Here is a 69,585-nt window from a genome sequence, read left to right as displayed (position 1 = left end):
TCATTACAAATAGTTAGATTATTTTCCCCAAAGATTTTACTCTGTGTTTTTACTCTACACCGTTAGAAATAAAGGTTCTGTGCAGGTACATTTTTCTTTCATCAAGGTACAAAAAATGTAAATGTTCCCTCAAAGGTGCAACAGTGGCTTTGAAGTCCAACTTTAAATAAGTTTTCCCAGGTGAAAAGTTTGTATTTGTACATTTTCATAAGCGAATGTTTTAAAACAGAACAGTAAAACAAAAGCCTGGAGGCGAGACGGGGTGTGTGGAGTCAACACAACTTAGAAAATATGATTTCAATGGATTATGGTACAATTATGTTCCCTGACTAAAGGTTCTGAGATGTACCCTTGAAGGTCCCACCCCCAACCCTCTACGTCATAGAAGGCCATTGCAAAGTGAAGGATCCTTCGTATACAGCCTAGAAATGCAGAAAAATAAAAGACTCTCTTTTTTGCGTTTCTGATGTAGCAGTTTTTATACGTGAATCGTGTAAAGATGGACAGCAGCACCAAGAACTGCAAACCAAAAATTTGGCATCAAGAAGACAAGATCAAAAAAGTTACTTCAGATGAAGAGGACATATCCGAGCAGGGGGCAGTGAGAAATGCTGGCATTAGCTTAGCTCAGCCACCTTGAACATCTCAGTGCCATTCTGCATCATGTAGCTCTCAGTCTGAAAACAAGTCCCATTTTGTCCTGGGTGACTTCACATATGAAGTGTATTCAATGTATTATTTTTAAAAAAATGCATGCGTGTCATGACACCATGGATGCCCGACAATACTGGTAGCTTTGAAAGGTTTACGTGCTCTCAGTTTTCATTGGCTGTTGTAGGAATCTGTTCAAATTGAGTCGTTGATCAGTTTACACTAGATTACAATCAGAGTTGGGTCGAAAAAAATCAAACATGTTTGATAAACTCCGACTGGTCTGAAACGCAATCGGGAGGCCAAAAATCTGAGTCTGTGCCCCTCACAGACGACTCGACTCTCTCTCAACTGTCGACTCAGACTGACCCAAAAATCTGCAGAGTAGAGCCAGCTAGCACAGACTCAGCCAGACTGAGAATCAGGGCTAAAATTGGGGTGGAATCATGTAATGTAACCCCTGTGTGGGCGGAGCTCGAACAGGTAAACTGGTGGGAATGAAAAGTAAAGGATGAGAGACACTGAGAGGATGAAAGAAGAGGCAGCAGAGATAAAGGCACAGCCTGTGCAGATGATAGCACCCAAAGCTCCGGGCCACTCCGGCTAAAATTACTGCTCTACTGTCCAGCTGCTCTGGCGAGGCCAACAAGAACCACAGGAAAGAGGATTTGGCAGGAAAGACCTTTAAAGAGTGCAGAGTGTGTGTGTGTGTGTGTGTGTGTGTGAACGTGTGTGTGTGATCTGTATCTGTCTCCTTCTGGGTGTCGCTGGGCTTTCACAGGAAGTGACATGGAGTCAGCAGTGTAGTCGTTCCAGCTGAGGAACAACTGACACGTCATTAGATTCTTATCACACACACAGTGAAATAAAGACGCTGTCCATTTCAAACACACAGCACAATCACTGTGGAGTGTCAGAGACGTGAGTGTCAGTGCTGGTCATGCTGGATCTCTAAAGACTGTACAGTAGTCAGACTGGCTTTACATGCTGAAACTCTCATGCAGCTTTAGTAGCTTGAAACCCTGCGGGAAACTGTCTCACACTTGAGTCACATAACGTAAAGCTTCCTGCAACTGATTTGAAACCCGACCGCAGCAGTTGCAAGTGCCTCAACTTTGTGGAACGAATTTGATGAAACGGTCAGTCAAAACGGCAGAAGTGCATCTCTCTGTCTTGTTTCTCTTCTATCTCTCTTTCGTTCTTCATTCTCTATTTCACTTTCTCTTTACCACTTTTCTTTGTCTTTGTCTCACTTCTCTTTCTCTCTCCCTCTTTTCTCTCTCTCTGGAAATATGTCTTTGGTAGTGACAGTTCTTAATGTTCCACAATGATTTTCAGACTTTGGGACACATTTGCTTCAAAACAATGGGATCTAACTGCTCACCACGTGGCCATGAGGGACAGTCTCACTTTCTGCTATCGGTGATGATTTTGTATATATTTATCTTATAGCTAAACATAATCCTTGTAAATATCTATTTCTTAGTACCTGTATAACATCAAGAATGATGTTATGATGAAAGTAGCATCTAAAATGAGTTCTAGTAGAAATTAACATCCAGAATGAAGTTAGCATAAAATGTACTTCCAAAAGTGGTGATAAAACCTTGAGTTAGACAATGTGTCAAGACATTAAATAAAAAATAACCATGCAGTATTTTTGATTTATTACTTCTTGGAGTTCCCAAAAAACTTAAAATATTGAAAAAATTTACAATTGAATTAAAGTTATTTCTATGTAAAACATCAGCAGATATTAACCTCTTAAATCCCAGGTTCATTACACACTAAGGCTTATCATTCAGTATCTACAGGGACTTCAGTGCAGACTGGCTGAGCTATTCTTAGCTATGTAATAAGACTTTGGGACAGTCGGCAGGCCCTGACCATTTAAGGGTTAGTATGACAAGTGATTCTAAACAGTCGTGTATACAACAGGGCCAGCAAATGTCTTAAGCTGTGCTACTGTAGCTAGTTGTAAAGGCAACAATGTTAACTTAGGCAACATAAAATCAGTGAAGCTGGTGAACTTTGAGGTCGAATGTGATTTTTTCTGTAAAACTCGTCCAATCTATAAAAGAATGAACGTGAGGATGAAGTACAGAAAGGCCCTTTAGAACCCAAAACAGGGAAAGTTCCTCTCTTTATCTTCCTGCACTCAGACACAGATAGCCCTGAGCTGACCGTCGTGATTTAGACGTCAAACAGAGCACTCGAAGCCCCTCACATGAGGCCACGCAGAGTGTGTGCTGCTCACTGGTGCGCACAAGAGTGTACGGACGCCTGCAGCCAGCTACTACACACACACTCAGGAGAGAGGAGCTTAGAGAAAAAGTGGGAGAACATCAGAAAGACAAAAGGATTAGTTTAGAGTTTCTCCAACACCAACTCTTACCTGATGTCTTGTTTTCTTATTCCAGAAATCGTCTCACAAATCATCTCACAATAAATATTTTATACAGCAGACCGGTCCAACACTGCACACAAGTCATGGCCATAACCAGCTATGAGGACACCAAGATCCAGACCTTGTTTTTTTTTTTTTCCACTTATGATCATCATGAGATTTGGTGTGGAAACAGTGATGTTCTGATAATGCAGTAGCCCACTAGGCAGAAGAGCTTGCATCTCAGGACAACCCAATCAACAGTGACAGCAATGGTTCTCAACTGACCTCAAAATGTCAGTGTTTTGTCCATAAACTTAATTGTCCACTATGTCTCACTCTGCAAGAGATTGCGCGTGTGTTCTGTCTCACTTTATTTGGATAGTCCACTATAGTCCCCTATAGATTATCTACAGATGTTGAAATCGTTAATAAACTATCTGTTGAAACTCAGTTGATTATAAACAGTGGTGGGGAGGGTCAGGATTTGGACCAGGGTAGGTTTAGTTAGGATTAGGGTTTGGATTGAGGTTTAGGTTCTGGGCTGAGGTCAAGGTTGGGTTAGGATTAGAGCCAGTGTGAGGGTTGAGGTTTAGGTTTTGGGTTGAGGTTGAGGTTAGGGTTAGGGTTATAGCCAGGTTTTGACTTAAAGATCAGATATGGATATGGAACAGTGTATATTTAGTTGAATGTAGCTTGAAAGTAAATTATCTATAAAGTGGATTGTCCAAATAAAATGTTACTGAGAGTTTTTGAGAGAACGTATAACGTAAAGGTTCGTGTTTAAGAGAGCGATTAATGAGTCATGTTTGTAAAAATAAACCCTCTTTTCTTGTTTTTAATCTTTGCTACTGGCTAAATCTCATGCTACAGCCTAGTTGTGTCAGCTGCACCACTTCCACAGTTGGCTATGTTAGGGATCAGTCACTGTCAGGTGAAAATCTAATGCTTTTTTAATTGTCAGCGCATGTGTGAGAAACAGGTGAATGTTAAATTACATTTTTAAAAAAAGATGGTTCTCCAAGGGTTCTTTAGTAAAGAAAATGGTTTTATATAGAACCATCAACACTCACAGAACCCTCTGCATGATTAAAGGGTTCTTTCCAACATGAAAGTGTTCTTCAGATTGATAGAGAATGTGCTGTAGATGGTTTTATATAGAATCTTCTTGAAAATGATTCTATACAGCACCAAAAAGCTATAAGCTGGACATCGTAACAACAGAAGAACCCTTTTTTGGTCTTTAAATCATTGGGATAAAAATCTTTTTAATAAAAGAACAAAAATCTGAAAGTTGAAATTTAGGGGTTCAGAAATTAAGAAAAAAGGTGCCCTATAAATGATGATTTTGTATATCGCTGTTGTCGGAACAAAACCTCATATCTCCAAAATGGTAACTTTACAGGAGAAGGAAAAAACCTACTTTACTTTTAATGTAAGTCAATGGAACCAGAGTTTTTTCCAAGTCATTTTTAGTAATTTCTTATAGTTTATTCATCATGAAATTTACAAACAACGTAAAGGGTAATGGGTATTTTCAAATTATGTCAAAAACTGAAAAATGTCAAAAATGGAGATATGAGTTTTTTTTCAGACAACAGCGATATATTTAGATTCTTACTATCACAATGAGGTCTTATTTTTTAACTGACCGCAGTTTGAACTAATTCAGTAGAAATAAATCAAACACTAATCTAGCACTTCTTGAAATGTGTTGTATGCATAAGCACTTATGCTGTGTCTCAATTCTGTATTTTGTCTTCTTTCTGTCTAGGTCTCAGCACTGGCTCTTATTTGCAGCAGTGTCTTCGCCACAGAGTAGTTTGGACTAGTTATTTGTACTAGCTAGGATACTTTGAGTGGATAGCAAAGCACTTTTTAAGTCGTACTAGATAAGAGCGTCTGCTCAATGCTGTAAATGTGAATGTACAATTATCATGATTTTACACTATAACTTGCTATCCACACTGCCCCCTGTATGCACCTTCGTCCACATTTTTTGTAAGTCTATCAGGAAACAAGCTTTTGTTTATCAAGATAAATGCTAGCTAGTGACCAGTTGCAAGTAGTTGTCTGCTCTGCACACCATGGCAACAATAAATCTTTCAGAGCAAGATACAGTCACTGGATTGAAAGTAGTTGTAGATGTTCATGGAATCTCGTTGTTCAAATAACAGTTATTCAGTAAAATTTCCCTTTCCTGACAAAGTACTCAGTTTTTGGCCACATTGAGCAACAAAACAGCAAAAAAGTCTGATTCTCAACATCGGAGCTCTGCCTTTGTGAGACTTTGCTTTGTTTGCTCATTAGGGGTCTGCATTTCTGAAGAGCTGCTGTGGGACAGTGTCTGCTGTGGCTGAACTCAATTTACCTGAATCTTGTACAGTATTTTATAAAGCCAGATCTTAAACTAAGACAGTTAATGTAAAGAGGAAAACCACTGGTTTAGTGAATGAATGCTCATTCAGAGCTACGTACCAAACTGATCTGTATGCATGTTGTTATGGGTGGGGACATTAAGGTCAGTCCGGTGAGAAGGCTGCTGCTGGGTCGTCCAATCACTTGACGACAGGGGACATAACACCCGCCCTTTAACAGAATGCATGTCCCCCCATTGGCCGTGCGTATGTGCCAGGCTGTCACGCTGGCAGTGCGGGAATGGCTGCCCGCAGGGTGATGGACAGCTGCCTCAGAGAGCAGGTGCGGTCAGCGCAGAAGCAGGTGAGCAGGTCATACAAACATTGCTGTCTGTCTGTTCTCTCACGCACTGATGATACGAAGGCCTGCTGAGTCTGAGAGAAAAGAAAGATAGATAGATAGATACATTGTGTGAAAAATGCATGATGAATAGACCAAGAGAAATGCTCCAAAATTGCTTGGAATAACATTCCTTTACATTAACTTACATTGAAAGTAATGCATGTTTTTGCCTCCTCCTGTAAAGTTACCATTTTGGAGATACTCTGTGTTTTGCGATGATATGTACTATATAGCTGTACACAACCTACTTATAATGTTACAGCGTAACTGTGGTTATAGTAATTGTCGTCCTCCCCAACGTTTATGCATTTGCTTTGTTTGTGATCCATAAATAACTACACGAAGGATTTAACGGCCCACATAAATGACCACCTGACCCGCTGAGTTTCTGTTGCTAAAGGTGAGGAAAAAGAGAAGACTGACCAACGCTTGGCTTATGGAAACAGCTCAATTGTCCATCCTCCACCACCACAATGCTGCTTGATCAAGACCATGCTGTTAGTTGAGGTCACATGCTCAGGCAAATACCTCATTTTGGCTTTATCATGATCAAAAAGCACTTACGAAGCAATTTTATTTTTTGCATTAAACAGTTTTATGTTATTATATGTTCATTATTATACGACAAAAAGTTAAAAAGGTCATGAAATGACCACAATATACAGTGATTGGCGACGTTCTTCTCCTTGTTTAGCAGTCAATGGTTGCTTGACAACAATACCATACACTAAAAGATCTACATTTCTTGGCGGAATACTTTTCTTACCACGTTTATGTTGATTATAATTAATAATAACGTAAATAATTTACTAAAAAAATGCATCTTTTATCATATTTTATGTTGTCCGCCGTTTTATAAAAGCAACAAGCCACTCAAGGGCATGCATTACAGTGATTTTTCCAAGGGAAGGGGTTTTAAGAACACCTTTCCCTGTGGTAAAATCACAGTAACGGACGCCATCTTGTGGCTTATTGCTTAAATAATTCATTCAACATGCATTACACTATGGGTGTTATATTGGGTTTAAAGGGCCTAATTGAAAGTTATGTCTTGGACTTTTCTATGCAATTCTACTGTAGCAGCATTTCTCTGGCTTTGCACTGAGGATGAGGAGGCATTGCGCCCACAGCTTTGGTTTTAGAGAGGATTACTCCCCTTGCCGTGGGACTGGCACCTAAGCTTGAACCTAGTAGGACCATGAATCTATTGCATCTAATAAAAAAATCAATTTTAAAACATTAAGAATACCAAAAATAGGAAAACGTGTAAGGGACGAAGAGAGAGACACGGAGAAAGGGGATAAATATGTACACTGATGTGTGTGTGTAATGGAAGAGGATGGTCCAATCTGTCATACTAAAACTTCTTGGTGCATATGAGCCATTTTACACCCCTTCTCAACTCCAACACAGCACTATAAAAGCATCTGCTTGTAAAATGTCTGAGAGCTTATAAACCAATAATTGCTGCTCAAACATCAATTTGCTAACTTTCCTCTCAGCGTGAGTTCGGCTACAGCATATGGCACAAGGACGATCACCACTATAACGGGGCTGACACTGTCTGTCCTTCACATTTATTGTATAGCTGCATTATTTTTAAAAGGCATCTGAGTCTAACTTGATCCCAGTCCTGTTATGCACACAAAAAGCTCCTGGCTCCGAGGACTTGAACTTTCCTGGACGACATCAGACGTCAACACCTAATCACCTTTCATAGGCAGCCAAGCTCTAACATCCTATGGCTGTCGCGCTAATTAGCTCATTAGGCCCTGTGCTGCTTTCTGTCACATGTGGTATTTGCTCCTGTTCCTGCTGCTGCTTCCTCCTGATCCTGTGAGAAACATCGCTCTGAAAGCAGCGTGTAGGGTACAGAGTGTAAACATCAGTGAGGCTAAGTCTCTGAGAAGGAGATGCAGCACCCGTCAAAAGTTTGAGCACCCACGCGATTGAAACCAGCTGCTGCAATCTATATTTCTTGGAACTTGAGAAATATGACCTCTGATTGTGGGTTGTGTGGACTAGTCCTATCTCTAACCCTGGTGTGTATCCTTTTCCTTGTTCTGACACTTATAGAAATAAAGGTTCTGTGCAGGTACATTTTCCACATCAAGGTACAAATAATGTAAATGCTCCCTCAAAGGTACAACAGTGGTTTTAAGGTCCAATTGTGTACCTGAAATACATTTTTCCAGGTGAAAAGTTTGTATTTGTACCTTTTCATAACCTAAAGTTTTAAAACAGAACAATAAAATAGGAAGCCTGGAGACGAGACGGGGTGTGTGGAGTCAATACAACTTAAAAAATATCATTCAATGGATTATGGTACAATTATGTTCCCCGACTAAAGGCACTGAGATGAAACTTGAGGATACCACCACAGTGACAAAAGGGGAACTGCCCCAGTGACAGTTTCATACCTTTTTTCTGAGAATATACATCTGCCCTGTCTGCTGCCCCTGTGTCTGTCCTGTCTCTGAAGCCAGTCCAGATTCCCAGCCCTCTTGTGGCTCCAGTTCTGGCCCATCAGGCTGCTCCAGTTCCACCCTTTTGGGTTCTTACTGCTCTGGCTTCTCAGCGTGTTCCTGTGCTGGCCACTTGGGCTATTCCGGTGCTTGCCCATCAGTTTGTTTTTGTGCGGGACATCTCGGGGATATTACTGTCCTGGCCCCTTAGGCTGTTCCTGTGCTGGCTCTGTGGGTGGGTCTTGTGCTGGCTCCACATGATGTTCCTCTGCCAATTCTTTAAGACGTTCCTGTGAGCTCAATCCTAATGCCAGGCCAACTCCAGCTGATCCATTTCCCATTTCTGTGCCTATCACCATCCGTGTCCAGGTCCCTGTTATTGTCCCTGTCCTCATCCTGGTTATGATCTGTTTTTCTGTCTCACAGACCATGTCCCTGTCTCAGTCACCATCCCCTTGGAGATTCCTGTCCCTGGTCCCATCCCAGGCGCCTCTAGTTTCCTGACAACTACTACAAATTTGGTCCCCCCTCACTGGAGCATATTTTCGAGTTGTGAGGGAGTTCATCATGGTAGACAGACCATGTCCCTGATTCAGTCACCATCCCCCTGAAGATTCCTGTCCCTGGTTCCATCCCAGTCCCTGTCCCAGATTCCTCCAGTTTCCTGACATCTGCCACAAATTTGGTTCCCCCTCAATGGAGCCTGTTTTCGAGTGAGGGAGTTCATCATGGTAGACAGACTCTGCCTCTGGTTCCTGTAGGTCCTCCCCTGGTCATGCTCATCACCTGTGTCTTCTTACCTCTGTAGGTATTCGTAGTTCTTGTTCGCTTTCTTCCTTGTTCTGTGTTGTGTCATTGTCTTTTCCTTATACTTCCCAGTTTTCTTCTCTAGTTTTCTCCACCCTGTGTTGCTCTTTGTGGATAACCCTTGCTAAGGCCTGCTTGCTCAGAGACTCCCACTGTTGATCTGAACTTAAAAAAAATTCCCAAATGCATCCAGCCAAAATATAGATGTGGCTTCTGTAACATTGCTTTCAAATGCCTTATATTGTGTCTACAGAAATTTCTGACATAAAACATTGAGTACATTTATACAAGGGCCAAGTTGCTAGCAAACTTTTGTCCAGAACTGCAAGCATGATGTTCTCAGAGAGCGAGAGAGTTCAGAGCCGTGAGGACCTATTCAGCAGGAGACATAGAGAGAGGAAAGCGGATAGAATCGCTCTTACTGTTTACTTTAGCCTCGTCTCTGCCAACTCTTCCCTCCCCACTCCCCCCTCCCCACTTTGTCCCACCTTCCGTCATCAATCACTGTCACCCTTATGCCTCTCGTCTCTCCTTCCCTGCCTCCTTCACCCTCTACTCCATCCATCCATCCGTCCATTCGTCCATTGCCCAATACTGAGGCAGCCCTCCAATTTAATTCCCCCATCTGTGGGGCGCTTGAGATATTAGCCCAGAGATGAGATCCGTGACCCTGAATACGTGGGGAAGGGGACGCAGGGGTGCAGAGGTTTCAGTGCCAGGCCACAGTCACGCTTCTCTCTTTTTTTCTTTCTCTCTCTCCTTCTCTTGCTCTCTCTTTCTTTCTCTCTTTCTTTCTTGCTCTTTCTCTTCCTTTCTCTCTCTTCCCTTTTCTTTCTCTATGGCTATCATTCTCTCTTCTCTCTCTCTGGGTCCCAGAGTGGCAGGGCTAAATATTTGCCCTCCGCTTCTTGGCCGTCTGGACATTGGCCTCTTTTGCTAAGTGGCCGACATCACCATCGCCACCTCTTCTTCGCGCGCACACACATACACACACCTCACTCCATGGCAACCGCAGGAGTTGGCACAGAAACGGAGGCAGGCAGCCAGGGCCCAGACGAGGAAAAGTTTGAGAGCGGCGCTTGGAGGAGGTCGCTGAAGTTCAGCGACCTGGAAAGAGACAGATCACGCATTCTTAAATACCTCTGAGCAGTATGACTCAGAGTCACACGCTATCAATCCCTCTCACACACATGCATATGTAACGGTCTTAGCACATATACTTAATGTGCATCAAAAGTTTGGGGACTTTTTAAAATACAGATGACCATTTTTTTTCCTTCTCAGTTTGCACTAACCTAAAATACTGACCGCAGGTACACCTTGTCATTTCATGAGATTTAATCCATGTTTTCAGCTTTTCCTGTTCTGAAGATGGCAAAGATGGTTGGTCAAAAATCGCACACAGTTTAGCAGGCCAGTGTTTATTTCCTCAACTCCGGCACTTGATGTTTTGCAAGAAGACATCTTGTTTAGTCACAGACATTATGGACTTGTCCTTAACTGACTAAACTAGGATCGCCAACCTTAAAGCAGTAAATGAATGAAACGTATAGTTTCCAACTTTACGTGTGACTTTGCCTGTCAGTTTTGCTACAGTCTTTACTGCAATGACCTTCTCCCACAGTTTGCAGAGGCGTCTGTTTCAATATGGCTTTAAATAACGAGTTTTTTTTTATAGAAAATCATTCATTCTAATGGACAGAATGAAGCGGTATGAGCAGTAAAAGCTGTGTTTAAAGGAAAGAGGCAAAACAGCTGAAATGGCTGGCTAGCTTGCAGTATGGATAGCAAATCGCTGCTGTCGGAACAAAACCTCGTATCTCCAAAATGACAACTTTATAAGAGAAGGAAAAACATGCTGTACTTTTAATGTCAATGGAACCAGACTTCTTTCCAAGTAATTCTAAACTATTTCTTTTGGTCCATCCATCATGAAATTTACACACAATGTAAATACAGACAAACAACAGGCATTTTCAAGTTATGTCAAAAACTGAAAAACGACAGCAGCGAAATATTCTTTCTAGCACAACAGCTAATTTAGTTGAAGTTGTAGTAAATTGCAGATCATCTTTCTTTAAAACTTACCAAATTTCAGCTGAAATAGCTATAACTCTAGCTAGTTACCATAGTTATAAAACCACAGTCTAACCAACATTTTAACCTGTTTTGCCTCTTTTCTTTAAACATCACATTAACTCTGTGCAGAGCTTCAGTACTGTCCTTCAGACTCAATGTTTTTCTATAATGAAAGGCTTGTTATTTTAAGACATTTTAGAGCTGAAAAGTTTTTAGAAGTGACTGTATATTGCAGTGGCTGCGGCTAATAACCATAACTCAGACCCAGAGACTCGACTCACACTCGGACCCCAGAAAATCTAGACTTGACTGAAACTTGGACCCCAGAGACTCTAGACTAGAGACTCGGACCTCAGACATCTCGAGACTTGACTCCGTTTCTAACCCTGTAGATTCGAGACTCGACCCATAGATTCAAGACACAGAAACCTGAGACTCGACTTGACTCAGACTCACACCACGGAGACTTGAGACTCGACTTGACTCAGACTCACACCACAGAGACTTGAGACTTGACTTGACTCGAACTTACACCACAGAGACATGAGATTTGACTTGACTCTGGCTTACAACAGAGATTTCAGAATCAACTTGACTCAGATTTACAGCACAAAGACTTGAGATTTGACTTGACTCGGACGCACACCACAAAGACTTCAGCTACAACTTGACTCTGACTCACATCACAGAGACTTGAGACTTAACTCAGACTCACACCATGAGACTTAAGACTCAACTTGACTCGGACTCACACCACAGAAACCTGAGACTCAACTTGACTTGGATTCACACCACAGAGATTTATAACTCAACTTGACTCGGGCTCACACCACAGAGACTTGAGACTCGACTTGACTCGGACTTACCCCACAGAGACACTGGACATGGCTCAGACTCAACTCTGAAAGACATATGAACTGATCGAAGTTATGAAGTAATAACCAGAACATTTAGAGGAAAACACTGTTTGTCACAGTGCTGCCTTGGGAGTGATGCCAGAGCTCACACTCTTTGGCAATAGTTTGGAAAAGAAAACTGCTAATTTAGGCACAGCCTGCTCTTTAAACCATGGAAGACACTTTGATGAACAGGACTCAGATTACTGAAGTGAAATATTTCTTACTTATCTCAAATAGTAATAGTGAAAATGAAACATTATTATAAAGAAGGCAAAGTGTCCTCAACTTTTGATGGCCAGTGTACACAGACATGGAAATTACTAAACTAAGTCAAGCAATAATGGAGTTTTTCAGGCACTGTGGATAAAAAAGGAAGCAAAGTCCCAACAAGAGCGAAGAAGGTAGAGCGAGAGAGAGACAGTGAGGCTTTCCCCTTGGATCTTAACACCAGTGCTGCCATCTGAATATTCATCACTCCATCGTTACCCTCTTTTCTCCATCCCTCCTTCACACAGCTCCCTTTTAATTGTCATAATTCCATTTAAAACCTCTCACTGGTGGGAGTGGAGGAGACACATCTCTGGACGATTGCGTGTTTGTTCCACAGTCAGAAGATGGCTTGTGTTAGAAGCTCAGCGCAGTGTAGTCACTCATACTGAACTTTGCGCGGCCTCTTAGAGCCAGCTGAGACGACTCTGTCACACTCGCTCTCACAGGAGCTTCTACACACTCGACCCCGGCCCGTCCTCACATACAGAATGTGTGTGTGTGGGCCTGCTCCAATGTTTCCATCTCTCTCGGGCTCCTCCATCACCGCACTTCTCCTCATCTCCACTAATTAGCTCCTTATCGCGTTCTCTTCTCTGTCACTTCTCTCTTCTGGCTTCTTCTGCCCAACTTTGCTTACTCCCAATACGCCTTTCAGAAATGCTAAACTCCTCTTCGGAGGCTGGTATGTGTGCGTGCCCTCTGTCCCCATGCGATCAGCTCCCATTAGCTCTGCCTCTGTCTGCTGTCAATATGCAGCCTCTCCTACCAAAGCTAATAAAAGAAAAAAGCACAAACACTTCAAGCGATGGTTAGGCTAAAAATCAGATTTACCCAATTTGCCCCCTTGTAAGAAGTTTGCTTCTATAGTTTTTTACTGGAGCAGCTAATAAATGTAAGCTGTAAACTGCAACAGCTTACAAACAACAAATACATGTCTTAGTTCACCTTTACTTAACAAAATCACCTTGATTGCTGTATTTAAACTCTGCATGGACAGTAGTTCTACTTTTTGTTAGGTTTTGGCTGGAAATGAAAGTGTTACATTTTTTAAAATTGTCCAAACAGGATTTTTTCCTCTGTGGTATCTAGTTAGATACAGCTAACTGAGCTCATTGGTTAGGACTTCAGGAGCTAGTCTGAAGGGCCTGCTGCATCAGATTAACCACATTTTTTCGACTGGGCAGCTCGATACAGCATATATACATAGATACAGACATGATTACAAATAAGAACCGAGTACTATTTATACCCTTATAAACTGTGAAATTAGGTGGAATTCACTTTTGTGTGGTCACATGATTTCACAGGCAAATCTAGTGTTAACCGCACTGCCCAGTGGAATTAACCAATAACATTTTGATTTACAATGGCTTGGACAAATCTTGTGAAAAAAACGTCACTCAAGGCCTTCTGGAAGTCCTAGATACATAATATAATGCAAACATGAGCTGTAGTCTAACCAGGTTTCAGTCAGTTGTTAGAAATGGAAAACAGCTGCAGCAGCTATTTATCAGGACCCATTACTGAACAAGTGACTGTAAAACTGATAGATAGATAGATAGATAGATAGATAGATAGATAGATAGATAGATGTAAATTTATAATAAAATATACTAAAACAACCGTAAAATATAATATGCAGTACAAAAATCAGTAGTAAAATCCCATAAATATTATGCAGGTGACAATGCAGTGGTGCATGTCATGTCCAGTGGATGAACTGAGCGACTATACACTGTAAACAATAACATATGTTAATAGTTGTGCAAGATGCATGAGTGTATAAACAAGTGGCAGTGCAGTATGCAGTATGTATAGATGTATGAACAAGCTTAAGATACAAGCTTAAATATATGTTAATATCTGTTACAAGCTTCAAATAAAACATCTGGAAAGATCCTTTCAAGCTTCAAATGGTTATTTTTGATCTACAACACCCAAAAAATGTTTGAATTGCCGTTAGGTTAATGCTAACATACTACTAGAATAATTTACATTTATGTAAACAAAAACTAAATGGCTAGCGCAGTCAAAGTTCATCACCACACAAATGGCATGCTTAAATCATTACACACTTGTATCAAACCATGTTATGTTATCCCTAATAGACTTGCTTAGGTGGGTGGTCCTTGTATGACGTACTGTTATAAAAATGGACAACGTTGCATGGACTACTGTACTAGTCAGAGACACAGAAAGGTGTTTTAAGTTGGTGGTGCTGAAATTGTAAGCAGCATATATGTGGCATGTAAAATGATGTTGTAACGACTGGGTGGCTGCAGGCTGCACGTGCAGAGTGGCTTTATTATCCAACGCTAAGAATCCACAAGTCAGACAGGAGTTAAAACAGCAGAAGACAAGACAAACCCATTATACAATAACCAGTGAAACAAGAAAGGGTCAACTCAAAACGGCAAACAGGGCTACGTTCACATTACAAGCCTCATTGCTCAAATCCAATTTTGTGCTCAAATCCGATCTCTCTGACACAATGGTTCACACTCGTCTAGGTAAGTGATTTAAATCTGTCATTAATGTGAACGAATCGGCGTCCTGAAATGACCCGCATGCACACATCCTACTCAGTAAGCTCACGTGAATGAATCACATGTGTCACGTGCATCATCAGCAAACAAACTAACAAGCAGAACGAGCCTTTGCTGCGAGGAAAATTAACTCTGATCAGCTCTCAGCTGTCCATTAAGGTTCACATAAAGGTCACATGGCCACGAATCGGATACCTATCAGATCTAGGACCACATATGAAAGTGGCTCAGGTTGGATTTGAAAAGATCAAATTTGATTAGAGACGATCCCAGAAAGGAGGGTCCATGTAGAGGCTCCCTGGAAGGGAGAGCTGTGGCAGTTTAATGCGTGGTTCCCAAAGTGTGAAACAGTGGGCGGGCCCACTGGAGAGGCACAGCCACAACAGTCAGGATGTCCAGGGGAGTATCACAGGCAGAGAGGCAGGACTCAGGTCAGGACAAACTGAGCCAAGGTCAGGGTGTGGGCCCATGATGGACAAGCCGGCACTGGAGAGGTAGTCCTAAAAGCCATCACTGGAACCAGGGACTGGGAGACCAGCAGAAGAGCAGGCATGCTCTTGGGAATCAAATCAAATCAAATCAAATTTATTTGTATAGCGCTTTTTACAACTGATGTTGTCACAAAGCAGCTTCACAGAAATCCATTTAGAACAAAGTTTCAACATGAACTGTAAATCCTCCAGGTGAGCAAGCCAGGGGCGAAGCCAGGACTGAAGAAGCAGCTCGGGAAGCTGGCACTGGAACCAGATGGGTAGCTGCCACAGGAGCTGCACAAGGAACTGGCACAGTAGCAACTCAAAGAGACGGCATGGGTGATGTACAGGTATCTGGCACTGCAAGAGGGGCTTGGGGAGCCACCACAGGAGCAGCATAGGTGGCCAGCTTTGGAAGAGCAGCTTGGGGAGCCAGCACGGGAGCTGCTTGGGTGGCTTGCACTGGAAGAGCAGCTTGGGGACCCACCACAGGAGCTGCTTGGGTGGCTGGCACTGGAAGAGCAGCTTGGGGAGCCAGTACAGGAGCAGCATGGGTGGCTGGCACTGGAAGAGCAGCTTGGGGAGCCAGCACAGGTGCTACTTGGGTGGTTGGCACTGGAGAAGCAGCTTGTGGAGCCAGCACAGGAGCTGCTTGGGTGGTTGGCACTGGAGGAGCAGCTTGGGGAGCCACCACAGGAGCTGCTTGTGTGGCCAGCATTTGAAGAGCAACTTGGGGAGCCAGCAAAGGAGCTCCATGAGGCCTGTGCACCAGCCTCATGCCCCTTCCCGCAGTTCTGGTCAGCACTCGGGGTTTTACTTTTCTTTAGGCAGTTGCAATAAAACAGTCCTGGAATCTGGAGTTGCTGCAGCCCCTTAGGCCCCCACTTCCCTGGTCGTAGTAAAGCCTGAATTTCTAAATTATAGATAATAGTATGTCATACAGTGTCATTTACCACTGTATATTTGAGGTTACTTCAGAACTGAGGCAGGTTTGTGATGTTTTTGTGCGTTTTGATCAATCCTAACTGTAATAAAGCTTCCATTCTTTGTTAGCTGCATTAGCCTTTTAGCTCCAGCAAACAACTAAAGAAGTAAACTTCAGACACTGAACATGTCTTGGCTGATAAACTATATTTGGGCTAAAGGAAAAAAATGTATTTATAAATTTGATTTTTGTCTGAACCGCTGCTTTGATACAAGCACAACAGCATGAAGAGGGGTCACCACTGAGATAAGACAAGATGGGCGACAAACAATGAGAGCAAAACAGTGCTCTAGAAAGGCAAAGAAGAGCAGGAGAATGGAGAGACAGGCGAGATAAGGAGGGATGGGTGCGGAGAAGGCGATAGCGTGGGTGAGAGCTGTCATAGTATGAAAAGCAGAAGAAGAGAAGCGATAACCTGTGGACTAGCAGACCACTTCATATGCCACCGAAACGGCCGCACACTCGACCTTCTCCGTTTCTATTGTAAGGCTAGTCTTTTATATGAAGCGCTAACAATAGCACAGCTGACACACACAGACACACACACACATTTACTCCTCAGCCCTGAGTTCCCTCAAATACATGTTCAAAGTGGACAATTCTTAAAATATCATGAACATGGCAGCTGTGCTTTGAGCCATAAGTCAAGAAGAACATTGTCATCAGATCCATACAGAAACAGAGATGGGGTGGTCATCCTTATTGAAGCCTTTTCTGCAGGCCCCCTAGTGGCTATTCTGCAGAACAGACATCGACAAGTATATTTTAAGCAATGTAATCAAATAAAATATATCTTCTGTAACTCTGTTATCAGGTCAACTAGGACACCATTGGCTGTCGGTGTGTGAAATATTGTGACTCTTGTGTTGAGCTGCTAGGGAGCAACGAACGTTGAAAGCAGAATTGAGTTCTCACCCTCACCTTTTACCCCATTGCTCGCTAGCAGCTCAACCATAATTCACAACATTTCACACACAGTCAAGTGTCCCAGTTTGCTTTTTCTTTTGTAAATCAAATACATTATTATTGAAATATACTGTATATTTTAAGTAATTGAAGAAAAAATGCACAGTTCAACTAAACTAGGTTCAAGGTAAGGGGTCGGCAACCCAAATGTCAAGAAGAGCTATTTTGTCCTTCAACAAAAATCTAATCACCTTGAGAGCCACAACATTTTATGTCCATTTCACCCTCTTGGCTGTAAATATGTCTCTAGTATGTGCTAATGTGTTAGTGCGGGTTAAAAATATGATATAAACAAAAAAAACGCAGACTCATTTTGCTCTGCTTCAAGCTTTAGCTCAGTTATAGCTAACACATCACATCTCTGGCAGGATACTTTTCTGAAAAAGTAGAATAGTTTCTTGTAAAATGTCTCTTAACGTTTGGTTTTTCATTCGCCAGCTTCTTGTTCGTATTCTCCCGTTCTGCCTTAAATCTAACTGCTGCACCATTTAAGGTGGAACGGGAAAATTCAAACAAGATGCTGACTTCAGCTTTGAGACTTTTTAGTTTTTGACAGTTTCTTGTTGCAGATTTTGCCTTTTTGTTAGCTACTAGCTAGGCAAGATTGTTGTCTGCGCTGCTATGGTGAACAGCAGTCTGCGCGCCAGGGTGAATCATCACTTAAACATTAGCTCCAGGGTCTAAGACCATTTATTGTTAAAACTGTGTTAAACAATCAGCAGAGCTTTATTTTACTGCAAAGGAGGATTATTTTATTTTACCTACAATTCTGATTCTGCTGTGGAGCCACAACAGGGCAGAAAAAGAGCCACATCAGCTCTGGAGCTGCATGTTGCTGACCCCTGCAGTAGGTTCTTCACAAACACACGTTATCATAGCAGTATCTATTGAAAGGCTCTACCGACAGTGGTTCAAAGAGGGACAAACCACAAACGGGCAACGGGGTGTTGGCCGCCCAAGGCTCATCAATACATAAGTTCAATGAGTGTGATGCTATGGGTGATGTTCTGCTGGGAAACCCTGGGTCCAGCATTCATCTGGACATTGATTTCACATGTGCCACCTACTTACACATTATTGCTGACCAGGTACAGATCTTAATGACAGTGATATTCCCCGCTGGCAGTGGCCTCTTTCAGCAGCATGATGATGCACCTTGCCACACAGCACACATTGTTCAAGAATTGTTTGAGGAACATGACAAAGAGTTCGAGGTGCTGCCTTGGCCTCCAAATTCCCCAGACCTCAATTTGATCGAGCCTCTGTTGGATGTGCTGGAACAGCAAGACCGATCTGCGGCAGGTCCACCTCGCATCTAACAGGACTTATAGGGATCTGCTGATAATGTCTTGGTGCCAGATACCACAGGGCACCTTCTGAGGTCTTGTAGAGGCCATGCCATGGTCCGTCAGAGCTGTTTTGGTGGCACGCCAAGGATCAACAGCATATTAGGCAGGTGGTGATGTTTTGGCTGTGTGTATGAACTATTCAACTGAATCAAACTGCGGCCACGCAGTAAAAAAAAATATATATATATTTTAAAAAAATAAAATATTCAGAATTTACATGTTTACAAGGACTATGTTATGATATATTTAAACCAAAAACATTATGTGGTACAGTAATAAGCTAAATATACACAGTCATTGTTTATAGAATGCCTTCAATTGGAAAATAATAGGCTTGTGAAAATAATAAGCTTGTCCCACATTTTCATGTCACCACCGAAACACAGAGTTTTAGTCCACAGGTGGATTCTTATTTTAGACACACCCCTGCATATTACAACAGGAGGTGAGACTGCATCTCTGTCCCTCATGGCTACATGGTGAGCAGGTAGATGTCATTGTTTTGAAGTAAATGTGTCCCAAATCTGAAAATCAGTGAGTAACATTAAGAATTGTCACTACTGAAGCACAAACCTACTGTGGTTATGTAAACTTTTTTGTGTTTTAATGAAAATATGATGATTTTATGTGTGTACAGCTGTCTAAAGCTGTGTTTGCTAGTCATGTACTGGCTAGCGTTTTTGATTTCTGCTCAAAATGAGCTCAAATTGTCACTCCCGAAACAGTCTGTACTGAAACATTTGGTAAAGTTTCAGAGGTGTTATGATTGTTTTGTTAGTGACAAAATTAAATGTTCAATCATTTATCTAAAAAAAAATAAACATAAGTAAAGTAAAATTTTAGGGTTTTTAACTTCCAAATTAGCACAATGATCCATATAGCAGTAAATTCAATGCAATGCTGTTTTCACTGGTTCAGTTATTATTGAAAAAAATACATTATTAATATGATTCCTAACAAGCGCCGGTTAAAATGGTCTGGGTTTGCAGTAAGGACACCCCACAACACACACCACACATACACATACACACACACACACAACACACACACATACACACACAGATTGTAAGTTTGGGTCAGGGTTTGAGTTTGTGTCACATTCAAATTTGGACGCAGCAGCGGGGACAACTGACTCCCAGGGGTCTTCCAAACAGAGTGGGATGAGATGGAGATCTCTACATGTGTGTTTGTGTGGACTGGAGTGTGTAGAAGCCCAGTCGCCCCCCAGCTCCAGTCACTTTACATCAATCTGTGTCCCCTTGATAAAAATAGTGCCGCATGGCCCTCAGCCAGGCAGAGTGGCATCATGAGCCGTCCACCCAGGACCCCTCAGCCTGCGAGGGGCTTCCAGCAGCGCTCACTCACACATGCACACCCATACACACACACACACACACATCCCCCTTCTGCTCCTCCCTTCCAGCTCTTTCTCTTCCACCAGCCAAGGGTCTAGTTTTGGTTTCAAAAGTGTTGGATGAGGAGGCTGTGAAGTTTGAGGCGACCCCCCCACCCCACCCCCACAAACCCACACTCACACTGCAGAAAAGGATATCTATATATGGTCAATATAATCTAATATTTCTAGTTGTAATAACAGCAACCTATTTCGAGAGGTTTCTACAGAATATAAAGGCAATTTAGAGTAAAACTAGCATTTAATTCAAATATCATCTCACTGCAATACCCAGCATGCACTGTGAAAAAAATAATAATTACGGAAAATACCGTGTTTTTCAGCTTCCTAGCAGTAATATACTTCTGAGCTAGCCAGCTAGCAGGGAACAAAAACAATTGTTCCTATAAGCCCACCCTCAGCCACCGTTTTCTCCATTCCTGTCCTCTTCTCTTTCTGTATGCACCATAAGCAGTAGGACGGGGCAGACGCAGAAGCCATACAGGCCACAGATATGGACAGGGTCATACCAGTCAAATCACACATATTTATGCAGGCTGAAAGCAGCTACAGTCGCCTGAAGCTCTAAGCAAAGCTCTGTGGAAAACATCATGATGAACGCAGCAGCCCTACAAACACTTCTTGGTCATGGAAGAAAGTTCAGAGGGTCATTTCAGCTCAGATCATTTTTCATTTTAGTTTATATCAATATAAAAACAAACTGATTTCTGTTTATACCGTCTTGTGCAAAAGTTTGGGCACATTCCACATTTTATGTTTTATTTTTTCCAACTATTTTAAATGTAGCAAATACATAGAAACTGAGCCATTAGTAGAAAAATGCCATATTCACATTAAGTGTGTTCTCTGTAGAGGATGTGTTCACTTATTTTCACTTATAAGATCAACAAAACATGTCATTTGATCAGGGGTGACCAAAATATTTGCATAAGACAAATAATGTAAATTTAGTCTTGTGAACTTGTGTCCGTATGTGGGTCTGCATTTCAACTCCTCGCTCTCATAACTAGAGAACTTACACATTACTTTCAAAGTAGCTACTGGATAATTACCAAATACTTTGTAGCAGTTACTGAATTATTTATAGTAGTTATTAAATCATTTACACAATTTCCTGAGATTTATAGTAGTTACTGAATCATTTATAACCATTATTGAATCATTTACAGTAGTTACTGCAAAATTTGCAGCATTTAATGAATCATTTATAGTAGCTACTCAATCATTTATAGTAGTTAAATATGCTCTGAAAAAGTACTGTGTTGAATTTACTTGATTCAAATGTTTATTTAACTTCCCCATGACTGACATATATCAGCACTACTAGATTGCCACAAGAAAGTAAATAGTGTTGAGAAAATTGTTTACCTATACCGAAATGTAATCCATTTAAATGTATTTCTAAAATGCATTTGAAGATGTATAAAAAAACAGACAAAATCTATTTCCGCCTATTGCACTTTAGTGTTAATATCATTTGCAATGAAATAATATATTTGAAAGTATATATATATATATATATATATATATATATATATATATATATATATATGTATGTGTGTATATATATATATATATATATATATAAAACCACGTGTTTGTAGCTCTATTCCATACAAGTATATAATATATCTTACTGAATTAACTAAATGTGATGCACCATGTTTGCACCACGTTCCTCAGTGTGTTTTGTAGCGTGTGTGAGCTGTGTGGAGTTGATGTTTTGCAATCCTGAGTCTGAGCTTCTGGTTGTGCTCTGTCTGATCAGAGTCAGCACATATTCCTCACGCAGCACACAGGGGACACACATTAGAACAATAGTCATTCTGTTCTTTAGCCCCTGAGCGCGTACACACACACACACACACACACACACACACACACACACACACACACATTTTTATTACTGTCTTTATCAGAATTTCATCAGAGTGGCTGAATCCGATAATCACAATGTACAGTTCTGTGCAAACATCAGAGACCTTTATGTAGCCTCCAGCCAAAGCAGCCATTAAGTACAAATTCTTAATTTTCTGGAGATATTTCTGAGGAGAAGGAAGGAGAAAGTAAAAAGAAAATAAGTAAACAGGAGTTTCCAAAATTGGAGTCGAAAAAGGATTAAAAGATACAGAGAAAATGGGCCTCCTAACAACCACCTGGAAGACCTGGTAGACACCAAAACTGCCCCATCAGATAAACAGCACTTAAAGCTTTCATCTCTGAGAGAGAGGAGAAAATCAAGCTGCTTCAGATCTGAAAACATCCACAGGTGTTTCTGTCCATCCTTCCACTGTGAGAAGACAACTCAGCGCTGTGGGTCTGAAAGGATGTGTTGCTGTCAAGAAGCCTCACTGAGAAAAGGAGACGGACACATCAAACAAAGAAGCTGAACAATGGACTGACCACCCCAGAGTCCCAGACCTCAGCATCACTGAATTTGTTTGGGATTCCTTGGTTTGCGAGAAGCAGAAAATCCAAAACCAACATCTAGGACTGAACTTTGGAGGTGTGGAAAAACATCCCTTCAGATTCTGTGTAATTTTCTGTTTTGTTTTGACTGTAAATTAAATAACTGAAAGGGAGGTTTGCACAGTTCTGTGCATTATCCACAGTATGTCATTATACCAAACTAACTAAACGAACAGGCCACATACAACTATACAGATCAGATGTGGTGTATGTTGTAACAGAGGCAAATCTACAAACTCCCTCTATCTACAACGCCCTACATGTACCTCTACACCCCATGTCTCAAACACAAGGCCTGCAGGCCAAGTCAGGCCTGTGAAATTATTTTAATTTTCTATTATTATTAGCCTGTTTCACCCTGAGATGCACTACAGTCCCCAGCATGCACTGCAACATAGATAACCATCTATGGGCCAGCAGTTACACAAAAAGAAAAGATGCCTGCTGTCTAGTTCAAGCAAATAGGCAGCTTAAAAAAACTACCTAAAATAATTTATTTTTATTCAGAAGTATTCAGTGCCTATTTTGCTGTTGTGGCATATTTATATGGTTTTTGATGCTGAGACATCTGGTTCCCCTCACCACCACTGTAAACAATTTTGCCTCAGTCAGTTTCTCTAAAACTAATCATTTCACATCAAATTCTGAATGACTTCACATCTTAGCAATTTAATTATGCAGACATTTTGAAAAAAAAAGCCTCTTTTACTCTTTCTAATAAAGCTGCAAGCTTTATTACATTTCACTCTGTGGAGAGCCGGCTAAAGCCCAAGCTCAAATTTCAGCCACAGTTCACACTGAGCGCCTTCACACAGGCAGGCAGCGCCATCTAGCGGCACAGAGCGGACATCAGCAGAACTCACACACATATAAAGGCTTTAGAAAGTCAAACGGAGACGGGTGGAGTAGCCCAAACTCTTTACATACCCAGAACCATCTCTTGTAAAAAAAAAAAAAAGTATCAGGTCTAAAACTCCTCCAGTACTGAGTAATTTCTAAAACTGCAGAGGAACTTCTAAGTACATCCAGCATCTTTTTTAAAGTATCATAAAAATGTTGTTGTAATACATTCTAAAGGAACATATTATGGCTATTAGTGTTGGAGAGCTTGGAAAACCTCTCACTGAATAAAGTGTCCCTTGAAATGCGTCCTATTTATTCATTCATTCATTCATTCATTCATTCATTTGGTTGGTTGATTGGTTGGTTGGAACAATTACAACACATACAATAAATCAAGAGTACATACAACACATAACCTACGGAGCCCTGCTAGTGACATCCCGTATAAGTAAAAATAATGCACGGCCACGACTAAGTGAGGCATGGAAATGAGATAATGAAGTCGTGGCCACAGCTTAATTATCTCATTCCCACACCTTAATAAGTTGTGGCCATGCATTATTTTTATTTATATGTAAGCCTTGGGAATGAGATAATTAATTCGTGGCCATGACCTAGTAAGGCATAGGGACCTTACTAAGTCGTGGCCACGCATTATTTTTATTTATAGCAGATGTCACCAGTAGGGCATAACAGGAGTGCTGTGATAAATACAAAAATCCCTGTTACAGAAAAAAGAGAAGAGCTTTCATGATTTCAGACCGTGACATTTTAACAGAATGTCCAAATAAGCTTTTACAAATACTTTTAATTCCGCCTCTCCTTTCTGCTCGACTTGGTTTTGCCTGATCTGTTAACCATGTGGATCCACACGCTACTCAGCTCTGCTGGTGAAGCTATGTGCTACAGATCAGGCAAAATCAAAGCCAGCATGCAGGAAAGGAAGTTTTACTCAGTTATTCGGGCGACGTCCGAGTCCGGGTTAACACCAGATGCACTTTTAAATCCAGCCAGCTGCAAAAACACCTTTATTATGTCCACCTCTCGTTCAGGCCGGTCGCTGGTCGCCCCGCGGTCGGGCAGGCGCTGATATTTCCTCCGGCGTTCTCGGCGGACTCCTACCACTCGGTGTGAGGACCCCGGAGAGGCAGCATGGCGGGCCCGGCGGAGTTTGAGTCGTGGCTGTGTTCGCGGCTGGACGCGCTGCAGGTGGACCGGGAGGTTTATGGAACTTATATCCGCAGCCTGCTGGAGGAGGAGGAGAGCGAGGCGGAGCGCCTGGAGGCTCTGAGGGCCACTCTGTCCGCTGTGCTGGTGAGGGTTCCAGTGAGGGGAGAGCGGGGGGGCTCCACTAATGCAGGAGCACATGCACTGTTCGTAGTAACTACATACGAGGCTGAAATAGGCTCCTTATTCGGATTTTGAGTTCCACCTTAAAGGGTTCAGCAATTTTAATTCGAATTTTGGGTTCCACCTTAAATGGTTCAGCACTTCTTATTCTGATTTTCCGTTCCACCTTAAATGGCTCAGCGTTTAAACTTTAAATGGTTTAGCACTTCTTATTCCAACTTTCTGCTCCACCTTAAACGGCTCAGTATTTCAACCTTAGATGATTCAGCACTTTGAGTTCTTCGTTCCACCTTAAATGAATCAGCATGTCCCCTTCAAATGGTTCAGCATTTATTTAAATTTTCCGTTCCACCTTTAAATGGTGAGGCATTTCCACCTTAAATGCTTCAGCACTTCTTATTCGAAGTTTCCGTTCCACCTTAAATGGTGCAGCATTTAAGGTGGAACTGAAAAGCCAACTTCAGCTTTAGTGTCTCCTTGTTCATGGGGCTGTTATAACAGCACTGAACCAGAGGAGTGAACCCTAGTTAGTCTACTACATAGGGAACAGGGGGTCCATTTGAGACACAGCCTTATGAAGACGAGTTCAAGTGACAGCTCTCTACACTGGTTGCCCGTTTGCCCTTAAACACTCACCATACAGGTTCATCTTGTTGGTTTACAGTTTCTAACTGTAGCTCATCTGCTGCTGTACAGTTTACCACACCCCCATGGGGTAGACGAGGAGCTGATAGGGGTTTGTTTACTGGGAACGTCAAGCCGAAAAGCATGTAATTTGTGCAATATTTAAGGCAACAGTGATTTCTAGTATGTTTGTAAATGTGGCTTTCGGTTTCAGTTTCATAGCTCTTACTCATTCAAAGAAATAGGAGTCCAGCCATGTAAGACTGGAAATAACTGCCAACACACTTTCCTGTAAGGCGGTAGTCACCAGCCCTGCTCCTAAAGCTCTGCCTTCCTGCAGAGTTCAGCTTTAGTCCAGATCTAACATACCTGATCCAGCTAATTTGGTGTGCTGATCATGTATTCAATCAGGCGTGGGGTTGCTGTCTGCTTTAAAGACTCACTAGACCAGGGTTTCCCAACTGGTTCACTGTGCAGGGAACGGGAGTCGATTTGAGACACAACCCTCTCAAGATCAGTTCAAGTGATAGCTTTACAAGCACATGTAGGACTAATGTTACATAACTATATATACCGCATTGGATTAGTGTTTCCCAACTGAAGTCCTGCACTGCTCAGTTTAGTTTTCTCCTTATCTAACACACTATCACATGTAATCAGATCATTTCTCAACTGTAGATCAACTTCTTGAGGTTAAAGAGTAGAACCGGCCTTTGTAATGGCGCTTCCCAAATTGTTCCTTATATACTTGGCCTATAAATAGCAGCTGACTGGGAGTTGAGGGGGTTGAGGCCAGTTTTGATATCTCTACCATATTGGTGCTGCTTTTGTAGGGCCTGAGCGAAATTAAGTTTTCTCAATGGTCCTGATTTTATGGTGTTAAAATGCTGATAGTTGGTGTAATTTTTAGGGTTAAAATTCAAACAGACTTTTTGTTTTAGTTAAACAGTGCTTTACTATTTTCAAATTTCATCGCAAATAATCAGTGGAAAACATACAATTAAATAATAGAAATATTATTAGTTAAATATGTATTATGGGAGTAGAATAAATCAAATAAACATTAAGTAGACACCACATAGATACACTTAAAGATACATAGATACAATAGAACATTAAATAAATTAACATTAACTTTATCAAGTTATGTGGAACTAAAAGCTGTGCATTCCAGTGTGAGTGACACAGAGCTAAACTAAAGTATATTTGAGCATTGTGTATAAATATGTAATAGAAAATAGATGATGTGTAGTTTATAGGGAAATTAAAAATATTTCTGCATTAATATTGCTCTTTATGGTGGCATGTATGTATATTTTCAGAGCTGTATGTTGTAACAGTAACACTAATTGAAGCTAAAAAGTAAAATGCTTCTTAAAAGATCTTAGTAAGTGAAACAAATGCCATTTTAACTGTGAGAAAACAGAAGAATTGTGTAAAAGGTTTATAAATTAATGAAATGATTTTATGAAATGTACAGACAATTCAGAGAATTGTTACATAATGCTGCTTCAACTGATGTCACAGCTCTGTGCACTGGGGCAGCCCAGAAATGTTTGATATTGCACACATCATGTAGTTAGAACAGGATAGAGAATTACCATATTTTTTGGCATTTTAATTTATTTTGAGTTCTTGCTGTTCCCAAAACTTTTTAAATATTAAATAACACTGAACGAAAAATACGTTCTGCTACTTTTCCTACAATATTTCAAGCTACGCTTTGTGAGTTACTGTTAAAATAAATTAAAAGCAGTTATTAACGCTGGTGACACATGATTCCAAACTTTTGAATGGTAGCGTATGTTTATCTAATGAACTGGAAACTTTGTGTTTGTTTTGCATGTCAGGATGTCTCGGATCAGTAACGATGTCAGTTTTCTTCTCCTGTCAGGAGGAAGACACACTTGAGGACGTCTGTCAGCAGATATTAAAACAGTGGACAGACTGCTGCGCTCGATCCGCAGCGGCCGGCAGCCACCCAGAAGGTAGATGCAGATTAATCATATCATCCTGTCAAAATTTCCTTCTCAGTGTTCTGCCTTCAGGCTTCTAGAAAGCAAAAGGATCAAAATTCTGACCATTCTCATTAAACGTTATACAAATATACACCACTGCTCTTAATCCTCACTTTAATGACCGTCGATAAAAGGGGTGTGAATGTCTGACTTGAGAGAAATTATTTAATTTGATCCAGCCAAAAAGTCAACTTGAAAAAACACAAATGCTAAAACTTGTACTTTATTTTCTAAACGTATGAGAGAGAGGATATAAATTTTTCTCCATTCAAACGGAGAAGACTCCTGCCGAAATTGACATAACGCCAACATCAGACGCATGCTCCTCTACAAACCAATCAGTTATGTATAGAGAGACGCAGCCCTTATAGGTGATGATGACAGGAGGTGTGTCATACAAAGTTCTTTAGTGCACTCGCTAAATTGCAATCTGTCATTAAAACTAACCTGATCAAATGTATTCAGTGTAACAAAAACATGGACCTTGGTTTGGACCTTGGTCCAGACTTACAGGTGTGAAAATGTCCCTAAAGGGCATTTTTCAGAGTTTCCATATTAAGGTAATTCTGAGAGGTTTGATGTAAAAAAAAAGGTACTAGAAAATGGTACTAAATCAGATTTCTTTACAATGCTGGTGAGGAACCAAGAGTCTTGATGTCTACAATGCAAAGTAGTGATTTTCTTTACTATCCAAACCACCAATGAACCTACCTGTGTTTTTGAGATTGATTTAACATCGTATGATATGGCAAAGGTAATGTTCATATGTAGTGGAAAAATGATAGTAAATCTGAAAAATCATTTGTCTTAGGCAGTGTATTTATTACCATTTCATTGAATATCTTTCTGTGAGGGAACTTTTAGAGACATTAAACTCTTTAAACAGAGAGTGTGGTTCGTATCACAACTACTGTGAACAATTCTGACTCCTTTCACATCAAACCCCTCAGAAGGACTTCAGTTTACATCTCATCATTGTTAATTATAATCAGTTATACCAGATAATAAAATTGATTCAATTGAATTGAATATATGGCTAAACTAAGAAATATGGCTAAACTTATACCTCTAGTTGAAAAGGTACACGAGAAAGTACTTTGTCTTCTCTTGATGCCTAGACAAATAAGGCAAAAGACCATCCAGGTATATTTACACTGAGTCATACTGTGGTTACCTGTTTTGGATATAGACAGTAGGAAGAGAAGTGCTCTGAAATACCTGTTTGGCTTCCATTAAACAGAGTGGTAAGTATATGTCGCATCTAAAATGCAACTGGTTTTATCAGAATATGATTAGTTTTCTTTTTTTGTGTGTCTCTGTCTTTCCAGATGAGGTTCAGGCCATCGCCAGTCTGATAGAGAGGCAGGCCCAGATTGTGGTCAAACAGAAGGAAGTGTCGTCGGAGGACAAGAAGAGGAAAGAAGCGTTACTTGCTCAATACGCCAATGTCACAGACGAGGAAGAATATCCTTACAGTCTCAGAGCGAGATGAGTGTTTTCTCTTGATGATAGGTGGGGTGGTGGGAAGGGAAGAAGGTAAAACATTATTGGTTAATATTATTTTCCCGGCACGCCGGTGCATGGAGACGTAATCCAAATATTTATCTGAGGAAGTTATATATAAGATTTCTACTTGAATATGAAATGGTAAAGTCAAAGAAAAATAAGTGAAAAAACACTGAAAAAAAAAACAGTTTCCAAATCTAGAGTCAAACAATTCTTGAAAGCTACAGAGAAAATGGGAGACACCAAAACTGTCCCATCAGATAAACAGCACTTAAAGCTTTCATCTCTGAGAGAGAGGAGAAAATCAAGCTGCTTCAGATCTGAAAACATCCACAGGTGTTTCTGTCCATCCTTCCACTGTGAGAGGACGACTCAGAACTATGGGTCTGAAAGGATGTGTGGCTGTCAAGAAGCTCTTACTGAGAAAAGGAGACGGACACATCACACAAAGAAGCTGAACAGTGGACTGACCACCCCAGAGTCCAGACCTCAGCATCACTGAATTTGTTTGGGATTACTTGGATCATAAGAAGCAGAAAATACAACCAACGTCTAAGACTGAACTTTGGAGGTGTGAAAAAACCCCTGCAGATTTCTTTAAAAAAACTGAAAGCAAGTTATAAAGGCCAAGAATGGACACACAAAATACTGAAAGATGTTATAATTACGTTTTGAAGCTTCTGTATAATTTAGTGTTCATGTTTTCTGCTTTTTTCCCTGATGCTGAAAAAACAATAACTTGAACTTTAATGGCCATTTTGACTGTGACTAGTCTAAATGAAGGGTGGTCCCTTAAGTTTGCACAGTCCTTTAGAGATGGGCATAAGTCATTAAATCTTTAATGGATGAATACAGGAATTTTATTTTTTATTTTAAATGTTGTAAGTCAGACGCATTATTACCATTAACATGAATTTTTTACATGATACACCACTTCACAATATTTACTTTTTCAGACATCTGTTGAGTTGAAACTGAGGGGGAAAAAAAAGAACCAGCAGTGTTACATTTTTAAGACTACTATAAAAACTGTGAACACAATGAGTGTGTTTACATGCTCTCAATAATCTGACCATAATGTGGATTTTTGCTCTTATTCAAATGGTCTTGTAACGAGCATACACTGTTTTCTTAGATCGGAGTAAGAAATCCGATTAAGAAATCTGATAAAGAGAGCTGGATTTTAGCTCAGTAATCTGATTTCTCAGTGCATGGAAACTCTTAACTCTGATTTCTTTCGGATATCTCAGTCTGTGCATGCGCGAGAACAGACCACGGTACCGTAAATAAGCAAGCAGCGTAGCCACGAGACGCACACCACGTCTTCTGTGAGTTTTTTGGCTGGTTGCAAAGCAGAAATCTGATTACTGCCTGACTCATGTAGACCTGGAGTTTCCCCATTAATTAGATTACTCAGGTTCACGTAAACGTGTTGATAGGATTACTGATAAAAATTGGATTTTCTGCAGTTATCGGATTATAAAGTGCATGTAAACGCACTCAATGATTTTTATTCAATATTTGACGTACTATGTTGCACTAAACCCAGTTAAACTGGACTAATAATGAAACATGCAGTTATATATTGTCAAATTGCCCAGCCCTAGGTTGACTTAAATTAAGGAAACCCAACTGTGAGTTGTAGTGGTAGTGTTTGCAAAAGAGTTGTAGAGCAACGGTTTCTCTGAGATTTGTCTTGTTTCTAGAAATTTCCTTAACGTTCACACTGAGGACGATGAAGCGGAGGAGCCAGGAGCTGTGGCAGTCCCCAGTGACAAATGTATCCTTTTTTTCACGTTCTTGCAGATGAACACAAATCCATTTTTAGCTATGCAATGCACTTTTCTCCTTCACCCTGAGCCTCAGCCCTCTTCAAGAACACCAACGTGGAGGACGTCCTGAACCGGCGCCGGCAGCAACGTGAGCAGGCGAAGGAGGGCGCACAGAAGAAGAAGGAGCAGGACAAGATGCAGAGGGAAAAAGACAAGGTGGCAAAACAGGAGCGCAAAGAGAAAGAGAAGAAACGCACACAGAAGGGGGAGCGCAAGAGATAGACAGGAGACGCATCAGTGGAATCCATTTTTGGACTACAGAGATTCTTTACTGAGAAAACAATGTCACCTCTGCAGACTGTGTTCTGGTGTAAGGTGTGGGCACCCATGTTGAATTTTTTAATACAAGTGACGTGTCGCTCTGCTGGGGGCTTGTAACCCAGGGCCTGGTTGACTAAAGCCATAGCACACATTCAGTTACTGATCATGTCCATTCACACCCAACAACAGTGATTCTCAGTTCCAGTCCTAGTGACCCCATGCATTGCATATTAGTGGTTTTCGTGCTCAAAAACATCTGCCTTAGTTTGTGAAGATACTGGGGTTGGACTTGAACACTGAGAAGTTCATAAGAAAATGAGAATTCTACAGATTTTTCAAAACATCTGTATAATTTAGTTAAGATTTGAGAAGTCATTCAGAGAGGTTTGATGTGAAATGATTAATTGTAGAAAAAACTTACTGACCTAGATTTTTTTTTACAGTGATGGTGATAGGAACCATGGGTCACCATGTCTACAACACAAGTAGCCATTTTATGACATCCTAAATGACCAGTGAACCTGCACACATCATCTGAGTTTTATAATGCTGCTGCTGCTGCTAAAACAGTGGTAAATCAGAAAAAATTAGTTTCTCTTGAGGGCTGTTTTGCCTTAGAATACCCTGCAAGTACCTTCCCACCATGGTTGGATTACTGAGCAATGTAAAAATACATTTAAGGCCAAAATCTTATCTTAAAACTGATGTCTCAAGTATCAGGAAGTGTATTCATAACCATTTAATTTCATTCCTCTGAGGTATCTTGTAGAGGCAATAAAAGCTTTTGACATCTGGTTCCGGTCACCACGACTGTGAACAATTCTGACCTAGTAAGTTTCTCTATAATGTAGCATTTCGCATCAAACCACTGAATGACTTTCTTTACATCTTGACAATTAAGTCATGTAGACATATTTGAAATATAAATAAATTCCTTTTTTGGAGTTAAAAGGGAAGAAATTTTCAAATATTCTGTGTGAGGTAAAGTGTGTAAGACAAGGAAACTGTTTCACATTGGGCCTCGTTCACCAACTGTCCTTAAGAAGAAATATCTTCTTGAAACCTATTTCCTCAGTTTTCACAAATATTCTGATATTCATCAATGTTTTCTTATTTGGGATTTGTTTTTAGGTAAGAACAGAATCTGTATACGCTTAAGCAGGAAGGTGCGAACAATTCTGCGGTTAAGAACACGTTATGAATCTGACAAATATTTTTTTTTCTTAGCACTTTTCTCAGGAACACATTTGAGAAAACCTCGGAAGATATTGGTGAATGAGGCCAATTGTTTTCAAGAATGGCACCTGTTCGTACAAATGTTCTTAAGGAAAAAGCTGAGGTTTTTGTAGAAAAACAGTTTTATCTCAACTTTTCTTTCTAATGATCCCTGATCATTTGTCGATTAGTTGAACCAGGTCTGTGAAAACAGGAAAACAACTGTAAATGTAAGATGCATGGGGTCGTAAGGACTAAGACTGAGAACCACTGAAGTGTTACGACTGTGAGTTCATCGTGAGTCACCGATCGCTAATCAGGTGACTAGAATTTACTGATCATTTTATAATACTCAGTGCCACTTGCTTTAGTAAATCTGGCACATTATTTCACTAAGCATGAACCTGTCAGACAGTGTAAACCTTCATGTTTATCATGTAAAGCTTTTTTTTTTTAAAGATTGAGAGCCCATACATGCCATTATGTTTAAGCTGCTTCTTGGAGGTAAACCATTGTGCTTTCCTCTTTGTGTTATCCGGATATGTCAACAATTTTGAGATGCACCAGAAATGGCACACAGCAGTGGTCTTTTTGCTTTCAGCTAAACTGCTTAAAAGCCTTTCCGAACTTGAAACTGCCACAAGCCGCCTTTACATGTAGCAATACTCAAAGCGTGCTCACAAACAGCCCAAAGAGGTGAGCTGTCTGCTTACAGATACATGGGGACTGGACATTAAGACTCTAAATGGCGTATGGTGTTCTGCGGTCATGCTTTTTACCCTGTTGCTTTTTCCTGTTGTGTCCAATAATGATGAGTGACACATTTTTGTGTATGTAGAAAACCTGTTGACTCAAACCATAATTACTATAGAGGCTAATGGGCAGCTGCTGAAGAAAGCGATGGAGCACTGCCCACTGGTTTCTGTTGTGTGTTGATGCATGTTTTCTGTTCTGTTTCACTGCAAGAATTATCTTGGCAAGCTACAAGATTGGAAATCTAGGTAATATATCTACATCATTTTGAGACTGCTGTAAGAATAGTAAAAGATTATTCAACTTATTTCAAAACGTGTTTTATCTGTTTTCAGACATTTTGTCTAGAGAAATTCTTATTCTGTTGGCAGACAATTTTAGTTTTTCTGCCAAGAATAAGAATTTCATTAGATAACTGAAAGAAGTAAAAAATGTTTAGTAATTAGTTAAATAACCCGAATATTCTTATAACAGTCTGGAAATGAGAAATATTCGATTTTTCCATACAATTGAAATTACATTTTCCAAGGTACCTTGGAAGGTATTCCAAGATACCTTTTTTTTTAATTCTAAATATAGGGAACTGTGTCAGTTGTCCTGGTAATCAACCTAATGCTACAGATGCAGCTGATCAAGGTTAGTTTAAAAATGCTATTGTTTATTTAAGTGGTATTATACTGTTAAACCAGGAAAGAGGATTGTGTATTTCCCGACGTTCATTTGAAGCTGCTACATGTGCCAATCCGTACCTCGCAGAATGCCTTCTTATGCACCACGTGGGCTGCACTGTATACACATGGACCCCTGTGACCCCTTATTGTCCCTTAAAATCAACATGCTATGAAGGTGAGGGGTAATATTCAGACAAGACTGCCCGGTTATTGGAGCAAAGGCATTTTGCAAGTCAGTTACACCTGGAAATTTTTTTTCCCTCCAGACTCCACTTGTTTTTCTGAAATGTTTTGTAGTGTGAGATGTGATTCCTGACTTATTCCTTTATTAACGATTTTGTTTTAATGAATCAATTTTGGGAATATTGTGATTTCTCTTTGCTTACACCCCCCCTTGTGTGCAATTCTTACAATGGGTGCATTTTAATACCTTTCCAAATAACTAAAAATTGCCATGAAGCATCAGTTTGGGCTTTGACTTTATTATTATACCGTATAATTTACTTGTAGCAGTAACTGATAACAGAAAGAAGACCAATGCAACAATAATCAGAAACAGAAACATTAAAATGCGTCATATGAACAGTGACAGTACCCTGACATCAGCAGGTTTCAAGCTGATTACTTCATTTATATAATTCCATGCACAAGTCATCATTTTTCCCAGGTCTGCAGAGGAATGCTGTCTATTAAGTTCAAATCAAAATCATAGAAGAAATGTGATTCATCATAGATGGGCAGTGAAATTAATACTTCAACAAGATTGAGATTATTACTACTTATTTAAATCTGGAGTTATTGGAAATAAATAAAATCAATTAGCAAAACTGCCAAAATTCTGCAAAGTATTTTACCTGAAAAATACTTTGCAATTATTATTCAATTAATATTCAAATGTTGCAGCAAACACATTCCAATAAATAAGCACAAGAAAATTGGACACTGTAGTGACACTGAAGTTATAAATAGTGCCTTAACTTACAGGTACTTCCAAAAGACTTACCTTAGAGCAGACACTAATTTAACTGTCAAGGTTATACTATTCAAAGATAAATTATTTTCAATGCATTACATAGTGTGAACTTTTCAGAGGGACTATTTAACGTATACTCAACGTTTGTACTAAAATCTGAGACCAAGAGTGTGACCATCTCATTATACTTCAAGCTCACTGACCTTTACATTCTTCTCCAATGATCACTGATCAACAGCTAAAAGGCTCCTCTTCTCATCTGTTCTTGCCAGTCTCTTTGTCCTTCTGGATCTTGCCCTGCCTTGCATCAACTCCCTAAGTCTTTCTTTCACCCTAACTGTTCTGCCTCTTACTCCAGCTTTCATCTTCTCTGTCTCACATGCTTTTTCTCCCTCTCTTTCAGTAAGCAGTCTGTCTAAAAAAAGACATGCGGAGGGCCATTTGAAATCTTGAAAAATGGCTTGGTGATCTTATTGCCATCATTTCCACATACTGTCCTTTGGAGAAGCTGTTTACATGTTGATTGGGATATGTAAGTAAGATTGACAAATGTTACTGAACTGAGGACCTATTGACCACCTACTGCCCAGAACAGAGCCTACTATATCACCGTAGTGTAATAACTGAAGTAACAATATTCACACGCTCCACCGAACACCAACACCTGCCGCTTCCATCTGCTTGATACTGTGTGTGAGCACACGTACACTGAAATGACTGGCAAAGATCACACGGCTCTCTCTGGAATGATCTGGTCAGGACTATGTTGACCCAAAGGCGAACAGGTGTCTCCTTCTCCTCCATCGTCAGGGCCAGTGCTGGTTTTGGGCAGAGTCATCTGCAGGGCACACCACAGAGCAGTGCGTGACTTCCTGGTGCTACTGCTCAGGTCCTTCAGTGCAGAGGCCAAAAGGAAGATTTCTGAGTGAGGTAAACAGAAAAAGGAACACTTTAACATACACTATATGGACAAAAGTATTGGGACACCTACACATTACACCTGCAAGAGCTTCTATGACATCCCATTCTAAATTCATAAGCATTAATATGGAGTTGGTCCCCCTTTGCAGCTGTAACAGCTTCCACTCTTCTAGGAAGCTTTCTACAAGATTTTGTAGTGTGTCTGGGAATTTCTGCCCATTCATCCAGAAAAGCATCTGTGAGGTCAGACACTGATGTTGGACGAGAGGGCCCGGCTCACAATCTTCGCTCTAGTTCATCCCAAAGGTGTTCGATGGGGTTGAGGTCAGGGCTCTGTGCAGGTCAGTCAAGTTCTTCCACACCAAACTCACCCGACCATGCCTTTGTGGACCTTGCTCTGTGCACTGAGATACAGTCCATGCTGGAACAGAAAAGGGTCTTACCCAAACTTTTCCCGCAAAGTTCGAACCATTAGATTTCCTTTCACTGAAACTAAGGGGCCTAGCCCAACCCTTGAAAACCCCATAGCATTTTCCCTCCTCCACTAAACTTCACCGTTGACACAATGCAGTCAGGCAGGTAATGTTCCCCTGGCATTCACCCAAACCCAGACTCGTCCATCAGACTGCCAGACAGAGAGGTGTGATTTGTCACTCCACAGAATATGTTTCCACTGCTCCAGAGTCCAGTGGACACATGCTTAACACCACTCCATCTGATGCTTGGCATTATGCATCATTATGTAAGGCTTGAAACCCATGTCATGAAGCTCCTGGCACAGTTTTTGAGCTGATGTTAAAGCCAGAGGAGGTTTGGAACTCTGCTGAGTCAGCAGAGCGTCAGTGACTTTTATGCACTATGTGTCTCAGCACTCAGCGACCCCACTCTTTTTTGTAACTTTTTGTGGTCTGACACTTCGTGGTTGAGTTGCTGTGGTTCCTAAATGTTTCCTTTTTCCATAACACCATTCACAGTTGATTGTGGAATATCTAAAAGGGAAAAATTACTGACTTGCAATGGTTTATACTGGGACTGAATGCAAGACCTAAATTCAATTATTAAGAGGTGTGTCCCAATACTTTTGTCCATGTAGTGCATTTTAATGTTTCTACTTAGGAGAGCAAGGGGTCAAAAACTGTTTTTATTTTTTACATGACTTGTTAACACCAGTTAACAAGTGCTGATGATTTCATGATAAAATGAACAATGCTCCCAAATATTTGAAATTAAGTATAATTAATTTAGGTTAAATTAAATTAAGTTTTTTTTCTCCACTGTAAAGTTACCATGGACAGTAATGATAACCTGATGCTTTGTTTCTAACGTACATGTTCACTGAACAAATGTATAAGGGTGACCATGCAGGTGCTTTTTAGGTGTAGTGCACACTCCTCTACAGACAACAAAGAATAGAAGCGTACTTGAGAGTATTTGAAAAGGCCTCATCTAAACACCTCTTTATAAATCAAATGAAGCAGCTTTGCTGAGAAAATATGTACCTTCAACAATTCCATGTTCAGTAAGTTGAAAAAAGAAACAATATATTATAGGCAAAGTCACAATCATTTCTTAAGACCCAAAGCACAGGCTAAATAATGCATTATGTTATCAGGACTGAACAACTATGATACTGATAATGGTTACCTAAACCAATTATCTACCATTACAGACAGGGCAGAAGTATTTTTTGGATGTCTGAAGCTTTTGGGATGTTACCACCTCTGTATGTCCAGATGAGGGTGTAACTACCTCTGTCTTCCCTGAGGTAAGCTGAGCCTTGTCTCTGTCTGCTGCTGCTGTTGAGGAATTCATCCTTGCGCCGGGCCTGAGTGATGTAGATAGCCTCCAGGTGCCTGTCCAATGCTGAACAGATATTAGCATGGAGAGGAAAACTCCACAAGCGCTCCATTTTCCCCAGCAAACTCACTACCTGTAAAATAACATACCACTAATTTGAAAAGACACCACTTTATCTCATGGTACTGATAATAAAATGATGGACACCTCAAATATACAGTACAGTACAAAACTTTCTTTTAGTCCAAATTTTATTTTTTTAGACATTATATTTCATATTTTGCTAAAAGGACTTGCTCCCCCAAGAAAAAAACATATTGATTTAAACACAAAACACATAATTACAAGAAACTCATATAACACAAACAATATGCTAGTAAAAACAAGTCTATAGCGCTTACCCTCCTAGCTCAATCTTTTTGATCTCTCATCTATAAATTTGTACTGACCTTGGCCTGTTCTCGAAGCTGATCCACTATGAGCCTGTCAACTCTGGAGGGGTTGGGAGGCATTTTGGGCAGAGAGCTATTGCTCTCCATAGACAAATGTTTGTCTGGGTAGCTCTTTACCAGTACAGCCTCTGTCTATAAGAAAATAACACTTAACTGCTTTTCATGTTTCACATCATAAATGCTCTCAAGGCCTAGCTCTAATGACTCCACGAAGTCAGCCCTAAACATCAAGAGGTTTGTGACAATTGGCCCAAAAGGAGGAAAAGAGCACAAGCTGTAGCTGTTATGTGGGTAGGGCATTAGATAGTTTTCAGTACAAAATGCTAAGTCAGCATTTGGAACTTTACTGATGCTTAACTGAAACTTAAAAACTCTGGAGCATTGCAACTTAGAACTGGAACTGGAAACATTACCTTTTTTCTCTCTTTCTCCAGCATTCTCCATTGCTCGTAGCACTCCTCCAGATAATGGTGCAGTTGGCTCATAGGGGCTCCACGGCTCTTGGTGAGTTTGGGTGACCTCATGGTGTGCAGAAACCCAGGAAAAGACCCATCTACACCAGCTGGGTTTGGCCCTATCAGCTCCTGTAGGTAGGGGTTTAAGGTTGCAAATTCTCCATCTGGCAGAAGCTCACTCATGTCCACATAAGGCATGGAGGGTCCATAGGGCAGCAAAGAGCGGGAAGGGAACAAGTGACACTGATTCTGTCGAGGATCCCCCATCTGGTACATGTAAGGAAACATTTGGCATGGCAGGGATTTGGCTTGGCTGAAGCCAGCCCCTTTGTGTCTGGCATGACCAGCATACATATTGCCTAGAAATGGGTTCTGCAGGAGGCCCTGTTGTTTGTCTGCCTCCCTCGGAAAGCTAGCTGGTGATTTGGGTTTTGCTCCAATCCGCTGCCCCTCAGATGTGGCAGCAGAACCTTGCAGCTTGCCTTTGTCTAGCTGCAAGTTGAAGTCCACTCCATCTCCACTGCCAGCTACGTTCCTCAGACCTTCCAGACCCAGGCCTAAGCCTGCTTGGCCCATCCTTCCTTGTAGACTCAAACCATCACCCTGCCCAAAATCAGTGAGGACTCTGGCTGTAGGCCTCTGCTGGGATGACAAGAGTGGAACAAATTCAGCCAGAGAGTGGGACAAGAGCTTGGATATCCCTGGGTGCTCAGTGTTGATGCTGGTCTTGGCTGGAAGCTTTGCTTTACTCTGGTAGTGGTTTGACTGGCCATGATGGAACTGGTGGAGACTGGTTTGGTGGGTTCTAGTTTCTCTCTGGGTTGTCTCTTTGCTTTGGGGAGGAGCTGAAGGGTTAAAGGGGGGTGAGAAGTTTTTACAATGTTCAAAATAGTCTGATGGCTGACTGAACCCAGAAAACTCCTTGGGGGTGTAATCACTTTGCAAGGGTTGACTTTTCACACCATCACATGCTCTTTGCTCCCTCAAGCTTCCAGTCATTTCTCTCTTAAGACTAGGCATATGAGAAACAAATGCCGACATCTTTTGGAGCGGGAGACTCTTCAGACGGACCATGTTTTCATCCTGAGCCTTCACAAAATTGTTCTGAGCTAATTCACTTTTGTAGACATCCCCCTCCTCCCCCATAAGAAGAGCCTGGATGTTACTGGTCAACATGTTGGCATCCTGTGTAGAAAATGATCTGTTCTTTTGCACTTTGGGTCTGCTCAATGCAATGAAGTCTTGGTAAGGGCTGAAGCAAGAGTCATTCATCATGTTTGAAAGTCGACACAGGTCATTAAGTGAATCCATGTTTTCAGAGAGGGCATCGCTGATGCTGCAGAAGCTGTTGTCCTTCCCAGGCATAGGAGTGCCATACTCAGATTTCCCCACTCTGCCCTTGGAAAGGTAGGCATTAGTAGCAGGGGGGATACTGAGACCAGGAGGAGGTCTGGTTAAATCTTGGACACCTGGGGTATAGGTATCAGGTTCTCCATTGCAAGTGGAGAAAAGCCAGGCAGGGTCAGCAGCATCAAATGCTGGTACATTAACGCCATTGAAATGCTGGTAAATGTCAGCGCTTTGATTAGAGTCTCTTCCCACTGGCTCCGGACAGAAATGGTCAGACTGCATGCCAGAGCTGGACTGCATCTTGGCCTCAGAATTAAAGTATTGCAAGTTGTCCTCCTTCATAGATTTGGGGGACCACACAGTTTTAAGACCAGATAATGTCCTGTTGAGATCACTGTTATAGTTAAATACACAGAGATAGTTTTGAAATGAGCTTATCATAGTTTGCATCATTAGAAAGAATAAAATATTGTCAATTAGAGATTTAAAGTAAATCAATGTATCATTAGGTTACTAACTCCTGTGAGAAGTAGGAGTCCATTGGATCAACCTCCTCCAAGATAGTTGACACTAATCCATAAAGATCAGTCTCACTCCCGCAACCATTGCCATCTATAGGATTCCTGGGACAGACAAATAAAGTGACATCAATTAGCAACCCACCTAAGTCTGTTTTGCTTCCTAAATACACATAGAAGTTCGTTCTTATATAGATATATATTAATTTACATAATAATCAATGTGCTGATGCAGGGTACATCTGAGCAATGCAGACTTGCATAGAAACAAAACAATTTAAAGATTCTTAAATGATTAATCAAACAGATCCTGACACAACTTTCCTCATGCCGGCCTTACACCAAACAACTTTTCAAGCGATTTCACTGTCGCAGACAAATTTCCAATGTCGGAATTAAATCACGAGAGTCTTACTGCATAGATATTAATATATATCTATATAAGAACATACTTCTCTGAGTATTTAGGGGCAGTCATGGGCTGATGGGGCAGTCATGGGCTGGAGGTTAGGGAACCAGCCATGTGACCGGCAGGTCATTAGTTCTATCCCCTGAGCCGACAGTATGTGGCTGAGGTTCCCCTGAGCAAGGCACCTAACCCCCAGCTGCTCCCTGGGCGCCGTGGATAGGGCCACCCACTGCTCCAGGCAAGTGTGCTCACTGCCCCCTAGTGTGTGTGTTCACTAGTGTGTATGTGGTGTTTCACTGCATGGATGGGTTAGACTGCGGAGGTGAAATTTCCCCATTGTGGGACTGATAAGTGTCAATTAATCTAATCTAGTAGCATCACGCTCGCGTTATCTTGATCGTTTAGTGTGAGGAGGTTAGGATGGCGGTCTTAACTCAGTCTTTTTCTCGTCTTGACGCTACGACAAAATCAACCGTGTTTGATATTATCCTAAGTTTTAAGTCTTGGCTTATGCAGACAGTGACGTGCCAGAGAGAGAGAGAGAGAGTGCTAGGGAGAAAATGCATGCACCCAATCACCAATGCTGACTCACTGCATGTTTTGTTGATGTATAAGTCTTGATGTTAAATAAAATGTATTTGTGTTGATCTGCCAGAATATACAGTTCTACACTGAACTGAGCTGAGCCTCAGATCTTTACACGCCCAGCCAACATTTAATTTGTACCACTACAGAGTGGAGAAGAAAAAGGGTTTCTCTGTTTGTAAATCTCCCTGGTGTATGATGATGGGAAACAATCTCAAAAATCTAGTTGCAGTCTTGCAAATAGTGACCCTGCACAATCCCCAGTCTTTGCAAAAGCATAGCGTGTGACTAAAAACTCTGTGACACTGTCTTTAGATGTGAGAGGGTGTCAGACTACAGTCTTTTCAAAGTTTTTTCAAAGTCTTCTAGTGTATGGCTAGCATTAGCTGGTGCACTGAATACTTGCAAAATTTAGAAACTTAATTATAACTATATTTCACACCTCTTTATCATTTAATCTTTCATTGTTATCATTTTTTATAAAAGGCTTTCACCCTCATTTTTCGTGTTTTATGTTATATTTGTGAAACAAGACTGTATTTAAATATTTTGGACCTTTTAATAATGTATATGTGCAAAAAATGTATTCTGTATCTGTACATGACTACAATTTACAAATCTGACCTGTTTTTGGAGATGCCTTGAGCATAGTTTATCAGCTGATCAGGGTCATCTTGAGCTGCCCAGGAATTATAGGGCAGTTGTGGTTCGTCATGCAAGGAAAAATCTGTGGTGAAATGCTGAGACAGTTGCCCACTATCTCCGCTAAAATCATTCTGTTTAAGAAAGACAAAAAATTAAATAAAACAAATGCTTGCATTAAACATCTCTATGTGAATTCCCATTTTAATTCAAGTCATTCACTAATGTGGTGCATTTACCATTAATACTGCATCTCACCTGAAACTTGTAGGGGGAGTAGTATGAGTCTGATCCAGTATTATGAAACTGATCAAAGGCCATCTTTGCCCCATTTGCATCCACACTGATTTTACCTTTTCCTGCATTATTAACCTTTAATCACAAAAGAGGACAATATCTATAATAAGACACATTGATTATGCCATAATAAATAGTAAACACAAGCTACATAGGGAAAATGAGTTTGGTTGTATCAGAGATGGCTAATGATGGAAAGATAGACAGATAGATAGACAGATAAATAGATAGATAGAGACAAACAGATAGATAGATAGATAGATAGATAGATAGATAGATAGATATAGATGGATGCATAGATAGAAAGATGGATAAATGAATAGATAGATAGATAGATAGATAGATGGACAGATAGATAGGTAGACAGATAGACAGACAGATAGAAAGATAGATAGATAGATAGAGAGAGAGAGAGAGAGAGAGAGAATAAAAGCAAGATACCCTGGGACACCCCACCCTGATTCCAGTATTTAAAATTCAGGCAGGTTTTTGTAGCTTAACTCTGGAAGCACCAACCTTTCAACCTTTTCTATCCATCAGTCCATCTTTACTATTTTATAACAACTTTTATAAGAGAATGACTGGAAGTGTTTGTGAGATTTGGACTGAAATACTGCTTGGTTCATCTAAACCACAATGACACTTTTCTTCATTCGAGTCTAAATCACTTAAGTTAACTGAAGCCTATCAATCAAACTGCTTCTCAAGAACTTTTTCGTTTTTATGTTGAACGTTTTTTCAACTGCCAACCCATTTTTACACTGTAGTTCTTTTGCTACGTGAGTGACAAATAAAGACGAATAGGGTCTTTTCACATGCTGGCTGGCTAACTGGTCAACCTGCTGTGGCCACGATGGTGCCGAGACAAACATTTAACATAGTCTTTGCGAAACAACGATGGTAAAATTTCACACAGTCAAAAACGAAATTTGAGGTGATGTTTAAAAAAAAACAACTAAGTAAAATTAACTTGGCCAGGACAAGACTAAAATGAACTATGGACCTTGTTAGCTTACTGTTCTTTCAAGCATGTTTGGCTAACTTTCAGAATCCAACCCTTCAGAAATACCTCAGATATGAAAAAAACTGTGTTTCTGATTGTCCAGAAAAAGCACTGACAGCCTCGTTTTACACGTAAGTTACCGTTAATTATAGAAGCCTCTGTAATAATTTAAGTCGCTGTTGGCTCCGTTATCGCGAGTTGAGATTAACGAGTTCCTTCTCGAGCAACCGTTAGCACACCTACGCTGGTTAGCTAGGTTAGCTAACTGAGCTACTGGGTCAGCAAACTTCAGTTAGCAACACGAGCTAACGTTACCACTAAAGTGCCCTCTCCATCCATCTTACCTCCATCTATAGCAACAACAAAGTACTTGTCTCGATGAAATGACTTCTTATCGTAATTTATTTCCACGATTGTCACCTTAATAATCAGTATTATTATTAGTTAAGGGTGGATTTCAGGCTAGTTTAATCTCCTGAAGTGACCGAAGGTGACCACAGATTCGATAGACTTGAAATCTCGATACGCCTCGCGCTCCGCCCGTTAAAAACAACCACATTAAAAAAACGGTTCTAATAGTTAATATTCCGTCGGTTTTAATTGGTCGGCGGGATCAGAACCAGCCAATCAGAATGCACTAACCGGGCAGGATTCCCTACCATAGCAACAGCAGACGTTTTTCAGTTACCGTCTCCCCTGAGAACATAAACGCACCGCTGAACGGGCTAAAGCGCCAGAGATACAGGAAAATAGACAATAAACAGAAAAACATTGGCTCGTTCTTATTAGGCCCATGTCTGCTTATGGACAGTGGGGTTATAATAATAAAAGTACGTCAGAAAAATTAAGCGAGAGGGTCGGCTTATTATATTATTTTCACCTTTTAGTTTTGTATTCGATTTTCAGCAAAAACGTATAGAGCCGACTGGCCTACAGATATAATAGCAAAAAAAGAGCATTAGAAACAATCAGTGGGTTAAAACTTGATGGTTTTGCTTTGTAATGGGAACTAGCTTAACATTAGAGACCACTAGTTTCCTGTAGGACACCTTTAGATCCCATTAGGAAACCATCGGATTCATCTATAATTTGTCCCAGAACACCTGTTAAACCATCAGTTCTGGATATAATGCAATATGAGTAAATATCCACAAGGTGGCGGTGTATACCTCTTAACCATAGGTAGGTAGATAGACAGATAGATAGATAGATAGATAGATAGATAGATATGCTTCTAATTTACTTGATTTAAATATAAACACCGTTTTCACACAAATAAGCATGTTACCTCAACATACAATTATATCCAGAAGTAAATAAACTGAAAGACAAAGTTGTGTTTATGTAGAAATGATGAACATATTAAATCAAGTAAATTCATCACAGAAAATCTGATGTGGAAAAACGTCCTGCTTCTTTAGAATCACACTATATTTTTCCATCCTCTTATTCCTGAGGAATACTGCATGTTTACTCTGTTTACACAGACAGACAAATGTGGAGATAAACTGTTTCTATCTGAAAGTTCCTGATTCTGTAGAAACCCAAACGGAAATATGCGTCAGTTCATGCATTTCAATTTAAAGGCGTATATTTGCTTATTTGGAGTTCCCATAAATATCCAACTTAAATTTGTCACATACGTACATACATGTGACATACATGCCAGCTTATTTGAAATGGATTATTTTCAATATGGGACATATAAATCATGATCCATTTAACATACATATGTAACACATATTTAACAATATATGATAGAAAGCACTAGTCATATATGGTTGCTGTATATTACTCATATATGCGAGGTTCATGTCAGACAATGAAGGGTTTTTTTCAGTGTTTATATTCATATATGTATGACCAATGTATTAGACACACTGTATATCAGGCAAACGTTATACATGTGATCTATATATGATGTATGTATGTATTCACCCACCTATCAGACATATATGATCCATGTATTATACACATATGCCCAAATATTCGATGCTTATACATGTGCATAACATATATTTTGAAATATATGCCTGACCGTGTGATATATGAACATATATGGCCATATATCTGATTTATATATGGGGAGTGTGTGTGATATAAAGTTTTTCAACTGTGTTTATGTCTGAACTACACTGCACTTTTTCTCTATTGTTCAGACTGACAGAGCTGTGAACACTTTGGAAAGTAAAAAATAGGGGAAAAATCGGGAAAAAGTCCGATTTCACGACTTTATTTACGTACAAACAAAACCAGTATGTCCTCTTCCAGCCCGTGTGGGTACATTTTCAGGTTTTCTGCTGCCTGCAGCTCGGTGCTTCTCCTCTGGCCGCAGATCATCAGGCGAGCTTAGGGAGTCTGGAAGAGTGTCTGTTTCAAGGCCCCCCGAACTCGCTCCTCCTTCATCTCGTAACAGCGCAGCGTAAGGGGGGGGGGGCTTGAAACCGCCCATCGGACAAAGAGGGTGAAAAAAAAGTCATGCAGTTCTGCAAGGCAGCTCGCGGCTGTCGGTCGGGAAAGTTGTGAGAAGTTCGCGTGTAGCGCGTCTGTTTTTTGTAGTAAGTATATGAAATAATATGTTATTTAAATCTTAACGTGCGCAGTTTTGTGACTTAGTTTAAGTTTAGTAACTTGTCGCGATAATGGAGACGAGTCCGAGCTCGCCTGCCTTCTCCACGTTGCTGCTGCTGCTGCTGTCGTCCTTGCTCGCCTCGGTGTGTGGACAGTATCAAGGTGACCATGGCATAGCCGTGCCCGACCACGGCTTCTGCCAGCAAATTACGATCCCCCTGTGCACGGACATCGCCTACAACCAGACTATAATGCCCAACCTGGTGGGCCACTACAGCCAGGAAGACGCTGGATTAGAGGTGCACCAGTTTTATCCATTGGTGAAGGTCCAGTGTTCTCCAGAGCTCAAGTTCTTCCTGTGCTCCATGTATGCACCCGTATGTACCGTGCTGGAGAAGGCCATCCCGCCGTGCCGGTCCATTTGCGAGAGGGCCAAACAGGGCTGCGAGGCGCTTATGAACAAATTTGGCTTCCAGTGGCCAGAGAGGCTGCGGTGTGAGAACTTCCCTGTGTTGGGCGACGGCCACATATGTGTTGGTCAGAACGATTCCACGTCCACCGCACCACCTGCCCACAATGTGATTCCGGGAACGCCGGAAGTCTACCTGTTTTCCACACCGGACAGGCCTTTCCGCTGTCCGCCATCGCTCAAGGTCCCGTCATATCTCAACTACAAGTTCCTCGGGGAGCCAGACTGCGGCGCCCCATGTGAATCTTCTAGAACCCATGGAGCCTACATGTTCTTCAACGACCAGGAGATCGCCTTCGCCCGCGTCTGGATCCTAGTCTGGTCGTGTTTGTGTTGCGCATCCACCCTTTTCACCGTGACCACGTATTTGGTGGACATGCAGCGCTTCAAGTACCCCGAGCGGCCAATCATTTTCTTGTCCGGCTGCTACACCATGGTTTCCATCGCCTACATCACGGGCTACTTCCTCGGGGATAAAGTCGTATGCAACGAAAGCTTCTTCCCCGAAACCTACAAAACCATAGTGCAGGGCACGAAGAAAGAGGGCTGCACCATCCTCTTCATGATGCTGTACTTCTTTAGCATGGCCTCCTCCATCTGGTGGGTCATCCTGTCGCTCACCTGGTTCCTGGCTGCGGGGATGAAGTGGGGCCACGAGGCCATCGAAGCCAACTCACAGTACTTCCACCTGGCCGCCTGGGCTGTACCAGCGGTGAAGACCATCAGCATCCTGGCAATGGGGCAGATAGATGGTGACGTTTTGAGCGGCGTCTGCTTTGTGGGCCTCAACAATGTGGATCCGCTGCGAGGCTTCGTCCTGGCGCCGCTCTTCATCTACCTCTTCATCGGCACGTCCTTCTTGCTGGCCGGCTTCGTCTCGCTCTTCCGAATCCGCACCATCATGAAACACGACGGCACCAAGACGGAGAAACTGGAGCGGCTCATGGTGCGCATCGGCGTCTTCTCCGTGCTGTACACGGTGCCGGCCACCATCGTCATCGCCTGCTTCTTCTATGAGCAGGCCTTCCGGGAGCACTGGGAGCGCAGCTGGATCAGCATGCACTGCAAGAGCCTGGCCATCCCCTGCCCCATGCAGCCTGGCCCAAGGATGACCCCGGACTTCACCGTCTACATGATCAAGTACCTCATGACCCTCATCGTCGGGATCACCTCTGGCTTCTGGATCTGGTCGGGCAAGACCCTCCATTCTTGGAGGAAGTTCTACACACGCCTCACCAACGGCCAACACGGCGAGACCACCGTGTAGGAGCCTTCTACAGTACAAACTCTCAGCGAGGGAATGTCACTCTCTGCCTTTTTTAACTGATGACTGAATTTGTTGCTCTTCACAAAGACAAACTGTGGAACTTTGTGTTTTCACTTATTGTCAGTATTCCCAATCCTGAACGCAGCCACTTCTTGACGTTTGCTGTTGAATATTGTATGTCACTTGTAAGACTTGCGGGATGAGGAGATTAGGAGTGTTTTTCTTTTTTTTTTCTGTTGTTTGTTTTGTTCTGTTTTTTTTTTTGTACTCACAAAAATGAACAAGCTGAGGCTAAACAAAAACCAAACCTGGATTTTCCAAAAGAAACAAACGTGGCCATTTCGATGCCATGTGCTGAAACGCTCTCTCCCCCCTCCACTCTGTCTATCCCCTCCCTGTTTTTCCTCCTCAACTTACCAGCCATGAAAAACTAAGGCTTGTAGCGCAAGATGCCAGCTGGGAATTCAGCAAAAAAAGAGGGAGGTGTGCTGTGGGGGAGGAGAAGGGGGCCTTTGAACGTGGACTTCTTTTCCTTTTTGTTTTTTCTTGCAGTAAATTGTGCTAGATGTGCTTTGAGGCACTGTAAATACTATTTGTAAGAAAGTATATATATTTGAATATAATTATATATTTGTATTTAAACTCTGGAATGATTCTTGTTTTCAAGTTTGGTCAAGTGCCTAAACCTCATTCTCTCTCTCTCTCTCTTTCTCTCTCTCATCGTCAGGCGGAGTAATCTGTAATCATATTTCTCCCTCATGAGCTCCATCACTCCCTTCGGAAAGCTGTTTCAAATTAAAAAGGTTCACTAAATCAAATGCTCTTCCTGCTTGCCCCCCCTGCCCCCCCGTACCTCTAATACAGGCCAGCGTCATGTGAAAAGTGACCAAACCCGCTCATTTATATACACTGTCCATCAAAAGTCTGGGGACACCTTGCCAGATTTTCACAGCTACCTCCTTATTATGTTAGGTTATAGTTTTCAAGGCCCATATTCTATATTTTTTTGCTTGTATCTTATTTTTCCTTAGGTCCACTTACATTTGTGCAGGTGTATATACCCAAAAAACAGTCTTAATTCTTTTCTACAAGGCTATTTTCAAATCTCTCTTTATACTTAGAATTACACAGGCTTTTTAACTTATAGCATCTTTAAGTCTGATATATTGCTGTTGTAGGAATGTGACTTCATGTCTCCATTTATGTCATTTTTCAGTTTTTGACATAATGTGAAAACGCCTGTTGTCTTTTGCATTGTGTGTAAATTTCAGGATGAATGGACCAAAAGAAACGACCCAAGATTACTTGGAAAAAATTCTGGTTCCACTGACTTACATTAAAGTCAAGTCGATTTTTCCTTCTCCTGTAAAGTTATCAATTTGGAGATGTGTGGTTTTGTTCCGACAACAGTGATATGTAAATGAGCTCTCTGTTGACTTATATTGTGCAGTCAGGACTGCTGTAGGCATTTGTAAATGTGCTTTCATTTTGTCATTCACAAAAACTGAATTCACAACTGACTTTTTGCAGCTTAGTTTGTGTATATGGGCTGTGTGGAGGGGGGAGTGTATGATATTGTATTATGTTGTGACATTACATATCATCACTGAACAGAACCTCATATTTTCAAAAATGGTAACTTTACAAGAGAAGGAAAAACATGCTTAACTTGTAATTGACTTTAATGGATTTTTTTTTCTCAGATAATTTTGGACATTTGGAATTTTAACACAAAGCATATCTGAATTTTTCACAACAAAAAAAAATGATACAATGTTCTGTTATATTATCAGTGTTTACATACTGAATCTGAGTCTTATTTCAAAAATGAAGTAATCCGTCATATGGGCCCTTTAACTAAGAAAAACCTGCAAATGGGTTCATTACCGTACTGCTAATATGCTAATGCTAATCACAGGGCTCACCAGCCTTATCCACGAAGAGCTGGTGTGGCTGCAGGTTCTCAATCCAGCAAAGCAAAAGCACACCTCAAATAGCTAATCGGTGGTTTGAAGACTGAGACTAACTGATTAAACAAGCAGAATCAGGTGTTCTTCTGCTTGTTTGGAATGAAAACCTGCAGCCAAACAGGCCCTTTGTGGACAAGACTGGTGACCACCATGCTGATCCTTTGGATATTTTTAGCTTCGCTCCGCTTCATGTTCATCAAAGCGTCGGGATGCAGAGCAGGTCCTCCCCAAATAACGATTCAACAGTTTTCCAAACTTTTGCTAAAAGCGTGTTTGAAGCTCATATTGAACTTTTGGCTCAGAGGTGGTTTAAACAGCTGAAAGGTTTGAGTGCTGACATCATACTGAGTGAATAAAAAGCAAGGCCCTTAGCGTTATTCCCAATATAGGGTGCTTTTTTGCAGTTTTCGAAGCATTGAGTGTCTCAGTGCTTTGTGCAGGGCCTGTATGTGAGAGAGAATCAGATAAAAGCTGATGCATGTGCTCTTTTTTTATCTTCAGTTCATTTTTTGGTGTAGGGTGTAAAGCAGAAAACTCTTAAACAGCAAATGGTTCTCACATGATGTGGACATCAGGGGCTGCTGGGAGAAGGAAATGAGGAGCACATGATAAGAGAGCAACCGGTGTGTGTGTGTGTGTGTGTGTGTACATGTTTAGAACAAAATCGCCCTGACGTTGTAGTTAAACCAGTGAAAAACGGTTAACCTACGTGACAAAAACATGACACAGTGTTTTTGTAAATGAATCTGTAAAGGTTTTTTTTTATTTTTAATTTTTTTTTACAAAAGTGTGGTGTTTCATTTCTTAAAATACTTAAAACTGAAAGAACAAATGCATTTTTTGGGGGGTACTGAGGTTAAGATCAGGCTTAGAAAATTCTTATTACACATTTAGACACTTATGTACATCTGTGTATTACCACTATTGATAAAAGTACATACAAATGGGGCATATTGTTACATATATGAACTTACAAATATAAAATACAAATAAGGCATTTTTTAATTTTGTTTTATATATATGTATATATATATATATATATATATATATATATATATATATATATATATGTAGAGAGAGAGAGAGAGAGGGGGGACAATTTTAATTATTACTACATAAACAGTAATATGCAAAAGATTGGCCGCCCTGGTCAGATTTTTCTCTTGATTTTCTAAGTGAAAATAAGTGAACACATCCTTTACAGTGAACACATTTCTGCACATTTTAATACACAGTTACTGTTTATTTGATAAATTTAACACTGTGGGGCAATAAGCATAAAATGTGGCCTGTGAAGAAGTTATGGTACGTTTTATGTTTTATGTTGATTTTTTTCCATCAAGTTAAATTCAGCAAATAAACAGTGAGCTACCTTTTAAATGTTTGAAGAGTGTAAAATGTTTTGTAAATGTATCAGTTTTAGTGTTCTTGGGTTCTTGCTAGAGGTCTTGGATTATGTGGAGGTTCTTTAAACTTTAAACAGGTTCTTCATGATCACACATCTCATTTACCATAATAGTTCTCCAAAGAACCACCTGTTGAAATGTTCATTAGTGATCCTTCTATGACACTACGCAAAGAACCCTTTATTGCAACTTTGTTTTTAAGAACGTAGGTACTTTACATGGTGTTCAAATTTCATAAATGGAGCTATAGAAATATTTTTTCAATAACTTCCATTCAAACTAAGAACATTTTTTCTTTCTCCTGTAAAGTTTTGGAGATAGAAGGTTTTGTCATCAGTATATAATATACATATGGGACATTGCACAATATGTTATTACATATAGATATTTACATATCGCTGCTGTCAAAACCTCGCATCTCCGTTATTGTCGTTTTTCAGTTTTGACATCATTTGAAAATGCCTGTTGCTCTTTACATTGTGTCTAAATTTCATGATGAATTGACCAAAAGAAACAGCCTGTGACTTTGAAACAATTCTGGTTCCATTGACTTACATTAAAAGTAAAGTAGGTTTTTTCCTTCTCCTGTAAAGTTACCATTTTGGAGATACAAGGTTTTCTTCTGACACCAGTGATATTCAATTTGTTGTTGCATATACTTGCAGACACTTTATGCATATGAAATATATTATTACTACAAATAAATACATGCATGTGGGACATATTGTCATAGACATACATATTGTCGCTGCCATAAGAAACCTTCTATGTCCAAAATGGTAACTTTACAAGAGAATAAATAACATTCTTACTTCATTGAATTAAGGTAACAAGTCATTTTGGACCATTTTTATTCATCTTGAAGTTCCTGAATTCACAATGTAAAGAGCAGCTAATGTGTCCATTTATATATGTAACACAAAAGAGCTATATGTACATATCAATAGTGTATATATGGTCATATTTGTGACACTGTATGTCCTGACAAGCTATAAAAACAAGCATGAGTTGCTTACAGAAAGGCCTTCTTGCTTCGCTTAGCTGTCCTTTCTCCAAGTTCCATGTTCCAAATCCAGTGCCAGGAAAATTCTGCCGGAGTTTCTCAATGATAAAGGGTGCAGTGCAGAAAAGCTGCTGAACACACAGGATGATCATTTTGGTTTTTACAGCAAGTATTGCAGGAGTGACTGTGGGTTATTTACTTGATTCAAATATGCAGATCATGTCACGTGAATTAAATATATTACATTAGCATAATTACTGATAATAGAAGAAAATTGTATCAATGTGATGTGAAGATTTTCAGCAGGCGGCCCTTATTTACAGAGCATTTATCAGGTGCATGTTTCAGTGACCCTACCGGCTTGTGTCTCCACTGGCAACTGTTCAGCTCATAGTCCTGCATGCTCTCAGACCTATGTGTGTGTGTGAGCTCATGTTTCCAGTCTAATGCATGTCCTCGGGGCACTTGGTTTCATGCTCACAATGGCAGCCTTCTGTCTTTACCTTAAACCTCATTTACTCAGCATGGGCACCAGGTGAAAAAGTGGATATGTGTTCTAGGGCTGTGAAATGATTCAATTGATTCGCATTAATTAATTGCATTAGGTTGTTTTTTTCCCCTTTAAAAAGATGGTTCTTCACGGGTTCTAGTAAAGAACACCTTGAGTTAGAACCATTTCATGCCTAAAAGGTTCTGTGCATGGTGAAACGGTCCTTCAGATTGAGAATGTGTTGTATGTGCTTCTGTATAAAAGCTTTTTTAAAAATGGTTCTGTGTAGCACCAAAAAGGGTTCTGCTACTGTTGCGATGTCAAGCTTGTAACACTAGCAGAACCCTTTTTGGTGCTACACAGAACCATATACAACACATTCTCCATTAATCTGAAGAACCGTTTCACCATACAAAGAAACATTAAAGCATAAAATGGTTCTGTGTAGGACTCATGGTGCTCTTTATTAAAGAACCCTTGAAGATCCATCCTTTTAAAGAGTGTAGTTGAAGGGGAATTCCACCAAAGTTCCAAATTTCATTCAGAGTGTTCTGGTATGAAGTGCTCTGTTCTAGAGAAACTTATCGAATTGTTCACAGCGGTGGTGATAGGAACCAGGAGTGTCTAGAGCTTTTCTCAGCTTAGTTCCCATTTTTTTTTGTGTTTATTTATTTATTTATTTATTTATTTATTTTGTGAAACAGCCCAAGAGTTGAGTGGAACATTAATTAGGAATTACATTTTTATTGCTGGTAATGAAGCATAGGACTTGTTGTGAAAAGAGCTCAGAAATGGCCCCATCCAACAAACAAACCTGCTTAATTTCTTTCAAAAGTTCAGAGGAGGTAAAGTGGCCGTTTTCTGAAACTGTATCTGAAACCCGACTACACAGATGTTCTGATTAAGCCGCGGATAAACCTGCTGTAAGTAGCTGGCTGAGTTACTGAAATGTTAGTTGTTATTCTTTCACTTTCTGATGAGGACAGGTTGAACATTCTCTCTTGAACACAAATGGGTCTTTTAAAGACTTATTTGCTGTGCTGGTCTTTGGTAGTGAAGTTGTGGAGGTCACTGTTGTGAAACCATAAAAAATTTGAAACCATATAAAGTTGAATTAAATGAAGATCATAATATAAATATAAAGGAAGCAATGCCAAAAAAAGACCATTTTCGTGGGTGTGTGGGTGGGTTTGTGTGTGTTGGAAACAATATATCATTTATTTTGTGTCCAAACTCGACCACTAAAAGGGCCATATAAAAAAATCTCATAAATCTGTGGCCCATCTGTATTTTCATTTTATTTTTACTTAACATTTTGCCATGACCTGAACGGGCCAGCGTTTACTCTAAATATGCCAAAACTGCAACAGCAAAATAGACACTGAATTCTTGAACTGTTCAAAAACAATTTGAAATAAAAATAAATTGTTTTATATAAAACAATAAGCTACAGTCGCTACAGATAACTGTTAAACCTCTTTAAAAGTCCCCAGGATGTAGGTAAAAACTGCCCGTTTGCTTGAAGTAGACACCAGGCACCTTTTCTTTTTGTGTAGCCGCTGGCCCAGAGGCTGTTGTTGGAGAAAAGGGGATAGAACGGTCATTATGTTGCAGGGCATGCTGGGGACTGTAGTGCAGCTCAGGGTGAAATGAGCTGATAATAATAGAACATTTATAGAATTTTGCAGGCTGAATAGGTTTGTACCACAGGCCTTGGGTTTGACACTTGGGTTTTAAAACATATGTATATGTGTTCGGAAAAACACTGATTGGATTATCCTGCTCCTAGATGTGGACGTGAATCCATTCATAAATCCATTCATTAATTCTGTTAGGTTTAAGCGCTTGGCAGACAAAACCCCCTGCATATGAAGCTGATGTGCACCGTAGCCTGTAGAGAATGTAGTTGTGCCTCAGCTGTCCACGTTACTAATATCATTTCTTAATAAACAACACTTGATCTAGTTGATAAATGTCCTAAATGGTTATTTTAAAATGGTGTGAAAATACTGCTTTTAAATACTAAAATATAAAAAATATTTTTTGGATCTTCCTATTCGCCCCAGATGTTTTCAAATAGAAACACCCCTGATAGGAACCAGAGTTTAATGCCTCTAAAAGTTATCACACAGGATTATGTTGCATAAAGTGGTTATGAATATGAATGCTTGAGATTGTTTTATGCTTTTTGTGTTCAGGTTTACCAGTTCAGCCAATCACCATGCTAACAGAATGGCAAGTTGTGCATTAAGCTATTAGAGCAGGGATGTGCTGGATGGCTGGCGACCAGCACAGTTTGGTGATTTACTTACTCAAACACACCTGATTACACTCAACTGGTAATTGCCAGGTTTAGTGGGTATGTTTGTTTAGAGGGATCTCCAAACTCTGCTGAGCAGCAGCCCTCCAGGACCAGAGTTGTGCACCTAGACCAACAGTCAATTTAATAAAAGAGAGATGTTTTAATTACATAAGAACATTACGTTGCATAAGAACGAGTGTTTGATTAAACGTAAACCTAACAAATTCAAGAGTAAGCAGAACTTGTAGAGGTACAGCACTGCCAGCTCACTGGACACCATTTACAGTGCTTGAGCTGTGTGAGTTAACCTTACCTGCTGCACAAGTGTGTTGAATTTAGCATATTGGAAAAATAAAGAAAACAGAACGTGTGACCTGTGCCAAAGCTTTATATGATTATGTTTGAATTTTTTCAGTATGCTGAAAGGAGGAGGCCGTTTACTGGTTGGAATATGAATAAGAAAGCTTGTAACGTTCAATGTGGCATCTGTTAGCAGAGAATCCCGCCCTTCAAAAAAAAGAGCCAATCAGCTTGCTGGTTACACCGTGAGCAGGTTTTTTCTTTAAATTAAATAGTCTTTTTCTGGAGAGATGTAGGAAGAGGCTTCTTCTATCCAGATAGAAAGGCTAGGGGGTTCAGAAGATTTCCACTTAATGGTAACACATTTTTTGGAAGCAAGGAGTGCTATCTTAATAAATACAAGGTTTACCCCTATATGTTCTTATAACACAGATTTATCTCCTAGCAAGGTAAGTCTTGGTATATTAACTTTAGCCCTACCTTGTTGTGGAGATCTGTGCAAGTGCAGTAGCCAGAACACCTGAAAAACACATGTTTTTTTGGGCGTTACTGAACTAAACGCTACAAACAATATAAGAGGTATTTTGTCAGATTTTATCAGTGGTTTCAAAAATGTTTATAAATGGTGATTTGATCTTTACTTTCAAGTATTTTGCTCTCTTCTCAATCAAAGAGATAGGAGCCTGGTCTTATATAGCTGGAAATAACTGCCCGGTGGCGTTAAAAAGATTGCCGCCAAGTGAACAGTTTTTCCAGTAAGGACTTTGGTTAAACTCAGCAATGCCGTATTTAAGCGTGTTTCCTGTAGAGGACGTGTTAACTAACTTATACTTAGAAAATCAACAAAATGTGTAATTTGATGAAATATATTAAACATACGACTATATAACAAGTGTCTGAATACTTGTTTCAGCCACTGTAACTCATCGTGTAATTATGTAAATTACATTTGAATAGTGTACCAACTCTGGACTCCTAAGCTTTAAAATACTTGAAAAAGTAGGAACTGTGTTCTAAAAGAAAAACGTATGCACATATAATGAGTTACAGTCCATAAAAGCTCTTCTCTTTGTTCTCTTTGTTTTTGCTCTCTGTCAGTTTTGTAAGAGCTTTGCAGAAACTTTGATAAGCCAGACTCACACACATCTGTTTGCTTTTAGACTCCGCAGCAACTGCCATGAAATGCATTACTCACGCAAGACACACACACGCACACACACACCCTGACGGGCACAGACGATGAGGGACGTGCATACTTGAAATAGCAGTGCTGGACTCTAGAAAGCCCAGTGACGTCTGTGGCTCTAATGGAAATAGCTTTTCGAGCTGTGCACGTGTGCGCGTGCTTTCGCTTCTCAACAATAATCTCTCCAACCATCTAGTCAAGTACAGACACTTACTCATCTGCACAAAGGCACCGAAGCCTGGAATCCCCCTGAAAGACGAAGGACGGTAATTCAACTCCTGCCTGCTGATGTCAGGAGGCGGATGAAGTGGAGGAGAAAGTAAATCCACCCAGGATCTTCGCTGCTGGTCCATGGCGGCCTGCATGAAACACTTTAAAAGGTGCATAACATGGAAAACCTGAATGTTTCTCACTTTTTAATTTTAATGTATTCTTTAAAAAGAGTCTGATGTAGTGTGTAAACGCTGTTAGCTTCAAAATGTACTGTTCACTTCCAGTTCATGCAATCCATAAATGGAAACTGAGCTGCAAAAATTCAATATTTATCAAAAAAACATCTACATTTATGTACCTATTCAACTGACAGCAGTTTAGCTCTGCCCACTCACACTGAAGTTATAAGGAGTGATTCAGCCTGCACTGCTTTTTGTATGAGGCACAATACAGCGCAGCCAATCAGAACAGAGTCATTTACATATATCAATCTTAAAGGCTCAGAAACAAAAACAGACAGTTTTTCTGATTTTGGTACATAAATACACACCAACATTAGAATTGAGAAAAAAATGTAGGAAACATTTTAACAGCAAAGTTTTAGACCTTACGTTGCAAAAGTTACATTGCTGTAAAACAGTTAAGTATAACTCCTAACTAAGACGGGCCCAGTTTCCCAAAAGCATCTTAGTATTAAGATCGTCTTAACTGGTAGAGAGAGTGTTCATTGTGATGCTCACTCTACCATTTAAGGATCATCTTTGTCCTAAGATTCGGGAAACCCGGCCAAGAGCAGTCAAGAAGTTTAATGCAGTGCGCTTAAGTAGACCCTTAGCTTGGGTACATTTATCTCCTAAGCATTGCACTTTAGAGAAATGTTTAAAATGTTTTATGTGAATGGCCACTAGGAAAATAATACTAACCTCTTCCACATCGACTGAGACTCACAGCCTGCCAGCAGGCTTTCCTCTGCTTTTTTTATGCTTAGCTTAGAGCAGCGTCCAGCAACATGCGGCTCTTTTTCTTCCTTATTGTGGCTCCACAGCAGAATTAGATTAGGTAAAAATAAAATAATCCTCCTTTGCAGTAAAATAAAGCTCTGCTGATCTTTCAACACAGTTTTAACAATAAATGGTCTTAAATACTGGAGTTAATGTAGCCTATAACTGTTCATTCATCAACTTTTGACCCTGAAGGTTGGCCCAAAGACTGCTGGTCACCATGGCAATGCAGACAATCTCGCCTAGCTAGTAGCTAATGAAACAGCAAAGAGAAAGATTTAAGATGAACATCGATAATTACCACCTTAAATGGTGCAGCAGTTACATTCTGGCTCCTCAGGTAGCATTTAAGGTGGAACGGGAAAATTCGAACAAGAAGCTGGTAAATGAGAAGAGACTTCAGCCTCATAAAAAGTAAAATGTTGAGAGACATTTTACAATAAATTATTCTACGTTGGTGGAAAAGTTTCCTGCCGGAGATGTGAGAAAAGCGGCTACAGCTGAGCTGAAGCTTAAAGCAGAGCAAAGTAAGTCTGTGTTTTTTGTTTATTTTATATTTTTTAGACTAGTACATCAGCACATACTGAGACATATTTACAGTCAAGATGGTAAAATAGACATAAAATGTCGTGGCCCTCAAGGTGGTTTGATTTTGTTGAAAGGAAAAATGGCTTTTCTTAACATTCAGGTTGCCGACCCCTGGTTTAGACCCTCAAAAAGAAACTCTCTCAATACTGACTGACTCTTTTACTCATTTACTCAAGCCTGAGATTGCTAGATTTTCAAAAAGTTTTAGCCAAACATGCTACTAAGCATCAGTTAACCAGATTTCATTTTCATAATAATTATTTGCGCTTTTGGACCACATCTTGAACAATTGGTTGCAGTCTGAGAAAAGACTGTATGAATGTAGGAGGGGAGAGAACTCTGAGACCATGGGCTGGAGGCCTGGGAAGCTTCTGCTGGACCCCCTGTTAAAGAGCAGAGAAATGAGAGGTAGGCCTGAGGAACAGGCAGCTGGTGGGGTGCAAAAACTTTTAACGGCAGGTGGACATTTTTTAGTTATTCCGTAACTTCATTTAGTGGCCATTCCCTGTCATTCTTTGTTAGCTACATTAGCTTTTTTAACTGAACCATTGATTTCATAATTGATCATGTTTTCTATATTAGTTTGCGGTAACTTAACGTATTAAATAGAAAGCTGTTTATATTAGCAAAAAACAATCCACTTTACCAATGGAAAAAAATCTCCATTTTGTCAGACTTTATTTTTCTACTGTATTTCCTTTATAATGTCTAACATTTCATGATGAATGGCCCAGTAGAAACACTCTAAAATCATCTTTACATTAACTTATATTAAAAGTTAAGGCCATTTTTGCCTTTTCCCGTAAAGTTACTATCAGTGGTGGACGAAGTACACAAACCATGTACTTGAGTTAAAGTAGAGATACCCAAGGTAAAATATTACTCTAGTAAAAGTAGAAGTTCCTCCCTTTAGACCTCCACTTGAGTAAAAGTACAAAAGTATTTGCCTTCAAATGTACTTAAGTATCGAAAGTACTAAAAGATTAATTATGACTCTAATGTCCTATTATCATTTTTGTAACAAGATTCTTGCTTTATTAACTCATTTTAGGTGAAAATACTCCAGTGTCACTCTTGTAACAACATTTTTTATATTTTTATATTGTATTATTTTAATAGAATGTCATTAATTAGTCTGACGCTGATGTCTATTAAAATTATCAAAAGCACAAAACACTGAAGGCAAACAGTCTCCATTAGGTAGAACTGAGTGGCTCTGAAATAACTTTTTACAAACAAGCAAAGTTTCAGTTCAAGATTTATTTGCAACTTAGTTTAAATAAAAATGATTTTATATTTGAACAAGTTTAGGTTTAATAAAACTTGCTTTAAACTCAGATTCACAAATGAGTTTTATTTACTATATTTCATCTGTAGGTCTCTGTTCATAAACATAAACTAGCCCAAATAAATTTACTATAAAATGAAATGTTTGTATAAATTTAGAAAAAAGACACGTCAGGCACTACTGCATATGTGTATATATTTCTATATTGTGGTGTATTTACACAAAGTTAGGTTAGAGTCAGGAGTTTCTTCCATCGTTTATGCAGGAATAGGTGCTCCCAAACTTTTATACTGCTCCACTGACGTTAAACCGTGTGCTTGCACTGGGTCGGTATGTCCAACAGGTCAAATCAAGCGCAAAACAAACTGCGCGGTGTGCCCTGATAGGTGTTCTTGCTTCACACTTCTTTCGTTTTTATAGACACATAAGCCAAAAGGAACGACAGATTTCTCGTGATGTAGTGGAGTAAAAAGTAAGATTTGGCTTTGAAATGTAGTGGAGTGAAAGTAAAAAGTCACCAAAAATGGAAACACTTTAGTAAAGTACAGATGCACAAAAAACTACTTAAGTACAGTAATGAATTACATTTACTTCGTTACTGTCCACCACTGGTTACTATTTTGGAGATACTTGTTTTTTTATGGACGGCAACGATATGTTGTGTTTTGGATGCTGATATGCTGGTCAACCAGCACCAAACCAGCATAGATCAGTATTTAATTCATGCTGTTTTAAGCTGTTTTCAGCAGGGTAGGTCTTCCTTTATCACACGATGCTACCAAGCTGTGAAGGCGAAGGTTAACGTGTGCTAACACAACGTCACTGAATGCTAACAATGCGTGTCCACTGGACGCCATTTGTAATCCTCTCTCTCTGCTTTCTTTGCCGCTGCCTCGCCACTTCACTAGCGTGTCTGTGTACAGCGAAGGGCACACATGGAACACTGACCGCCATGCGGTATTACTTTTGTTTTTGCATTCGTTTTGGATCGTACAGAAAGGGGAATGCAGACCGAGTTGTTATTACGTTTTCAACTATGTTGGCCATACGGAACTACGTAGGCACATCCTCGTTGTGCATGGACAGTGAAAAGCTGCTTTCGCCTGATTGGTCAGCGCTGAGCGGCAGCCACGTGTCATTTGCAAGTTAAAGCAAGCTCAACTTTTCATGTTCACGCTGCTCGCTATCCCACAATCCTTCGCGCTTTTTATTACACCTCGTTGAAAATGAACGGGGGCAAAATTTTGCACACACTTACCGAAACTACAAATTCTGTTACATCAGCTAACAGATACTGAGAGATCACACACAATCTCAAACTCCACCTATAACATTTCCTTATCAACGACACTCAAAGCTTTCAGGTGTTTTAACAATAATTTGGAAAACTGTCAAATCATTATTTAGACAAAGAAACTGCAATTCATACCAGAACCATTCTATCAAATTAGTTCAAACTGGTCCCACAGTAAAAAAATATGAAATATGTAAAAAAACAAGACTTTAGATTTGGGGATTATGTTATGATCTGTTTAATCTCAATGCATCCATTGAGACACTAATAAGCTAAATACATACACAAAGTCATCATTTAGGGTATCTTTTATTGTTATTGGCAGTTGTCTGTCCCAAACCATAACCTCTGAATTCACACTTGTGAAAATAATACTTACATTTTTTGCTGTTTTTTTCAATGTTGTTTATAAAAAGATCTTCCTGATTTCTTTTAAAGTGACACTAAAAGAGTCTAATTGATTCTGAATTAAATTTTTAAATAAAAAAAAAAATCCAAAATGCTCTCCCATGTTATCATTTTACTACCAAAACACAGAGTTTAAGACTGTGGGCGGGGCCTAATTTTAGCCACACCCCTGCATTTTAGAGCAGGAGACTGCATCCCTGTCCCTCATGGCCACGTGGTGAGCAGGTAGATCCCATTGTTTTAAGGTAAATGTGTCCCAAAGTCTAAAAGTCAGTCTGGAACATTAAGAACTGTCACTTCTGAAAAACATATTTCTGCAATTATGTACATATTTGTGTTTTAATTGAAATATTATGATTTTATCTGTTTACAACAGTTTAAAGCCATGTTTTCTAGTCACGTAGCGTTAAGTAAGATTAAATAAGATAAAATTGTCATTAACAAAACACCAACTACCGAAACATTTATTTATCAACCGTCATTTATTTTAATGAAATAAACATAATTAAGGTATAGGGTCACTCAAAGCTAAGGATAAAGTCAATTAAAAGTCCGAAACGTGTTCTGAACTCTGAGTTTGATCCAGTTCGGTAAGATAATCCACTGAGAAAGACACTGTGATCAACACAGAGTGTTAAAAAATACCCAAATGATCAGCAGCTGTGTTACACTAACAGAACTTTCCTTGATTTAAAAAGTAGCAGTAAAAAATCCAACATAAGTCAATGCAGTGCTGCAGTTACTACTACTGTGTGGAACTTTCTGGATCCGGGGATGAAGACTGGATGAATGGAGGGCAGAGTTTAGAGCTAGAAAAGTTCAGAGAACTTGAGTTGTGCTGTTTTAGGGTTTGGCACGCCTCACTCTCGATAAGCCTTCATTTTCTTTTTTTTCTATTGCTCGCTCAGCTCCCCCTCTTTCCACTCCTTCATTATCTCATTTTCCCTCTCTCTCTCTCTCCCTCTCTCTCTCTCCCTCTCCCTCTCCCTCTCCCTCTCTCTCTCCCTCTCTCTCGCTCTGCTCAGATGAAAGCAGGGAATGCAGTGAATGAGTCAGTGGCCGAGTGCCGGGACTGCTGGTCTCCTCCGCGCCTGTGTGTGTGTGTCTGTGTGTGTGTGTGTGTGTGTGTGTGAACCTGTACAGGGTTTGACGAGCCTGGAGGGTTCACTTCCTGAACACGGTTCAGTCTAACAGTGGAGCCTGTTTGTCTTCTGTTCCAAAAAAGGAGGGGAGGGATAACTGATTAAAAAAAGATGGAGAAAGAAAGAAGAAAGGCAAAAACACGAGAGAACACGACAGGAGTGTGTGTGCGTGCGAGAGAGAGAGAGAGAGTTTGTTTTCATGCATTTTCAGGACAAAAATGCTCCTGAATGTTTTAGAAAAGATGCATGTTTCATTCATTTTGGTTACGAAGGTTAAGATTAGGATTAGGATTAGAATATTCTTATATATAAGATAATTATATATACGATATTATATATAAGATACTTCCTTATATATAATATATATCACTGCTGTCAGGAGAAAACCTTGTATCTGCAAAATGAGAACTTTATAGGACAAGGAAAAAACATACTTTACTTTTAATGTAAGTCAATGGAACCAGACTTTTCCAAGTCATTTTGGGTCGTTTCTTTTGGTCCATTCATCATGAAATTTACACACAATGTAAAGAACAATTATGTCAAAAACAGAAAATTCATAAAAATGGAGACTGATGGTTCCGACAGCAGCAATATAAGATGTTATTATTACAGATGCAGTACTGTGCAAATCTAATTTCCAGTCAAATCAGCTATTGAGTACAAGTTTGAGCTTCAGGAAAAAAGCAGAAAACATATTTAACTAAATATAATATCTGATTTCTCAGTATTTACTGTGTCCAGACAGATTTCTGTGAGACTCACTTTCAGTTTCTCACAGAAATCTGCAGACACACCTCCAAAATTCAGTCTTAGAAGCTGGTTTAGCATTTTCTGTTATGATCCAAATAATCCCAAACACATTCAGTGATGTAGAGGTCTGGACTCTGGGGTGGTCAGTCCATTGTTCAGCTTCTTTGTTTGATGTGTCCGTCTCCTTTTCTCAGTAAGAGCTTCTTGACAGCTACACATCCTTTCAGACCCATAGCTCTGATATGTCAGATGGACAGAAACACCTGTGGATGTTTAAGATTTAAGTGCTGTTTATCTGACGGGGACAGTTTTGGGGTCTACCAGGCCCATTTCCTCTGTATCCTTATAACTTTTTGCTCCTTTGACTTTCCTCTTCTTTATACAAATTATTATTTTATTGCTGGTATAAATTATACCTTAAATTAAATGTTGGGTGGTGTCTGACTTGCATTAGTCAGTAATGCATACATATATATATATATATATATATATATATGCATTACTGACTAATGCAAGGTTGCTCTTTACATAAACCTTGCATTAGTCAGTAATGCATACATCGCTGTTGTAACCTTGTATCTCCAAAATGGTAACTTCACAGGAGAAGGAAAAAACCCACTTTACTTTTAACGTAAGTCAATGGAACCAGATTTTTTTCCATGTCATTTTGGGCCGTTTCTTTTGGTCCATTCATCATGAACTTCACTCACAATGTAAAGAGCAACAAGTATTTTAAAATTATGCCAAAAACTGAAGCAGTGATGTAAATAAATGGGATATATGTCTGAGCCCATGTCCTGATAAGGTATAAAAACAACCCCTCTGTGTGTGTGTGCAGGAAAAGACCTTGGATGAGAGCTTAGTAATTTGATAATGGGTGTGCGTGTTGGGAGGGCAGTGGGGGGAGATTTGGAGAGTATTGTGGAAAATTCAGCTTTACTGTAACAAGTGTGCTTTTTTCTTTCTCCAAGAAAAACAAGTTCAGGAACTGCAGAAAGAGGGGGAAATAGGACGATGGAGAAATGGAGGAGAGGGGTACTGCCTTTCTGTGCATCTGTGGAGCAGAAATGTTGGCTTGTTTCACCTGGAGGCTCTAAATGAAAACAGACATTCGAATGCTGTCTCTGTGCGAGAGCTTCAAGTTTCTCCTGCCTTTGAGCAGATAGAAGAGAAAGCGGTCAAACAGGATTGACCATCTCAGTCAGTCGGAAGCAAGGAACGTACACCAGTTATAAATCTGCGGTGTTTCAGCCATCTGCTGAGCTCTGACCTTCTGATCTGGCCTTTAACGAATGATAAATTAGCTTATGTAAATCTAATTGAATGTCAGATACCATCAGAGCCTGACCTGACGTTACAGCGACCGTGAAAACATGCATTCGTACAGTTTTCCCCTCAGCATAGATGTCAATCAGCCAAGACGGGGTCCTAAGTTTGCTTCTTTTGTCTTGCACTGGAGCTACAAGGCTAGTGTAGCTGAAGAACTGACAGTAGCATTGACAAAACTCAGGCTTCACGGTGGCTGCAGCTACTTTTTAGCCATGCTAAATACTTCTGTACACTTCTATGGATGAATGTATGTCATACACACAACAATTAAGGTTCTTCAAGGGTTCTTTAGTAAAGAAAATGGTTCTATATCGAACCATGAACACTCAAAGAACCCTTTGCATGATGAAAAGTTTCCATACAGCACCAAAAAGTGTTCTGCTATTGTTACGATGTCAAGCTTGTGACAATACAAGAGCCTATTTTGGTGCTGGATAAATTTATGTCATACATACTTAAAATGATGTTTCTTCAAGGGTTCTTTAGTAAAGAAAATGTTTCTACATAGAACTATAAAATAAACGGTTCTTTGCATCATAAAAGGGTTCTTCAGATTGATGGAGAATGTGTTGAATATGTTTTTGAAAAGCGTTCTATATAGCACCAAAAAGGGTTCTTCTATTAGTTGGATGTCACGATTGTAGTAACAGAAGAATCCTTTTTGTGCTATATAGAACCCATTTCAAAAAGGTTCTATATCTAACTATATTCAACATATTCTCAGTGTGAAGTGCCCTTTCACAATGCGACGAAACCCTCAGAGAACCTTTCATGACTCCAAGAACCCACATGCAAAGGATTCTTTGAGTGTTCATGGTTCTATATAGCACCATTTTCTTTACTAAAGAAACTCTAAACTGTACACTCTTAAAAAAGATGGTTCTTCAAGGGTTCTTTAGTAAAGAGAATGGTTCTATATAGAACTATGATATAAAGGGTTTCTTCTTGGTTGGTGAAGGAGGCCCGATGATGGAGAATGTGTTGAATATGTTGTTTAAAAGGGTTCTATATAGCACCAAAACAGGTTCTTCTATTGTTACGATGGTAAGCTTGTAATAATTGAAGAACCATTTTTGGTGCTATATAGAACCCCTTTGAAACAGGTTTTATATAGAATCATATTCAACACATTCACCATCCATATGATTTAATCATGCAAAGGGATCTTTGTGTGTTAATGGTTCTGTATAGAACCATTTTCTTTAATAAAGAACCCTTAAAGAACCATCATATGCACTCTTTAAAAAGATGGTTCTTTAAGGGTTCTTTAGTAAAGACAATTTCTTCTTGGTTGGTGAATGAGGCCCAATGGGTCTATATAGATCCATGAACACTCAAATAACCATTTCATGCTTAAATGGTTCTTTGCATGGTGAAGTGGTTCTTCAGATTGATGGAAGATGTGCTGCATATGAAAATATTTTTGAAAAGGTTCTATATAGCACCAAAAAGGGTTCTACTATTGTTACAAAATCAAGCTTGGAACAATAGAAGAACCCATTTTGGTGCTATATAGAACCATATACAGCACCATCATTCTGAAGATCCACTTCACCATAAGAAGAACCATTTAAGCATGAAATGGTTATTTTAGTGTTCATGGTTCTATATAGAACCACTGTCTTTACTAAAAAACCCTAAAGAACCATATTTTTAAGAGTGTACAGTGTCAACAATCATGGCCAGAAACAAATATGTGATACCATACTTTAGCAACGTGGCTCTGGTGCAAAACTAAGGAAGCAAACTTTAGACACCACTTGACTCTCCGTTTAACAGCCTAGTTTATGCAGATTTCTTTTTTTTTTTTTACCTGAAGACGCTGCCATGGCCTGAAGCTCCATCCTGGCTAACACATATGTAGACCACGAGTCTCTGAGGGGTCACTAAACAGAAAGCTGCAGCTTAGTGAAAATACTGCCACAAAGTAATGAACAAATCTTTCAGTTTACTTACTATTGGCAGTAACTGTGTTTGTAATAGATTTTACTCGTGGAAATGAGGCTCACATTTGAATCAAGTAAAAATGTACCACTTTTTTCACTACTGAGCGGCGTACTGGAGCTGTAGATTTGAAAAGAAGTCGAGGCATATTGAAATGATTGGCTCGATTCAGTCGGCCAAGCAGAAGAAACTTGGCCGCTTTCCAGTTTCAAATTTCAAAACCTTTTTTTTGGCAGCAGTGGCTTTTCTCTCATGTGTATCCATCACCATCGTTCAACAGTCGAAAATTCCTGGAGAAATTCATAGGACAGCATTTTTTTGGCTTTCTTTCCTCTGATAGCCTCATTTTGGTCTGAGCCTGTAGCCTGGTGAGATTCCAGACTGTTGAATCCAAACTTTTTAACTGATGATTATTCCAACTTACTGGAAAGATAATAATGTAATAATGCTGGTGATGAGGGGGTTCGAGCTACTGCACTGTGGTTCCGCCAGCAGAGCGGGAAGTGAGTGAGATTCAACCATAGATATACATACCTAGATGCCGCGTTGGGCCCAGCCAGGCACGTCAACGGCGCCGCCATTTTAGGGCGGTCAACATCGCTGCTGGACTGCATTCAGTACCATTACAGAGCGGCAGTTTAAGAAAGATACTGTCCAGAATTATACTTTTTCAAGAATATTGCTCCTAATGAAGGGAACGCAGTGATCCACACTCATGTTTGTGTGATGTTTATTTATTGTTGTGTAGATGTGGCTGTGTGGTTGGTGAGGCACAGAGAGCCTGTTGATGTGATTGTTTTTCCTCTGGTTTTATATTAAGCTTATTTCATTTAATAGTCTATTCAGGGGATCTTATCTTAATGTATGAGTTATTCATTGACAATGATAGTTAATGCTTTGAAGCTCGGTAAGTTATAACATTCCTTAATCTGTGTAGATATTCATAATAGATTAACGTTAGCACCTTCTTGCACAAAGCTGAAGTTAGCTTCTTATTTACCAGCTTCTTGTTCGAATTTTCCCATTCCACCTTAAATGGTGCAGCATCAGTCACCAGAAAGTGACTGCTGCACCATTTAAGGTGGAACAGAAAACTCAAACAAGAAGCTGGCGAATAGGAAGCCAACTTTAGCTTCGTCCTTCTTACTGTTTTGGGGGGTTTATTTTATTTTTATGTGTATTAAGATTAGAAGTGATTCACACATTGATGGATTTGCTGATGTGTGTCTGATTATGTTTCTCGCGCTAACCTTGGTTTTTAATGTCAGGTGCAGACTGAATACCCTGCTGGTGCGGACGGCTAATTAGCACGATCAGTTATTAAAGAAATAAATGCTACCGAGAGCAGAGCAGCCTAGATTAATCTGCGTCTGAGGATTATAACAAAACAAATTTGGTGAAAATCGGTTAAGTAATAAGGAAGCTGTTGCTGATTTAATCCTGAGACTCATCGTCTCTCAATACATCAATACAAGTGTATTTGTTCATAAGAGGGCCTTGACCTCTCCAACATGGCGGACGTGCAGGCGTATCACCTCAGATAGAGAACAGCAGACAACGCAGCATCTAGATATGTATATCTATGGGTTCAACATTTAGCATTTGCACTTCTGCACTAATGTGCAGTGCACTATTTAGATTAGCTCTGCAGGAAAAAGTAGGCCTATTTTGGGAATGATTCCCAGCCTTCTAATAAAGGAGGAACCCAAAGGTGCTAAATTCTTGCATCCTCATGTTGTTTTCCCACCTATAATAAATAAAAGTGACTGTGTTGCAAAAGGTGGGACTCTGGTTGTTTAGCATACCCACCTAGGTATGCTGTCACTTTTTAATAGTATCTAGGCAGTTAAGTTTGAGGACAGTAATCATGTGGTTTTAGAAGCTACAGTGAAGTGGCTTAGCTGGCTACCTGGTGGTTGTCAACCTCTATGGTGATTTCTCTGTACAGTGAAATTCTTGAAGTTAGCAGTAGTTTCCACTAGCGCTGTCCTCACTGCAGTGCAGTATTTGGATTATTACTGCAAGAGAAAGTAGATTCAGTACTAACAAAACTACTGGAGAGTGTCATGTTGATGCTGTGTTTCTGTCTGTGTTTGTGATTGTGTCTGAGTTAGCATTTGCGCTGCCATGTAGGGTTGAGAGTCCACCCTAAAAGGAGTTGATTCTTTGATTCCAGGCACTTAAGGGGTTGACTCAAAAGCTTTGGACTCATTTCCAAGCAAAGATAGTCTGAAAAATCCAACCTTTCGCAACAAACACATGAAGAGCCTGACAGCACTTTGGACGAAGTGGAAAATTTGTTTAGAAATGGCACCGATTCAAACTAGTTAACAGAATCAAGGAACATATGATTTAGCTAGCCCCTAAAGTCATTTAAATGGGGTTAGCTTTCCATATAGCCCTGCTAGCGAACTGGAAGTGTAGCTATCATAAATGTTTTAATTGCAAATCAGACACTGTATAAGCTGTCTTTTCTGAAATGTACAGTATTTTTTGCAACCCTGTAACCAATTTTTAGGGAGATGTATAAATGGCATTTAAAACCCTGTGTCAACTTGATTCATCATTGTATAGCAAGAAATATACATATTTATGAAATACTTTTCAAATAAATTATACATTCCAAAGTTTTCTTGTGTTTTCTAGGTTTTCTGTTTTTAAATATATACATTACTTCAAAACCTTTAGAGTTTTTTCTCTGTAAACAAAATACAACTTATAAATACATTAAAAAATACTGCACTTTTTCTTGTAAGTAAGTTAAACTAATAACTGTCACAACCAAAAGGGCACTTCTGGTAACACAACCTACTAAATTAAACGTTTTACGATTATATTTTGACCAAAATGACTGAATAACAGGTTTTTAACCTGGGTAACATGGTTGAACACAGAGATCATATTTCTGATTAAGCTGATATTAATGCAGTAAAGAAACATTAAGTCCACAACACAGAGCAGAAGGGCTTCTGAGAAGTTGTCCATTTTTTTTTCACTAAAATCTTAGTTTGAAGCCATTTTTTCTTTTAAAAATAACTGAAGTTTAAAAAAGAGGAACAGGGGTTGAAGTAATGGTGGCTAACTGAGCCTAAAATAAGCTGGAACTCAGGAGTGATGCATGACAACTAACACGTTAAAATGACTTTTTTATTAGATTAAATAAATGAATAGAGGAAAAAATTTCTTTTAACATTAAATTGCTTGGAAATTAACCAAGTAGCATTGTAATTATGATGTTAGCGGAATAATTAAATTTACATTTTAAGTCTTTTTGTGATCATTTCATCACTAAATCGAATCATTTTATTTTAAGTACAGCTCCTTTCACTTTTTACAGAAATAAAACACCAACAGCAGTGGCTTTATTGCTTTTAAGAAGGTAAAGGGACATAAATTGAACTCTATTCCTGGATTTTAGCAGAAGTTAGCAAGAATTAGCATTAGCACTGCCCTTCTAGCAGCACTACAGATTAGCACTTCAGGAAAAGCAGGTTAAATACTAACACATAGATAAAACTACTGCTTATCAACTCACTGTAGAGGATTATACTGATAGTGCTAGACTTTCTGCTGAATGTTTTGGGGTGAGAATGAGGGCTAGCATTAGCACTGCCCTTACAGCAGCAGTATTTAGATGAGCGTTTTAGAGAGAAGTAGGCTAAATACT

General features: G+C 40.0%; 3 protein-coding genes across 3 annotated transcripts; 2 read left to right on the top strand and 1 right to left on the bottom strand.

The window, feature by feature from the left end:
- The first annotated feature begins 24,499 nt into the window (after positions 1-24,499).
- Positions 24,500-34,057, top strand: ccdc43 (coiled-coil domain containing 43). Its single transcript, XM_036590209.1, has 5 exons — positions 24,500-24,676; positions 27,231-27,324; positions 28,683-28,818; positions 30,588-30,640; positions 30,727-34,057. Exons 1-5 carry the CDS (start codon positions 24,515-24,517, stop codon positions 30,912-30,914), a joined length of 633 nt encoding a protein of 210 aa, XP_036446102.1. The 5' UTR covers positions 24,500-24,514; the 3' UTR covers positions 30,915-34,057.
- A 1,235-nt stretch (positions 34,058-35,292) lies between these two features.
- On the bottom strand, positions 35,293-45,446 carry moto (minamoto). The gene is made up of 8 exons (XM_036590460.1): positions 45,279-45,446; positions 41,953-42,066; positions 41,677-41,828; positions 40,059-40,163; positions 38,149-39,922; positions 37,733-37,867; positions 37,236-37,416; positions 35,293-35,486 (listed from the first exon to the last, which is right to left on the bottom strand). Exons 1-8 carry the CDS (start codon positions 45,444-45,446, stop codon positions 35,293-35,295), a joined length of 2,823 nt encoding a protein of 940 aa, XP_036446353.1.
- On the top strand, positions 45,446-47,943 carry fzd2 (frizzled class receptor 2). Its single transcript, XM_036589981.1, has one exon. The coding sequence runs from the start codon at positions 45,637-45,639 to the stop codon at positions 47,299-47,301; it is 1,665 nt and encodes a 554-aa protein (XP_036445874.1). The 5' UTR covers positions 45,446-45,636; the 3' UTR covers positions 47,302-47,943.
- The last annotated feature ends 21,642 nt before the right edge of the window (positions 47,944-69,585 follow it).

The sequence above is a fragment of the Colossoma macropomum genome, unplaced genomic scaffold (assembly GCF_904425465.1).
Source record: "Colossoma macropomum unplaced genomic scaffold, Colossoma_macropomum, whole genome shotgun sequence".
Lineage (NCBI taxonomy): Eukaryota > Metazoa > Chordata > Actinopteri > Characiformes > Serrasalmidae > Colossoma > Colossoma macropomum.
The sequence above is the reverse complement of the archived record's forward strand: the minus strand, read 5'-3'. Positions and strand labels throughout refer to the sequence as shown.

Bases quoted from the DNA above. Each gene is read 5' to 3' on its own strand.
- fzd2 (XM_036589981.1), top strand. From the start codon at position 45,637: ATGGAGACGAGTCCGAGCTCGCCTGCCTTCTCCACGTTGCTGCTGCTG.
- moto (XM_036590460.1), bottom strand. From the start codon at position 45,446: ATGGGCGGTTTCAAGCCCCCCCCCCCTTACGCTGCGCTGTTACGAGAT. The intron at 41,829-41,952 runs GTGAGATGCAGT...TTTCTTAAACAG, and splicing joins ACTCCCCCTACAAGTTTCAG to AATGATTTTAGCGGAGATAG. The intron at 37,868-38,148 runs GTAATGTTTCCA...ATTTTCTTATAG, and splicing joins TGGAGAAAGAGAGAAAAAAG to ACAGAGGCTGTACTGGTAAA.
- ccdc43 (XM_036590209.1), top strand. From the start codon at position 24,515: ATGGCGGGCCCGGCGGAGTTTGAGTCGTGGCTGTGTTCGCGGCTGGAC. The intron at 24,677-27,230 runs GTGAGGGTTCCA...TTCTCCTGTCAG, and splicing joins CCACTCTGTCCGCTGTGCTG to GAGGAAGACACACTTGAGGA. The intron at 30,641-30,726 runs GTATCCTTTTTT...CCTGAGCCTCAG, and splicing joins GGCAGTCCCCAGTGACAAAT to CCCTCTTCAAGAACACCAAC.